The following is a 59,861-nucleotide window of genomic DNA, read 5'->3' on the forward strand; positions in this document are numbered from 1 at the left end:
GCTCAATGTTTTGCCACTCAGTCTAGATGAGGGGGGCGTGTCCCTGTGGAAAAGTTGAGGTTGAGGCGTTACATTTAGGGCACGTTCGGAAATAGCGCACTGACTAAGTGCACTGTGCAATGCAAACTAATAAGAGAGTGCGCTCCGGTGTGGTATTACTTCCGAATGCGCCCAAAGTTTAGTCGGTTCCACAGATAAATATTGTGAAAATAGCAGATCTACAAGCTCACAAGCTTGTAAATCGGCTATATTTTTTCTTAAATAATCGGATAATTTAATAATAATAATAGCAATTCTATGAGCTTTTCTATGCACTGAGTGCAAAGCACTTTACAATGGTCCATTGGGAGGTGAAGCAGCGAACAGTCAACAGTCAACGTGGGTACCCTCCTGGGGGTCCCGAACCACAGGTTGAGAACCACCGAATTAGGCCATCTAACAGTGAAAATAAACCCTTACATTCAGGTAGAATCCGTTGCTAACTGAACCACAATGAATCAACATGCACTGCACATACACACACACACACACACACACACACACACACGCACACGCACACATCCAGTCACCCCTTTATCTCTGTGTAAAAATAATCGATCTTAAAATGTGCAAAAGGTCAACATTGCTGACAAATAAAAAGTAAACAAAACAAAAAAAATAACACATGCGTCCGTGCTTAACAGAGTCGTACAAATGACATCCGAAGCGGAATTGTGAAGAAGCATCAGTGATTAAAAAAATAAAAAATAAACAAATTGCAAAAGTAATATACCTTTTTCAGATATAGTGCATAACGGTAGTTCGCATCAAGCCCCCCAACCCCCGTCCTCCCAGAATATTCAATAAGCGACACACCAGTCAAGAAATGTTTGAGACAGTGCTTAACAATGGATACCAGGGGATATGTCGCCATGTTGGAAGAGACACAATTTATGTCATATATATATATATATATATATAGTATGTGCTACTTGTGTGTGGCGCTGTAGTACGATTCTTCTGTGTGTGCTGTACAACACATGACACAAGGGGTTTCAGCAACGATGTAGAATTTCCATAAGTCAATCCCTTTGTTTTGTCAATGGATGAAGAGACCATTATCTTTTTCCTTGTCACTATTTAAACATGGCGGCATGTCCCTCCTAGCCATTGGTAGCAACATATGCAACACTTCATGACAGGATATTTCTATTGCCTAATTTCTTCCAGAACCTCCATCAAAAAGTACCATTTACGTATCACACCCCCCCCCCCCCCCCCCCCCATAAAATGACCAGGACCAATTTGCCTATTTGCTTCCGAGAACCTTTTTCTTTCAAGGCAACCCTTATGGACATGGTCCACTATGTCGAGGTGAAATAAGGGGCGGCTGGCGAGAGAGCCAATGATATAAACAGAGACAAGAATGGAGTCATAGAAAGCACTTTATGGTCCATATGTGTTTGTAAGTAAAACGAAAACAAGTGCTATTTCAGCAAGTATGTGTGTGTGTGAGAACTACAGTATGCTGCTATGATTTGATTTGCCCTTTAAGTACCGAAGGATTTACAGCAGAGGTGGTCAACTTATTCTCTAGTTGCCCACTGAGCAATAATCCGGCTTTTAGACAGCTAAATTGCCAACAATGTGGTAAAAATAGTCTAAAAATTTAAGTTTTTTAGCGGTCTAGGAGCGATTCATACTATTTTAAAAGTCGGTTCGGCTATGTAGAGCCTACAATGTGAGGGGGGGGGGGGGGGGGGGGGGGGGGGGGGGGGGGTATTGTCGGCTCTTCGGTGGTACTGAAAATCTCTGACGAGCCAAAATCATTTCGGCACTACAGCGGTAAAATAGGAGTATGAATCAGCCCTTAGATTAGACGTTGAAACAACGCCGTTTCAACATCTATTTATAGATGGTCTAAAAAATAGCCTGGCTAATCAAGACATTGATTCAACGTCTATAAATTGACTAATCTAAGCCTAGACCACTAAAAAACTAATTTAGACAAAAAGAATGCTCAGTGGGTAATGGAACCAAATGGACCTGTTTGGGTCCATTTGTACCTTGAAATTAAAAAGTTTGAGAACCACTGCACTAGACTAGAGAGTGCTCTCGATGGAGTGTGTCCATAGAGAACTGAAAATAGCTGATCTACAAGCTCACAACACGTTGTGCTGAGACGCCTTGTCAACAAGTAGATTAGTTATTTTCAGTGTGCGACACGTTACACGACAAAGTATAAATCAGGCATTAGGTAGGCTCGGCCAATGGGGATACTGACACTTCCATCTTGAAGGAGTAGTTCACCAAAAACATGACTTATTCTCTATCAATTACATGAAGCCTTGGATTCATGGAGATTTTAATTTAATTAAATATGTAAATATGTCGATAGGAGACTCAACCGATCATTACATTCCTGCCACATGACGTCATTTCTGTAAGCCAGAACGTTGGAGAGTAAAGTGCCCCTAAACAATATCCATGAATTCAAGGCTTCATGATATGATTGATAGAAAATAAGTAATTGTTTTGGCCGAACTACGCCTTTAAACGAAGCACCAACCAGCACCACACTCGAATGACAATTTTGTCGTGGGGCTGCAAGCCTCCTTGAGATTTATTTTCATACCGCTTGTGTATTATTTTGTGACGCTGGGTCTTGATTCGTGGTCTCTCTTTTATCCTATTATTATATCTGCCCACAGGGATCCAAAGTTCTCAACTCATTTGATACATTTATGTTGGCATGTACAGTAAATGTGACACTGCATACCCTGTTTACGGGTGTTTGGCTATAAGCTGCGTACCTTAAAAGCAGAGGAACGGTACACTTAAGTGCTCTGACCTTGTCTCCTGCATACTGAACACCTACCTCTTCAGTGTGTATCTACTTTGCAGACAAGTGGAGTGTGTAAAGCTTAAAGCACGAACCAAGCTGACGGTCGGCTGGAAACAGCAGGGGGTTTCCGAGTGTTTGGGGGTGGTCTCGTGCGCCGTAATCCTCACAGTAGGTCACTTTTTATCCAATTAGAGAACTAATAATCTGGTTGCCATGCAAATTAAGAGGCGACTCATTTGTGCAGTGACAGCAGTTAGTTTGATAATTTTTTCCCCCCCTCACAAGGGACCAGCCCCGCTGTTGTTGACCAACGGTCAGCATGGTCTATTTTGACTGCGAACATAACATTTGACACTAAATACACCAGTATAACACAGTGGAGGCTTGACTGAAGCACATTTTGTAAAATGGTACCATTCCAACACCGGGGTGTACAAGGACCCAAACACCTGTACGATGCTGGAATAGTCCTGCGTGTTGTGAAGCTTTTTTCTTTTTGACAGATCAGTGCAACGACTTAAGCTGTCCTGGTCACTATTTCCAGGCATGGTACCTGTGGCCCCGATGGCCGACATCGAGTCGCTAGCAAGCTATGAGCTTCTTTACAGGCGAACGGATCTTCACTATCGTACCTGGTTTGTCAGGCTAATAATAACCAGCCATTAACACGTGAGAAGAGGGATTCTGCACCCTGAAGAACATCCGCGTTTACGCCGCTGCCCTCGGATATATGCACGACTTTGAGTCTACACAGTACAACAAACATGGATAAACTTGAAGGCTAATCAGCGGGTGAAACCTAGTCAACGCTAAACCTGACAACACCGGGACAGTGTCATATAGCCGTACATATGGCCAATCGACTGTGAGAGTCTCTCCCCTGGCCATGTGTCGCTGAATCGCTCAAACAGCCCCGGGAATCTGACATGACGAGCCTAGATCAGTGGTTCTCAAACTTCTTTGGTCATATTAGGGCATATATGTCAATCTTTCCTCGTAAGATACGATGTCACGTGGAAAGCGAATACAAGTCGCCACCATGACAGATTGAAAAGAACTTCACACTTTACATTTAACCACTTGAACCCCACCATCCCTGAGGGGAATATCCACCAAAAATAGCAGATCTACAAGCTCACAACGCATCACAATGTGACATGTTGTGAGCTTGTAGATCGGCTATTCTTGGTGAGGATGTTTGATGGTCGGTCTTACTAAGTATAGAGGGTTAAATAGAAGTGGTTAAACTGAAGTGAGATGGATAAAGTCCAATATGATCAAAGTATTCGGTGGAACACTTGGACTTGCATCACGGCACCACTTTGAGAACCACTGGCCTAGATGCTTGACAAAACGGAACCCGTCTCCATTCCATTTCAATAGTGTCAGGGTAATATGACCACAGTCCATTTAAGCGTATCCACACAGCCGAGACAATATTCCACGGGGGTAAAAGGAGAGGCATAAAGTGAGAAAAATCCAGTTTTGGCTTTGGTTGACTGGCTGGCATCCAGTGCTTCATTCCAAGCAGGGCAGGGACAACTGCCTTTTCAGCACAGCACCAGGTAATTGAAATCAAATAAGAATTACTAGTCGTTTTCACTATTTTACAAGATAAGCTCAACAGTGACTGAAAACATTGACCACACAGCATCTGAAAAGTGACTGGACTTAAAATCCCAACATTGACGGTTATACTCAAAGACCACACGTACAGAGTGGAAATTACGTTGTGGTTACCGTATATTTCCAAATAGTAGCCTGAGCGTTAATTAATCGTTTTGGACCAGGTGGCTATTTGCAGCAGGCTTTTCTTAATTTTTGCACTGGGACACAAATTAGGAATTGGGCTGAAGAAACTGCAAATAATAGCCCTGGCTTTGGAGGGGGGAGTATTTGAGGCAGGGATATTATTCGGAAATATACGGTATTTACCTGACCAAGTGTTGGCAGACAAACTGACCAGCCACAGCCAAAGTTGACCAGCATTTGTTTCTGGCCGGTGGCAATGTCCCTACCTCGAACCGTGCAGGGACCAGTTAGTAGTGACCAGGAATCCCTGCTGAACAGACAAGGCAGAGGCGGACGACGTCAAGGGCTGAAATCGAGATCAGCTGGAGTGAAGCTGGAAGTGAAGGCAGTAGGTCGAGGAACCACGGACACTTACGAGACCTGGTGGTCCACAGGCGTCCGACGGTTTAGTGTGACTCCTGTGGATGCTAGAAAAGCTTCCTATGCTGTTTTCCGTTCCTATCGTATCGTTTTGTTTTTACAAAGAAAAAGGCACACGGCACAAAACAAACTACGTGGTGGGGCCGAGGTCTGATGAGTAAACTAAACTCACTAAGGCCCAAACCACACCAATGCAACTAGTCGCAACTCCTTGCAACAAAACAGTTTTAAGGACATGTCACACCAATGCATCTCCTTGCAACTAGCCATTGGGGATAATGGTTGCATGCAACTACTCGCAAGCATTTGGTTGCAAGGAGTTGCATGGCGAGTCATTGGTGTGGTTTGGGCCTAAAGATTGACATAATGTAAGCAGGTTGACAGGAAAACTGAAAAAGACAAAGACCGGAAACGGAGTGTGGTGGTGATGGATGGGGGGGGGGGGGGGGGGGGGATTCCCTGCCAACAGCTCAGGGCTTGCTAGCTTATGACCAGTCAAGTACTGTGTGTGTGGTGACTCAATGGGATAACATGTGGCGTTGAGCTGTCGCTGGTAGAGGGCGTGCAGATAGGCCTGTCACAATTACATAATCGTCTAATCGCAATTATTTGAGATAAGCGCAACTATTTCCGTCATAATCTATGTTCAAAAAGGTTTTCCAAAAATAGCACAAATGCCAGATGTACAAGATCACAATGTGTCACTTTGTGAAATTGTGACGCATTGTAAGCTTGTAGAACAGCATTTTCAGCTAATTTTACCTATCAGTAACTTGTTTATTTATTAAAGTTATCTGTTTTTTTTGATGAAGCCTAAATAGGTTCCAAAAACCCAATTCAAATTGTTAATCGTAATTATTTGTGCGACAATTCCATTTGTAATGGTGACAGCCCCACTTACAGAGGGGACGTTAAAGGCAGAATCGTGACAGCGGTGATGGGATTAAGGAGTGCTCTCTGCTTCCCGTGTTTCATGAGCGGGGTCTCTCTCGTTTAAAATCTATTAGCAGCGGGTTCCGGGAAAACAACCCAACGCGTTGGGTTTTCTTTTTGCAGCAGAGTACATTCTGGGGTCAGGTCGAAGAAGGGTCGAGGGATCAGGTAAAGAGGGAGGGAGGAGGGGGGAAGCCACTCCAGATCCAATCTCCATATACTAGGTCCACAACACCCATTTAGTCCCATTCACAAAAAAACAACCTAAAAAACAAAAACCGACGGAAAGAAATCGTACAAACATAAAAAAGGAGACATTTTCAAAGGTGTTCATCTCATCTCTTTTTTGGGGGCGAGAGGGGGGGAAGGGGGGAGTGCTTACCCCCCTTTCTAATTAAGGTGCAACTTTTGTCTAAAATAAAAACCTTTGCGTTCCATATGGGCCGACCTCCATTGAGGAGACCCAGGAGGAGTAGGTCGTCGCCGCCCCGAACTCTCCGGTTTTCCCATTCGCTAAGTTCCTCCGCGGCGAGATCTTTCTGGTCCAATGGGGAGCGGGGAATGGGATCAGAGGTGGGGGACACCCTATCAGGTAAGGCCGTGTCTGGCGGTTCGGCAGGGTAGGGTGAGGGAGGGAGAGCGACCATGGGAAGAGGCCAGGGCTTCGAGGTCCAAGGGGGGTCGCGGCCGGGGGGGCTAATGCACAAAGATGTGCCTCAGTAGTTCGTCGGCGGACGGCCTCTGCTTGGTCTCCACGAAGATGCGCTTGAGGAAGTCGCGCGAGTGGTCGGACACGTGGCCGGGCAGCGCCGGGTTGGTGGGCTGCGTGGCGATCTTGAAGATGGCGGCCATGGCCTCGAACTCTGCCCACGGGGGCCGCTGGGTCAGCATCTCCACCACGGTGCAGCCGACACTCCTGCGGACGACAGGCACGGAATGAACAGTGACGGCACACCGTTTCACAGACGGTGGGTTGGGGACTACCCACTTCTATGGGTCGCGAATAACTAATTATAAGAATAAGTATATATAAGAAGACAAGTGTTGGACCATAATATGCCGTTTGACGCAGCAGTGGAACTGGTACTGCTAGCGCTAATGCACTAAAAAGGTGTCGCACTCGAATGAAAAGGGACAACAAGACACTGGCTCGCTGTCCATAGGATCAACCATGACAGCCCTAATTGTCAGTGGAATATTGCTGACACACACATCAGGAGTGTGTGTGTGTGCGCGCGCGTCCTGAGGCTCATGTCTTACCAGATGTCAGCCTTCCTGCCGTAGCCCTCTCCGCTGATGACCTCCGGGCTCATCCAGTAGGGGGTGCCGGTCACCGACTTGATGCCTGTGCCCGACAGGCAGATGGTCTGCAGACGCCTGCTGGCCCCGAAGTCGCCCAGCTTCACGTTCCCCACAGAGTCACGCAGGATGTTGGCCCCTGCACGAGGGAAAGGCTCAAACGATCAAACCCACTCACTGGCTGACGCCATTGTCCCTTGTGCGTTCACACACACACGGCAGTTGGTATATACAGTAGGCTGACATCTGGTACGGTATATAGGCTCTATGCATATTGGAAAGAAATCAGGCCTTTTCCGACACACACACACACACACACACGCATATGCACAAACCTTTGATGTCCCTGTGGACGATCATGTTGCTGTGGAGGTAGGAGACTCCCTCTAGGATCTGGCGCGTGTAGCGCCGCGTCACGTTTTCCGTCAACGCCCCGTAGGACTTCAACTGGTCTTTGATGGAGCCCTGGAGAACGGCACGGAAAACAAACCGTTCTTTCCACAACGACGTGGCTTCATGTAGACGATGTATTTAGCTAAAATAAATAGATTTTCGGAGCTACAGCTGTGTGCGGATGCCTTCTTTGTCTCGCCGTTACTTATTTTGTCTTGCAAAGAGACTACTGGATGAGCACAAAAGAGCGATTTGATCACAAGCTCGATCTGTCGTATGATGAAGTACTGTATAAAATACAGCTTGCGTGATTTAAACACAGCTAGAGGCGCTTTACAGCATTGGTTCAGGGGTCCTTGGGGCATACCGCCCTGGGAGTCCCCAGCCAAATGAGTTAATATAGCATCACAATCATTTTAACCACTGAAAGCATATATTTTTTATACTTTGGCTATTCAAAAGCAGCAGATCTACAAGCTCATCTGCTATTTTTTTGAAGAATCTTAAACATGTATGCAAATCTTTGAACATTCGGGTGACTAGTCTAAACTAAGTATGCACCCCGAACATTCAGTTTCTAAAGCGATTTTTTTAAACTCAAATCTTTGCTTCTGGACGTCCCTGTGTAACAGAGTTAGAGATATCCTTCTTGTATTCATTTCTACAAAATCGATGCACTTGTCTTTCAATGTATTATACTAGTATACTGTAGTTCTACAGCCACCTGGTGGATGAACAGCGCAGCTGCGTGTAGTGTCTCTTTGCCTCAGCAGATGATACTAATGAACGCTCTGTTACATTTAGTGTACAGTGGCTCTCAAACTTTTACATTTTAAGGAACCCCATAACCATAACTCTTGAGTGTACAAATGTCCATTTGTACACTCTGTCCACACTCTCACTCCACTCCCCAGAGTTAGTGTTGAAGTGTCCTTGAGCAAGACTCTGAACCCCTAATTGCTCCCCATGTGCAGGTTGGTGCCTTGCATGGTTCCCTCCGCCATCGGTGTGTGAATGAGTGTGTGGATGGGTGAATGTAATAATGCATGTAAATAAATGCACCATTTACTCTCTCTACACTATTTAAAAGAGTATGACTAAAACGATATATATATATATATATCTATATCGAGGAGTTAACAGAGAGAAAGACAGAGAGAGAGGGTTTGATGGACAGGCTCTCACCCCTGGCATGTACTCCATGAATATGGACAGTGTTCTCTCCGTGGAGTCTCTCAGACAGCCGTAGTACTGGACGATGCGCTCATGGCAGAGGTTCTTCAGCAGCTGGATCTCACACTCCAGTGCATTCACCTCCTGGGGAACGGAGCATTTAGAGAGTATGCACAACACATGCATGACTTGTCCACCGCCCCCCTCATGACTTGTCCACCGCCCCCTCATGACTTGCCTGCTTTTTGCTGTTGTCTTTTAAGCTGACCTACAAGCCCACACTGTGTTGCAAAAGCGGCAGTGATGGGCTTACAAATCACCAGGGCGGAGCTCCATACAGCTGAACTCATGTCGAGAAGTAACGGCAGACGAGAGAGACGACACAAGCAGTAGCCAGGTCCTTCATGTTTCATAACGTTCGCTGTTGTCATACCGTGAATTCATAATTATATAAGTTTCTAACGTAACTTTCAAGTGAACTTTATGGAAACTTTAGGAAGTCTTTCTTGCCTGACTGCCGTGAACAAACATGTGTGACAACACAGACACTAGCATGCAGTGACGTCAGAAAGTGACTGTGTGTGTGCAATGTGCACTGCATGCACTCAAACTTTATTGACCATGCGTGACATGATGAAAGCAATTGTATTCGCATTGGTAGGTCAGGAAATAAAATATATAAATATTAAAAATAATTTTGTTAAATAAAACTTGCCATCTTTGTGTATATAACAAATATTTTGTTCTGGTTTCAAATAAATTGTAGCAGCTGTGCGTGTGTGTGTGTGGAAAATGTGTATATATATATATATATTATACCCCCCACCCCAAAAAATAAAGGATTGAAATTAAAATATAGCAAAAATAGCTGATCTACAAGCCCAAAACGTGTCGCAGTGCGACGCGTTTTGAGCTTGTATATCAGCTATTATTGCTACGACAGAAATATGCAACGTGGCCCCTCTGGAGTGAGTGTGGAAATATAGTAGCCCTCTCCTCTCCATCGTTGCCCAGCCCTGATCTAGAGTCTCTAGACTGAGTGGCAAAACATTGAGCAACATGGAGCATTGGACAGAATAAATGTTTTGTTGATCCCATGATCCGCAGTCATTTTTTTATCAATCTTATGATGAGCTTTTCTTTTATCTGCTGGTATTAACAGCAAAATTACTTTTTTTTTTTTTTTTTACATTTTTAGGCATGTAGCTCCTGGGGAGTATCTTGTTGTTGTTGTAGTATGCCACTTGTCTGGAATAAAGGTTGTTTCAAGTCTGTTAATCCCATCATCCATTTTTCATCAATCTTTTATTGTTGAGTCTAAGGAGCTTTTCTTTCATCTGCTGGTATTAAACACCCTGAACAAGATTGTCAAAATGCTGTTCCAAGATTACAGGAGTTAAACAAAGAGACCTTTTTGTAACCAACAAATCCCCTGCAGCTGCAAGCATTTAGGCCTGTCTTAGCAGGGCGTCGTTATGTTTGCAAAACTACATTCTAAATCATTCATCACCTCGACAGCACAACTTTTAAATAAAATAAAATAAATTACCTTTGTTTTTATCTTGTAAACTTTGTGCTTGTATGTTACTGTGTTGCTCATACAAACTAATTGCCCCATATTGGGATACAACTTGTTTCAAATTGAAGTTGCTTATACCAAGGGTTCTCAACTTTTTCAGCCAGTGACACCACAGAAGAATCATATTTGAACTGGGGACCCTCCACCATACAATTTAATTGTAGGAGTTGTGGCATTACAATTAGTTTGACTCCACAGATAAATATTGTGAAAATAAAAGATGTACAAGCTCACAACACCTTGCATTGCGAGGCGTTGTGAGCTTGTAGATCGGCTATTTTCAAAATGTTTGCCTCTTTCTTATATTATTTGTCAATTTGTTTTCATTGTATAGTTTTCTGACTACTTTTGATGCAGTAATGTTCTTTTTTAATTTCAATTATTTTTTGGTATTCTAAAAAGGTCTTAAAAGTATTAAATTGTCTGTATCATGTGCAGACCCCCCCTAGGGGTCCCGACCAACAGGTTGAGGCTTATACAACGCTGTCCACTGCCCCCTGTGTTGTATGCTGCCATCGAGACTCTCTCACCCAGGGGTCACAAACAAATAGTGAAAATAGTTGATCTTTCAATGTGTTTGCTTGGCGACGCGTTGAGAGCGGGGTGCATACTTAGTTTAGACTAGTCATTGGTTAGACATGGGTTAAGGTTAGGTTTAGGTGTGCTGCCCAGTGGGAGGTTAGGTTTAGTGTGAGGGTTTGAGATAGGTTGTAGTTGTAGGACTAATGACTGGTCTAACCAAAAACTGTCTAAACTAAAACACTGTCTAAACTAAGTAGTGCACCCGTTGAGAGCTTGCAGATGCACTATTTTTGCTATTTTAGAAATGGGTCTATTTTGCCGGCCCCCCATTTCTTTCTGAAATTACGCCTCCATTCTCTCACCTTGCTGGTCTCGGGGCTCTCGGGGTCAAACTGGACCTGCTTCACAGCCAGTTCCCGGCCGGTGTCGGCGTCGTAGCAGAGGAAGACCCGGCCAAAGGCTCCCTGGCCCAGCAGCTTGCCCAGACGCCAGTTGGTGGGCGCCCGAGGGGCTGGTCGAGGAGAGGAGAACATTGGAACCATGATGAGAACGCTGCCCGGCACAACATCCATCAACTATATATATGGGTTGCCTCGAAAATGAAGGCTTTGCTTCCAAAATGAATCATCACTCGAACGTAGTAACTCTTTACACGGTAAAGCCACTTATGTAATCCAGTTTGTTTGTGCTTGTGCATTTTTATATTCACAATTTCACAAATCCACACATTCTGAAAGAGTTTGATTTGTAGACGCATTTTCTTTCTCAGGTCAAACAGGAAAACGTAATAGTAGTTCATCACGAGAGATTGAAAATAACTTCATATACTCGCAATTATTTGTGTGACAGTTAATCGTCAACTACCCTGACCAGGAACGCATCTGTGTCACCTTAGCTTTACCACTTTAAACCATTCTGACCGGGCACCCATTTTGGTGTTATGCTTTAGATATTGAAAAATAGCAGATCTACAAGCTCATATCGCGCCACCGAGTGGCGCGATACGAGCTTGTAGGTCTGCTATTTTTGAAAAATCGAAGAGCGACTGACATTTTTAGAATCTGATCTCAGGTCAGAATGGGTTCATCAGACCAGTGTGTGTCCGGCGGAAACCTCGTATGAATCTGATCTCAGGTCAGAATGGGTTAACCATTATTTGAAACTTTAGCTATTGAGATAATAGCAGATAAGGGGGGACTCACAACGGCTGGGGGGGCTGATGTCCATGACGGAGAGGGTAGGGGTGGTCGCGCCAGGCGCCGGCTGGGGGCTGATGGCCTCGATGTTGTCGCTGCCTCGCCGCGGCCGGCGGGCGGGAGCGGGGCCCGGGGCCTCCTCCAGGTCGGGGGTGAACACGCTGCTGCCGCTGCTGGTGCTGGGCGACTGCTCCCCCGTGGGACTGAAGCTCACCGGGGAGCGCAGGCCGTGCACCTGGGTCCTCCGCGCGCGCGGGAACGTCTTCCGACCTGGGGAGGAGAAGAGAGGCCATTATAAGCCAGGATACTAGCATCCGTGTCATTTTAGATATTTGCTGCAGACATAATAATATAGCAAGTAACATATAGGGTTAAATCTAGAAGGAATTTCGTTGCTGTCGGCCCCGCAGAGTGAGGTTATTTTCACAAAATGTGTCTGTGGAAGAGAGTCAAACTAAAGTGAATGACTACACCCCGGGGGGTGGGGAGGGGGATTTGGGAACCCTTTGTTCTATAGACCTTATGCAGACCGAGGCCATCTTGCCATTAAGTTAATGGCATTAACCATTGACAGCCCATATAATACATCCAAACAGCAGACGGTGAGCAGACTCACCATCACTGTAGTCCTGCAGGCCAAAGGGAATGCCGTAGCGCCGCGGGTACGTTCCACCCTTACCCGACTTCTCAAACACTGGGATGTCGTACTCTGCAGGTCGGGAGGACAGAGAATAGGGTGAACAAACAAGAAACACTAGGGCGTTGTTGTGACGGATGTCTTCAATTTTTGCTTCTACGGGCCGTCGGCATGGAACAAGCTCCCTCTGTACCTTCGTCAGGCAGCCTCTGTAGACATTTTTAAAGCTCAGCTCAAGACCCACTTCTACAACATTGCTTTTAATTGATCTTTTAGTTGTTTTTATTTTAGTTTTTGTTATTCATGTCCTCACTGTATTGCATTACTGTCGTTGCCTTGCTTTTCTTTTATTCTCCATTGTTCTGTAAAGCACTTTGAGCTGCATTTCATGTCATGAAAGGTGCTATACAAATAAAGTTTTATTATTATTATTAATGGAGTATTCTAGCATATCGTTGCTGTCAGGACTTTTTTTCACGCTTTTTTCCCCATCAATCAATGCTCTTGAACACCCTTTACGTCTGTGTTGTTGCTGTTGACAAAAAATCGAACCAATGAAAAGTAACCTCACAATACCAACTTTGATGAGGCAGTATTGCTTTGCTTTAAAAATATAAGGTTTTCTTCTATTTTTCTTTTCCTGAAAAAATAACATTTTGGAGTTAGGCGGTTTCTTCACGACAGCAGAGATAAACATCTTTGAAAGTTTTTATTTTCTTGTCCAAACTCCCAAATCTAGTCTTTCGATCTACATCACGTCTTGGCAATATGCCTTCGGTCATCGTCATTTCTCGATCCCAGATGCAGATTATTTCTGACCGCATCAAACTGGAATGACAAATATATATATATATATATATATATATATACACCTGTCCCCGTGCATTGGGAGGTCACATTAAAAACCTGTCTAGCACACCCTCCCCGTCATCCAAGGACGATGATAGATGACATTTTGTGCATGTTTCTGGCAACGAGGGAAACCACCACCGCCGCCAAAGTGCACCGCCCTTAGTTAGGTCTCGTGAGAAGTCCATTCTAAAGCTGACCGTGATTACTTTCTTGCAGTCTCCAACACAGACTTACAAACTCATCGGGAGCACCATTGTACCCTCTCTCACGCAAGTTAGTGTGGAACGCGCATTCGTATGCCTGTAGTTTATTCTTTCCCCTCATTGAGATCATCCACTGCACACAACAAGATCCTAGAAGACGTTCCTAACTTCCTATATTTGAATAAACAATGGAGGATATGCGATTATGCGTAATTAATATTATGCAACATCATCATCATACACGGAAGTTATGCAGGAATGCCTACTGAGTGGCAAAAAACGACTTTCTGGCCTTGACAGTCCATACATCCAACAGAAAAGTCCTATCTGATTGCATTAAATAAATTTAAACAACATTAATAAACCCTCTATATATGGACTGTAGACAGCCTCTGAAGTCTTTCAATTTTTATTGTGTTTCTGACTGATAAAGCCATGAAGGAATGTGACACCTAGTACTACTCATTTTATTATAAAAAATATGCTTGAATAATCTTAATGCTTTAAAACAAATCACACCCGGGTGAACTGAGTGGTGCAACTCCCCCCTCTCTCATTCTCTCTCTCTCTCTCTCTCTCTCTCTCTCATTAGCAGGCAACAGTGCAGCACTATCTCTCTCTCTCTGTTTCTGGCACAACAGCGCCCCTACTGGTACTCATAGTCATACTGGTGCTCATAGGTTAACACGGACATACCATAGTCACATAGTCACATAGGTGAACACAGTCACATAGGTGAACACGGACATTGATGTTCCTTGGAGTGGTTGCACCACTCAAAAATATGTTGTATTATTATTATTTTTTATCATACATTTTATACTGGCAGTCAATGGGTATTGGGCTATTGGCTTAAGTTGCCATTTATTTGAAGTGTTGTTATTTTGGTCGATGGCATGCGGTCACAACGGGTCTCCTGAGGAGGAGGGTCTGAAGTCTGTCCTGGACAGGAATCGGATGATGATTATTTTTTATTGTTTGCATTAGCAGCAGCACCTACATAATGTGTTTTGAGTATATTTAAGACTTAAATTGTATTTAGTGTTGTTACTGCAAGTGACAACTGGAAAGAGTCAGCCAATTACACTGCAACAAAGCTCAGTTTCACCACATAGACAGACAGACAGACAGCTACACCTTACCTGGAAAGTCTTGGTGGTTGTCTGGGTAGCTCTGCGCCCTGGGCATTCTGGACTTGGGGTAGTCACTGTGCATGGGTCACAAACAACAGAAAAGCCTTAAGGTCATTACACACTGGCAAATCTACAATAAGGCGAGGCCAGGTGGTCGCCTGGCCAAATCGATTTGAAAACACGACTGAGAAAAGGCGATATTTTTAAAGCGAATTATTCACGTCAAAAATTCGCCCCCGTTGTGTAAAGACCTTTAGCACCCTAACACAACCTTAACAAATCACACAAGGGATATAACACAACATTATACAGGCTTCTCAGGTGATATGATGTAAAGCAAAAGCTACAAAAAGAAAACTCCACTGTGGGGGAACTATCATATTTTTGTTATTTCTCACTGCATGTCATATTAATGTGCAACATCTAGTGTCACCGATACAGCTTGCCATGTTTATACCACAACTCCCATAAATAAACATAGTGCTGGTGAGCCCAACAACTGATGACAGATTTGATGGTCTGATGCAGATTCAGATTTGGGAGAGTCCGAGTCCAGGTTTTCTAAGCAGATTTTCAAAAATAGTACAACTTGTATTAACAGTATTTTTTTTATTTTACATTTTTGAAAACTTTTGAAAGGGTTCGCCGATGCCTAAAATAGGGTCTACAGGTCAAAAGTGTTTTAGAACAAAAGTCAAATAATGGCCGATATATGGTTTGTCTGACCTGTCCAGAGGGCTGTCTAAGGACGGACAGCTGCCTGACGCAGAGTTCTCTGGACTGCTCATGGACAGCGGGTCCAGCATCTGGAGAAAGACAATAGAAGTTGTTAAGAAGAGATCAACACACATTCAAAATAAAATTACACACACACACACAGACACCCATACTGTAGCTGCTAGCACGGCACAATTAATGTTTATTTTTTGGATCGCTTACAAGACAGCTGTGATATGTCAGCATGAAGTCATCAAATACACAGTCTGCACACAAAAACCATGATGCAACTGACACACACACACACACACACACACACACACACACCTTGTGAGGACATGGACATTATAGAACGGTGATTATATCAATGCCATTTTGACAATGTTTTTACCATTTCAAGTCCCTTCAAGTATAGTAATAGAAGCATGCACGCACACACACACGCACACATGCACGCACGCACACACACACGGTACCTGGTCCATGCTCTCTGGGATGAACTCCCCCTCGCTGTAGATGCTGGTGAAGGAACCGTTGCGCGCCACCTGCTGGAGGGCGTCGGGAATGTAGCCAGGCGGAGGGGAGCTGCGGTCCGTAGAATGAGAGCCTGGGAAGGACACAGGTTCCAGGAAAAAAACTTCTTTACTTTTCTGATTTATTTTATTCTTTAATTCTTTCTCTGCTGCTAGCTGTTAGCATAAATGAAGGTAACCTATGCCGGCCACTTTAAGAGGAGTTTGCCCGCCCCCCACACACACACACACTTTAGTATCATTAGCACAAGCACATACTCCCAACCTGTCGCCAGAAGCATTTACATGTCGGGAGCGACGCAGCACAAAGTCACAAATTAAATCCGAAATTTGGATGGCAGAAAATCCACCAAGGACAGCTCTCCTGGATTCCGACTTATGGAGGTTTGAAAATCCTGCTTGTAACCGATTTAAAGGTGATCAGAATTTACGTCCCATAGCTGGTGGTGACGGGGCGTTGCCATAGCAACCGGACCAATGTTAAAATGTCTTTGTATGATAAGTCGCATATTGTATAAAGATTATTATTATTAATAATTTATTATCACATCTTTGCTACAACATACACTACAAAACAGACAACAGTACATCCATGATACACTGCAAAGTACCTAAGAATACATAAAATATCTCCAAAGTGATACACTTTAACACATTTTGGGTGGGAACCCCTTTTGGTGTTTTAAAGTATTACGTTATACTTTAGCTATTGAAAAATAGCAGATCTACAAGCTATGAAATTGTAGGTCTGCTATTTTTGAAAAATCGTGAAAATGTGCCTCAAATCTTTGAATATATATTCTTTCAGAGTGAACATTTTAACTAAAATCTTTGCTTCTGGGGAGATCCCTGGAACAACATATTTTCAGATGGGGGTCGGTGGCCATATCATATCATTTTTGGGGGTCCTTGACATGAAATATTGAGCACCACTGATACAGAAACATAAGGTTTTTCAGAAAACCTTTGAAGACATTTTTTAAATTTCGACATCAGGCCTAAATGGGTTAAATGATATGTAGGTTCCATGAACCAAAGAAAGAAAGACATTTTTGACCCCCCTCGGATGAAAATGAGGGTACAACACGACGCAGCCAGGCATAATGCATTACCTATCAAAGCCAGCATGCTCTTCTTGTCTGCGACGCTGAAGCCCGTGTTGTCCAGGTTTTCATTGGACGGCAACAGGTCCATGGGAGAGGAGGTGGTCTACACGGGTCCGACAACACAGAAGAAAGAAACCTTTCACAACCTGCTACAATCTACATGACATTTTCTGCTTATGCACGATATTTAATAGAGTGTCCGCCCTGAGACTGGGAGGTCGGGGTTCAATCCCCGGCCGGGAACCCAGTGCCTCCCTGCTTGACACTCAGCATCAAGGGTTGGATTGGGGGCAAATCCCTGCGGCATACTAGCGTCATGTCCAGGGGGTGTACTTGTACATCAAGCTGCCTCATGCTACAGAAAAAGGAGATAGGCTCCTGCCCTATGGGCCTCATGGCTCGGCAAGGCTACTTTACAGATTTAATCGGCCATGCATCGGTGGTATCGGACGATAATCGCTTGTTGACGTCACATCGCCGTGAAGAAGTCAAACTTCTCTCAACATAATGTGACACACTGTATTATAGTTCCGTGTTGGATTTCAAGCATATTTCAAGTATCTTCATGTTGATCTTCACACATAAACCGTACTGAAATTAAGTGGAAAATGGGGAAAACGCATTTCAATGTCTAAGAAGAAAACTACGGCTACGCTTGTTTGGAAAATGGCCGGCAGTCATGTCAAGTGTAATACATGACTTGTAGGCAACGGGCTACAAAAATACAAAAACGCCAATGTTGTCCTAATCCTCAGGCGTCTGGCATTTTGTGTCATATTATACTTAGTTGCCCAGGGTCCACCAGGGCTCAATACTAGGCCCCTTTCTGTTTTCGCTCTACACTAAATATCTTCATTGAAAATATCTGCTATATCTGCAAAAATGTGAACTCAAAAAATTAAAAAAAATAAAAAACTGAGCAGAATTGAAACAGAGCAGAACTGATTTCGATACATGATCCCATGATTAAAAAAAACTAAATTGCAAAAAAAGGGTCCTGACCTGCGAGGAGAGCTGCAGCACCAGCAGGATCTTCAGACTTTTCATGTGAACGCTGCGGTCCAGCAGCTCCACAGCCTTGTCCAGGTCATCCTGAGTGGTCAGAGGAATCACCAACTGGCAAGGGACAGACGGAGACACGGACACGCATGGAATAAAGCAAGATAAAATCTCAAGACTGAAAATGTAATGATGGCATTTAGGCCAACCAGCTGAAGTTGGTCTCATTTCTGAGACCATTCATGTTCCTGGAAGATGCTTCTAAACTTGCATCATACTCTTTCATCTTAAAATAACAAATGACCGAAAATAGCAGATCTACAAGCTCACAACACTTCTCCCTGTGAGATGTTGTGAGCTTGTGTATCTGCTATTTTTCGGTGCACAGCATGCTTTCACAGAAGACACTTCTATGGAATCCAAATGACTGAAATCAGTCGTGGCGACTGAGAACTACAATCCATGCAGATGGAGACACGGACACAGAGAGACCAGTGTTGTTGTTTGACAACAAATTATGAATCAGTTTTACTCATAGTCTTTCGTATAATTCCTTTTAGTTTTAGTCATAGAAAACGTCCTAGAAAACGGGAACTCGTCTAGATTACCTATTCACAAAGAGTTCTTTGTAATTGGTACCTGCTCGATATCTGGGACTGGACGCAAAACAGGACCTTGGGGGCAGCACTAGCAGCACTGCTATTGTGATTATTTATCACTTAACTGATGATTAACCGATGATGGAATAAAATGGAACTGCTGGTATGACTGCCTAATAAGCGTAATATGAGGTAATGAAAAGAACACTACTGTAACAATTTCCTCTTAAGTCAGTGGAAAACAACAAACATACCTAAAACTGGTTATAAACACCAGTTCCTATTTTGGGGCTAGGTATTTGTATTTTTTTCTTGTGCAATCAAAAAGGGATATTATGGGTAAATGCTAGAACCAGTATCTGGTTGGAAAACCTTCCAGTGATACCACAGCACTACATGCGCTACTACTAAGGGTTCCAAAACCTTTCAGGCCGCAACCCCCCAAAATAATATTTGAACTGGGGAGCCCTCACCCTGACAAGCACTTGCAATTGTAGGCATTACATTTACAGTGAAATTAGCCGAACTACAAGCTCACAACGCCTCGCCTCGCGTTGTGAGCGTTTGGACCAGGAGGCGTCAAAATGCCTGGGTTTGGGAACCACTGCTCTATAATACACAATCTACCTCGTTGTTGGTGTAGTGAAGGTCCATTGTTTGGCCAAAGGCCACTCTGGCTTTGGCCTTCAGATCATCAAGCTTGACAGGACGAGGGAACTGCAGAATCCTACAGCGAGAGAGAGAGAGAGAGAGAGAAGAGGAGAATCACTTCAGTGTTGTGCACAATATGCATGACTCGTGCCAATGGGAACATTAAAATGAAAGTGTAATCCAGGAAATTGCATTACAGTGATGCTGTAATGATGACTAAGTTGAGAGTCAATCAAGTTTAGAAAACATTTTCAATTTTCGCCCCCAACAAGGAAACCTCAACGGGCTGCACAGGAAATGCATCTGTGAAATATGGTGAATATTTCTGTACAGATGAATGCAATATATTAACATTAATCTAAGACAATTGGCGTCTGGATGGATACAAAGTTAGATTGGGGGTGGTATTTACGGTAATACATATCGCCTAGTTGTTCTTTATCAGCCGTTAAAACCGTAATTTAAGGGACTACATGGTTTGAAAAAAGAAAGATCTGTGCTGCTGACGGCTTACCTCTTTTCCCCTTTAAATTCGAACTTCACTCGCACGTCGTTCTATTTAAAAACAGAGATGGTTTGTTGTTAGATAAACAGTCATGGTACCAACCCATCATGTCTACACAGCTGCAAGGTCCAATTTCTAAATTCATCAAATTGCACTGGTACTTTTGAAAATTGAGTGTGTTCAAGTGCACATTCTCAACTGGATCAGACTAAATCAAAAAGTCCCAAGTCATTTATCCACATGCTGTAAACTCTCCATTGTCCCTTTAACAGTTTGACTGTTTTTTACGATTAACCCGCATTTTAATCAACCCCCCTTCACTGCCGAGATTGTTGTATTACCTTTAGAGCATACGCTGAATTATTTGGGCTTTTAATCCGCGAAAATCCATCAAAAAAAGCTCCCGTGGTTTGTTATGATCTGTGTGTAGCATCCACCATCTTGGTGCACCCGGAAGACGCACACAAGATTGGTTTCAATGAGGCGTTGCAACCAATGCATTTCCATTGGCCTCAATTTCCCAGAAGCCCTAGCAGCCCACAGCATGTGACGATTTCCGGTTTCGTCATCAAAGCGAAGCCATCCAGTCTCATACTCCGCGACGAAGACGGATTTTCTTTTGATTCATTACATTACGGCGGATTAAACACATAAAACAAAAGGCGGGTATGTCCGATACGGCAGCGACATTAACCTGGAGTAATCCATTCGCGGCACGGAAACTGTTAAAGAGTATTGTGCAGTTGTGTTTCATTAGTTTGTCTTTACTATTATGATGAACATGTATTGCTATTGTGCTACCTTTACTGCAAACTACATTTCCTATATTGCACAATAAAGCCTTGAACTTGCGGTGCAATGGTTATGACATAAGGGATTTTCTCAATGCACTATCCATTTACCACCATCATCAGTCTTTTGTGAACAAAACACAACACTTCAATACAGCCGATATGGTAATGGTTTATCATTATGAATTATGCAATGCAAACTATTCTAAAAATCACAAAATACTTCAACACGTGTCTAATTGTACAAACCTTATCCTATAAAAACAGGACAACCAAGTCAGTGTGTAACGAATAACAATAATGCTAACAGTCATTTCCATAGCGCTTAGTTGTCATGCAGTGGAAAATATCTCAACGGAGTGAGGCCAGGCCAACCTGGTTTTTGGGCGAGGAGCTCTTGGGTTTGCCCAAGTCCGACAGCGACATGGCAGGACGACTGGAGTGGCGATGCAGTTCAGCCAGATCCTGCATGATCGAATTCAACGCCTCCTGCTCATCTGTGCCAGCAAACAAAAGAACATCCGACACATTCCGTTAGGTCTCTCGTCCCTCTCGAAAGGGGTGATGATGATGATGATGATGATGATGCACCGGGTCAATAATTTTATTTTATTTAAAATCCAGTGCTCTCTTCAGGACGGGACACATGGTTAACAGTAGACGGAACATAAATCCCCAGACACTCTGATGCAAGATTCCTTTAATTAAAGCATGGCTGGACAGGAACAAACGAGTTTTGACTCACACAAAGTCTTCATGGCTGACGATGCTTTTTAATGGATCTTGCAACAGAGAGACACGGTATTTATGTTAGGTCTACTGTGCCTGTTATTATTTGCTCCAGAGAGAAGCATCAAGCAAATGTCTCAGATGTACAGGAAAATTACTTTTTTACGTTCTTTCCTGGCTCTGAAGATTTTGTGTATATTACCATGTCAGAGATGATTCGGTATCAGTATGAGACAACAAACTCACTCTCACACAATAGAGGATGTTGGATTATTTTTCCAAAAGTCAAATGATCATAAATAACACACCCACAAATCATGACACATAAATGGATTAAAATCTCACAACTGAAAATGTTTGTCCCACACACACACTCACACACACACACACACACACACACACACACACACACACACACACACACACACACACTTATGAGGTTTTACTAATATTGTCCCTGCTGTTCTCATACTAGTGAAGAAATTCCAGACTGAGGCTTTAACCTTTATATTTGTGTGAAATATCGGACGATAAAGATTTTATGGAAGATGCTTACGAACATATTGCTAGTTTGACCACTTGACCACAAATGCTCTAATCAATCAATATTTCAATCAATCAATCTTACAATATTATTGAGAGCGTATAAGCTCTATTTTCACTGCGCAACTTGCTTCTGTAAAGACATGCATGGTTTCTATGGAATCCAAATTACATCAAACACCAAATGAAATCAGTCGTGGCGATCGAAAACTTTAATCCATGCACGTATGAACGTGCACACAACACACACTCAAATGAACACATACCCATCATCATGGCACGTTGATTGACCCAGGAGTCCAGGAAAGAGGATTCACCCATCAAAGGGGCTCCTTTCTCCTGCAACACCAGTGGACACAAATCATAAATCCTGACATGATTCCATTAATCATTGTTAAAAGCAGCTACAAGTTATTAAAATAATAATGTAAATATTAGTGCAGTAACGGTGGTTGCACACTGGACACGTTTTTTGGAAAACCGATGGAGAAACGCAGCTAAAAATCCAAAGATCACGCTCTGTGTGTGGGGACCTTTAGAGTATAAAACAATAGTGCAAAATCAACTGAAGCATTCAAAATAATTGATGAAAATGACATGGCATCAGAATGGCATAGACCAGGGAGGTACCAGACATTCCCCTAAAAATATATAATAATACAACATTTTGGCATCTGTCACTTGAATTATGGTGACTTGATTGACTGACATCAAAAAGGGCCTGTCAGCTCAAACGCACAATGCAATACTTGCACAAAGTCAAACATCAGTAGCCTTAAGGTTATTTAAAAAAGAAAACCCCAACCAATTCCACCCCCCCCCCCCCCCCCTGAGCGTTTGTCTCATATGTAACGCCAGTGCCAATTTTAAAGCCCACTCAGGTACATTTTTTAACTATTTGGTGGGTAGATCTTGTTAGCTCTCAAGTCAAAAAAGCGTGGGCACCCCTGGCATAGCCGATACTGACACCCACATTTTCTTTATCTTCTTTATCTTTTCCAGATACTGACCTATGTCAGTATTTAGAGTTAAATTTAGAGTTGTTCCAAGAACCACTCTTAATGTTCCTGTCTGTCAGTTCAGCCACAGATCAACCCAGCATAACAGCATGTTGGGTGATTAACTATAGTCAATCAGCATGGCCCCTGGCATTATTTACCTAAATGGATATAGTTATTTATGAGGGATATCACAGCCTAGTATTCATCATAGTTGTATCATGTTTATTACCTGCATGATATGACGCATATGTCAACAATACCATGATCACAGACTATAGACGTGGGCTGCAACAATGTCGAGCTTTTTACAAACAATGCAGTGTTTGCATCAATGGTGACGCTGAGAGAAACACAACAAAGTTTCTAATAGCTACATTAGCCACTTTTAGCAGCACTTGTTTATGACTTAACTTGGCTAACGTTAGCAACTTAGCCTACACAACGCAGTGGCGTTTCCCCTGTGCAACGTCGATATTAAATCGGACGAGTGGGACGCCTCGCAATGTTTAGAAACTGTCCGAACGAGAGGCTGCAAAGCAACAAACACGACGACAAGGTAGACCGTCCGAAGTTAGTTCTTAGGAGAAGCTAAGTGGCTAAACGGCTAGCTTATCACAGTTCCGTGTGTCGACCTGGAATGTACATGATATCCAGGGAAGAGGCTGTGACGTCGCCGTCAAGCGGAAGTGCTTCAAAGTTGTCACTGAGTGTGAGAGTGAATAAAGCAGCCCAATGATAAGGTGGGGATACATTTGTGTTGACAAAATCAACTGTAGATTTAGTCGACTAAAATATTTCAGATTACTAAAATATGACTAAAACTATTTGATTTGTTATAGAACAAAGGAGAGATCCAGGCAAACTTTATTGAACCATTTGATTTTTTTATTCAAAAGACTATGGCTAAACTACTAAACTCTCATCCCCATATATCACAGTCCATTTATGATGATAGAAGGAAGGAGTGTGCGCCCCAATATTTCCAGACTCAGGTCTCCTTGAAGAGGGGCCACAACGCTCAGGAATGAACAGATCCCCTCAGAAGCCTGTCAGCAAATAAACTGTAACCATCAACCTTGAAACAAGGAGACACAGACGAACCAAAATCTAACTAACAGTCGTCGACAATTTACCAAACATTTAGCTCTGGCGCCTGGCGGGAGAAGTAAAGGGGAAAAAAAACCTTTCGACTGTAAAGAGTGTGACAAGAGTTTCAACACTTGACACAGTCAGGCGCTCTGCAGGTGCACCGGTGACAAAGATTAACGTGAAACCAGATCAACTTGAAATGGCGTCTCCGTCGTCCTAGTAACGGCTGATGTTCCATTGTGGTCCTACACGGACCCTACACTGCGTAGCTGTCCTCGTCAATGCCAACTTATCAAAACATACCGATCTGATTCTGGTTTGGATTAAGAAGCGTCGGGGAGACGGACGGACACTCACATTGCGTTGTGGTTGCACACCCTTTAGCCCTGTGTTTTGTTGTTGTGATTGTTGTTGAGAAACAGGAAGACACTCTTCTTCCTGTGACTGTCTATGTACAACAATTCGTTTTATAAATGCAACTATGAGTAAACATATGTGTCACATACATTAACTATGCAGCCCATGTAATGCGTCAATATAAACGCATCGATGAAAGAATAAATACATACCGTAAATAAATGAATGTTTTTTTCTGACGGGGTTCGAACTTGGTCCTCCGTTTGTCGGCATAAAGTTCCCCAGTCATGGAGCATATGCCTACTACAGTGAGCCATTCTAGCCATGACAATTTGTAATCGTAATCAAATCATAGGTTATAAAAGCAGCCATCACAACTCAAAACGAACTGGGAATTGGATCAACTTGAAATCTCAGCAGATTCACACCGATTTCCAAAACTGTTTAATAAGCCTACAGATTGTTTTTAACATCACCATCTCACCATCATCACCTATATAAGTTCACCTTATGGTAATTAATGTTATACAGGCCACATAGAAATAGTAAATATGATGCATGATAGGTTAAAGTAACAATTTCTTTATAACATGACCTAAATATGCCCAAAAGCCACATTACACTGACGTGACTTGGTCAGTCAATATGTGCTCCAAATTATCAAAGCGAATGGTGCTAATGTTTCAGTTTCACACACAATATTCTGCCCATTTAAAGCGTCAAAATAAACGCATCAACGGATGGATGAATATAAATAAAAGGCTCTCATCATGGGATTCGAAGTTTTGAACTGTCAGCACCTGTGCACCAGTCAGAAGCAACGTGCGCCATTCTATACACACTATCTGTTATCGGCACCTCAACAGGGCCAATATGGGTATACTGGCATACTCAGTGTTTCAGTATGTGATAATGTCACTGATGTCAATGACGGAGGCGCGCCGTGTCTGGTGGCCTTGAGCCACGTGAGGCACCGCCGAGCGAGGCGCTAGCCGAGCGAGTCGCCGTGCCGAGCGTTGCGACGGCCACCAGACCCGACTCAGCGCCGTCCGAGTTACGTCCCGATAGGCAGAGAATAGTATATATTAGTAGCCCTTAGTTTCCATGCGCCGACAATAGAGTTGGAAATGACACATTCAGCCAAACTAGGCTCCAGACTTCCCAAAACAGGTCAGGCTCCTACTTGGCCTCACCCCCAGAACCCACCTCACGACGACAGAGTTTCTGCAAACTGTTAAATAAATATTTCAATCAATCAATCAATCAATCAGAAAGTGAGAACAAATAAAATATTTAAAAAAACATGGTAGCCTACAGAATCTTGCTTTTTGAAAACAAAAACGATGCCAAAGACCAAATAGAAATTGGGATAGAAGGAATAAAGGTAGGCCTATAGACAGAGGAGCCAGGGGCCTCAGTCATTCAGTGGTGTTGATATCTCAAGTTAATCTATTCTGTTGTTTTGAGTTGTGATAACTGGATTTGTACTCTATGAGTTATTTACTGTTCAGAGATGAAGTGCACATAATGGCACACTGGGCTATGCTTCAGACTGGTGTGCTCCTGCTCACATTGGGAGGAGTTCGAATCCTGTGAGATGTTGACAATTATTTATTTATTTATTTATTCAGTCATCCGTTCATGATGCGTTTATTTTGACGCTTTAAATGGGCAGAATATTATGTGTGAAACTGAAACATTAACACCATTCGCTTTGATAATTTGGAGCACATTGACTGACCAAGTCACGTCAGTGTAGCTTTTGGGCATATTTAGGTCATGTTATAAAGAAATTGTTACTTTAACCTATCATGCATCATATTTACTACTTCTATGTGGCCTGTATAACATTAATTACCATAAGGTGAACTTATATAGGTGATGATGGTGAGATGGTGATGTTAAAAACAATTCTGTAGGCTTATTAAACAGCCGTTTTGGAAATCGGTGTGACGAAAGAGATTTCAAGTTGATCTATAGTTCCCAGTTCGTTTTGAGTTGTGATGGCTTCTTTTATAACCTATGATTTGATTATGATTACAAAATGTCATGGCTAGAATGGCTCAATGTAGTAGGCATACGCTCCATGACTGGGGAACTTTATGCCGACAAACGGAGGAGAAAGTTCGAACCCCGTCAGAAACAAACGTTTATTTATTTATTCATTCATTCATCGATGCGTTTATTGTTACGCTGCTTACGCATTACATGGGCTGCATACTATAGGGGCTACTCCAACAATGGTGATAGGTGCATTTCTAAAATGTAGCCAGGCTATAGTATTGTTGGAGATAGACAGTCACAGGAAGACGGGGTTGTCTTCCTGTTTTAATAACAACAAAACATACGGCTAGCCTGAGTAGCCTCGGTCCCAGGCTTATACTGATCTGCCGCTATCGCAATGTGAGTGTCCGTCTGCCCAAGAATCGGATCGGATAACGGATTGGGTATGTGTTGGCATTGTGAAAGAAAAAAAGTGGCATTTGCGAGGACAGCTACGCATTCTGTCGCCGTTAGAACATCTGCCGTTTCCACGGCGACGGATAACGTCATTTCATTTTGATCTGATTTCATCCAAATCGGATACACCGGCATCTCTCTCCACACTGGAGAAAGACATTCCCACTGCAAACACTGTGACAAGAGTTTCAGTCAGTCAGGTGATCTGAAGAAACACCCTGGAGAAAAACCCTACCACTGTAGTGTTGGCGGCAGTGGCTCAGGGGTAGAGCGGCTGGATGGTAACCGCAAGGTTACCCTGTTCGATCCCAGGCTGCTCCAGAGGTAGTGTCCTTGACAAGACTTTGTTTGAACTGCTAATTACAAACGTAACCACAATATTCCATTCTTTAGTTGACAGCTTAAGCTTGTTTTCACCAAAAACGCAATCTGAGAAAAATCAGGTGAGATAAAAAAAATAAAAAAAATTATAAAGGCCCTGCTCAGTTCACACGGGTGTGATTTTTTTTATTACAATGTAAAAAAAAAAAGGCAATGTAAACGTATGTTTTCTCGTGCTCAGATGAATTGAACATGAACGACCCCAATGGAAACAAGACAATAGGATTGAACTACATTCCTGTGCTGTTTTTCTGCAGTATTCAATCAATTTCAGTTTGTGGCGTCACCGTAGCATCCTTGTGGCGGACGGCGACGGCGGAGCTGTCAGTGTCAGCCTCATCGGTGGCTAATGTTAGCCGCTTAGCATGTCGCTGGCTGCTGAAGCTAAAAGAATAACAAGTTTCCCCCCGCAGCCACCATGCATGCATCGCATTGGACCCGTGTGCCGTTTAGTTTACCTGGGTATAGATGCGGGTCGTGTCACTTCCTCATCCACAGGGGGGGTCCCCGGGTGCTCCGGGGGTCCCCGGGTCGGTGGCAGACAGACGGGGAGCCCCGGCGGGCCCCGCGGAGCTCGTTTGAGGAAGAGAAGTTTTGGAGACCGCCTCGAACTTCACTCGAGTCCTCTGGGCCGCGACGAGTCCGTCAGGGCCCGAACGTTCCGAAACAGATCCACCGTCCACCGCACTGCTACTGATTCCTGGTCCGATGATCGGACAGCGTCCCCCGGGGTACACGGGATGGATCTCACACCACTGTTGCGTGTCCGATTATACAAAACACCACGTTTTGTACAAAAGTTTACACTGCTTGCAATCCGCTGCACATTATGATCACCACAGACAGACAGGCCGCCGTAGCTCTCTCTCGTCTCTGCTGCCTGGCCTGCCCCCCCCAAAATCACAACAACATTCACACACACACACACACACACACACACACACACACACACACACACACACAGGCTGTGATGTCACAGGAACGGATGATGCTGCACCTGACCCCAGCATGACATCACATTGACTATGTGAATTCCTGGAATATGCTTGAAATAAATAAATACTCTTGAAGTAATGTCCTCCTTCTCACCATTGGAACGTGGTTTAACGTTGGATCATCATTTATAAATGGGAAGATATGCTCTGTTACTTTGTATGCACAAAATAAAATCCTCAGTGTTAATCTTATGATAGGCCTACAGCCAACCCTAGAATATTATTCCTAGAATGGTTTATGATACTCATTCATTGCACCATCAACAGGCTGGTATGATCAATGTTACAGCTGCAGACTTCGCACAATAAATGGGTTTAGGTTGATCATAAACTCTGATTGATTGATTACTTTATTAACAGTTTGCAAAAAGTACAGTTGAACAAAAACAATGCTAAAATTATATGCAAAACCCTGAGGGCTTGTTTCCACTGTGGTCCTATGTATACAATTAATCCAGATTCAAGACACATCCCTGTTCATTTCGGAAGTGGCTCAGATTGATCGAGAAGACAGCATCACATTATTTCATCACACAGCATTTAAACAATGTGGTACTGCAAATATGTATGCCATTTTTTTTAACCCTTTCTATTTTTGTACAATGCATATTCAAAAGCTGTATGGGGAAGTACTAATGTGTTTTATACACTGTATCTGTATGCTTAATTCACCTCAGCACTGCGAGCAAATGTCTAGTGTGGTGGATATTTTCAAAATGCAATAAAAGGTATGAGTGATGCCCTCATGCTGTAAATTAGCAGAACAAGTCAGCAACTGTAGTTACTGTACCAGCAGCAGAACTTACAAGCAGACACTCTGTCTCTGGCGCTTGTTTATTAATGATATATACTTTTATTTATGTTTATTTAATTTGACAGGGACAATACAAAAAACAATGCATCAATAATACGTGTTTGTTCAGTAACAGGGGAATGGGGATCTCCCGAATTCTCAGGTTGCAATATCAATTTTATCCAATAAGGAGAGAGAACTACAAAACGAATTACAATTACTATAGTCTGGTTGCCCTGTTAGGCCCTGTTAGTGCAACCACACTAAGAAGCTTCAATATGACAGTGTTCCAGTTCCAATATTATCTTGACATCTCCATATTTGGGCAATTTGAGAGACAGACAGGGATCTCCGATCCATACACGGGCATAAAAAGGACAGAGACACTGAGCATATGTCTGTGAGCATATGACACAGATAGACAGACAGACTTGGCAAAGTCTGTAAAAATGTGCTCGTCACAAAATCTCAATTAAGGCACACCTGAACTTGTCTACACTACACAATACTATGTATTGTATGTACTGTTAATGTCATGTGTTTTGTATTGTATTTTCTTTTTACTTATTAACTGATAACTGTGCAAGAACTGTCTCAGGACTTTGTGTTGTCCTCAAACTGCTGTGGTTTTATTGCTTTTCGAATAAATGAAATGCATCAGATTTGGTGTCCAGTAAGATTTTGTTCCCATGTTTCGAGATGTACTCATAAATATTTCGAGTTTGACACTTGCTTTGGCACTGTAAACGTATGTTTTCTCATGCCAATATGAAATGAGTTGGTTAAAAGAAAATTAAGCAAAGCACACATACACTAAAACTATACAAAAGCAATAGACTAGAGTAATATACTGCAGATAAGGACGTGCACAAACTCTTTTTTAAATATTTTATTCCAAAAAGCAAAAGTATCATCCTCAATATTTTCAAACCACCTACATCAACATCCCTCCGTTTATCATAAAGAAATCCTTTCGCCGTAGTGAGATCATTGTTAACGGCAAGAGCTGTGGCCTGAACACAAGAGAAAACATCCCAGCTGTCATGTCCTGGTTGGGTTTGAGCTGGTGCAGTGACTGTGCATCAACATCTGCTAAAACAAGAGGTTCTCAACACTGGTGATCAGGGACCGCCCTTATTCCATATACTATGCAATTAACAACTTGAGTCCCATTACAAAGTGTCACGTCTGGGGAAATCTAAAATGCAATGCATGGGCTAGAACAGCAGCAACAAACCTATGTACCATCCCAATATCAAGGACAGCATTATGGTCTTTGCATTTACAAAAAAGAAAAAAGGGCCCAGTTTGGGCCCTTTGATAAATCTAGATATCACCAGACACATAATGGTGGTGATAGCTGATTGTACACTATATAACATGTTTGACAATCGTTGCCCATGAAAGAAGTGAAATAAGGATGACATGTAGAACATATGCTTCTTTTCCAATGGGGATCAGCGTTGAGAACCACAGAACAAACAGCATATGTACTGCGGCTTCCGTAGTCAAATAACACAACTACACTCATGTCCCATGCGCGGATACGTTTAGGTGCATCAACAAACAATGGTGGTAGTAGTACCTCTATCAGTACTTAAATACACTGGAACACAAGCACCACAAGGATGTTTTTTGCTGATTCCACGCTATAGCTTGTGTATTTTATCTTTCAGACTACTACAGATTAAAGAATCTGCTAATGAAGTGTTTTGACTGTCAAATACACAGTGGAAATTGTAGCACTGCTTGTCAGAATTACAAATAAGTCTAAAAGAACACTCAGTCACCCTGAGAAGAGCTGTCTGAGGTGATCTTTTACATTGGCAGGTCTTATAAATTATAAGTGCACATATACATCTATTGGGAGTGTTTGAAATCTCGGAAATATATGTGCACTTGCTGTTCATGACCAGACCACTGAAACTAGCTGCTTTGGGCACCCACTAATTTGTGAAACCACCAATGAATCACTTCGGACATGGCTACAAATGACAACATTGAGAGTGAACAGGTTTTTCATTCCAACCCCAACAGTACACAAGCTTATTTTATTTAATTAGTTGGCCTCCGTCTTGTTAAAGGTGTGTTAATTAGTGAAACCATGGTATGGCATGTGGTTGGAATTAAAACCAGCCACGGGACAGTTGGCCTACTATGACCACCCAACTTCAACTACTGCGAGTGACCCAAGTTGCAGAAATTGAGATCAGGCAAACAGCGGATGCCCAGGACAGGCAACGTTGGCGGCTGGAGGTTTTTGACTGCTCCTGAATGTCTAATGGATATTGAAAAGTGACCAGGTTCCACTAGAGTTCAAGCTGAGGTATTATAGAGAGAACGTTTGTTTCTTTAGCCTAGAGATGTGAATAATAAAAGTGTCAAGGTTGACTGACCATCGACATGAGGAATGCCTTCGGGGAGCTGAGCGATGCCATTGCATTTATTTAAAACCATCTCTGGTCATCTCGTTTGTTGGCCATCTTGTTCTTAATACGTCACACACACCACTGACCCGACCTTCAATGATAAAATTACATTTGATGTGAATCTTCTTTAGGGAGAACTTTGTAACAGCGTACAAGTTGAATGAAGAACAAACACTTAAGATATACACAGAATCACACTCACATATCACTATTGAATACAAAATATACAATTTGAGCACAATAATTATAAGAAATAAACAAAAATGCTCCAAATTACACATATTGTATCAGATCAAACAATTTGCAATGAACTATAATTATTATAATTTTTCACGGCAATGCCTTTGCCGTGCATTTTCAAATGACTGTCACATGTCACATACATTTTTCCCTGCCTTGGTCTGATGAACATTGACAATAAGTTGAACAATTAAGGTTGTTACACACGAGGAGCGTTACTTTTATGTGATTAATTTGAATTAATTAATGTGAAATAATCACCGCCAATTTGTTTAGTTGCCACGTTCCTGGTGTGTAAGGTCCTCCTGGTAAAACTTAATTTTTTCCTATTTTCTTTTTTTTTTAAACAATCATAGAATATAGTCATATCAGAAATACTCAAACAATGTAATTTCAAATACCTGAAAGCAACCATAGACATTAATGCAAAATGAAAAAAGTTAAAACAACAATATTTTGTATCCCCAAAACCATGTGAGATGAGCAGTCATGAAACGCCAAAATAGGGACAGACATTCTAACTGCATCTGTACAGCCCTCGGGAATATTAATAGTGTCCAATAATGTGGCATTGAGGGAAGAGTCTATTCCGCTTTTCATTACAACCACTACACTGGCTGATTTGGCCTTAAAATCATACACACCATTGTACATCAAATAGCCAAAATATACATAATGCTATCAGATATTTCTTGTTTGCTAAATGTATGTATTATTTTTGCCGAATGTTTTTCTATTTTGGCCTATTATGACATGTCCAGAAGTAGCTAGGGTATGTGGTTAAATACACATTCAACTAATTCAACATAACCAATCGATGCAGAGGATGCCGCCTGCTGGCTCAGCCAGTTAATGCACGGCCATGTGCCTTGTGAGTCGTACATCTAGGAATGGGACGATAAGAAAAGCTCACAATAATCATATCGCAGAGATGTAAATTTACTGTGAAATGTTCCTCGGTCAGACGCTAAGATGAATTTGTTTTTGTTGAGCTGCAAATTCAGTGTCACTTAAATCCTCGATACTTGATAAAAACTGACCTGTAAAGAGCACATTTGGTATGCTCTTATTTCACACAAACCGATTTGCCAAGAATATCTGATCTACAAGCTCGCAATGCGTTGTGAGCTTGTAGATCTGCTATCTTTGGCAAATGTTCCCGCTCCCAGAATAGCGATCAAAAGTGTCATTTTAAATTTTAAGCATAATTTGATAATCACGATAATGTTAAAGCTGCCAGCAATGAGTAAAATGCTCCCTAAAAAAGATTTAGTCTCTGTGACAAATCTAGGGGCCATAATCTGCATTCAAAGATGAGTTCCTAGAAGCTTTGTCATTAGTCGGAAAAAAAAGAACCCGGTTGAAATGACAGGCAAATCAACCAATGGAAAAGCTTCTAGGAAAATCTTTGAATGCAGATTGTGGCCACTAGAACTGTCACAGAGACTACCTTTTTGGTGAGTGTTTTACCCATTGCTGGCTGTCTGAATAATAATAATAAAATAGAAAGTCATAATTTTTACAGAATATTTTGTCACAATAATCGTGACATTTAATTTTCATATCGTACCATCCCAACTACTGACTCTGACCTTTGCTTCATGTGTCTCCATATTCTACGATCTAACAAAGCAGTAGAAAAAGAAAATAAAATAAACCTGCATAGCGTTTAGTTGATGAAAATGTAGTAAGTGAAAATGGCTGAGGTGAGTCCTCAGTTCTAATACTTGCCTATTAACAGGTAGCACTATGACCAACATAAACCTCTAGAACCTTTATTATAAAGGCCTTTTAATAAGATTAGAAGAGAATAAAATATGAATACATTTCCAGCCATCTATAATAAAGGCAAAGCAGAACTCCCATCATCTCACAAGTTGGAATATCTCCAGAATTATTACTTCTGAAAGTGGCAGGAGCATATTAGGGCAATTGCATATAATCTGGGAGAGCCATTGTCAATGGTGATCAGATCATCACCGCTCTGACATAAACGCTACGCCTTACATGGTTTTGATCGGTACACTCTGTTCTTTATAGAAGATGACTTGGGAAGGCGGCATCTTTAACGAACCACCTCAGATCTGCATGACTGCATGTAGCCACTCAACGATCAGACACCATACATGTCTGACAAGATAACTCTTTAAGAGGGGACACATCCACACATTTGGATGGTAGTGTAACAATCCTGCAGGCTAAAACATCTCTGCCATTTGGTGTGTAGTCCAAAAATCCCTATGGAAACTATCAATGGGAATATATATTTTAAAAAATGATGTGGTTCACTCGCTGTACTACATTTTGCTGTGTGAAATGAAAATATATCGATGGATTTAAGTAAATCTTTTGTCATTTGTTAACATTTTAAAATGGGCAAGAGCACCATATGGCATTAAGCGTATCATGAACGACAATCTCAAAGACAACAGAGCTGTCGTTCACATCGTACAACTTTGAACATATCCTCATGTCTTAATTTGACCTTATTCTGAACGTGTTCATTCATACTTTGCATAGGAACTTGTGAACCAAGCACACCAAACGGTGAAGACGCTAATGTTTGACATAAGACTCTATGCAAAACAACAATTCTACTGCGGCTCTCAAAACTACGGTTCATCAGAGCAACAACACACGGTACAAGCGAATGCATGGCAGCCCCACTGCATCATATGAACACATCTAGTTGACCAGCTAGTGCTACTGTAAGGGGTTACTGACTGAAGGAAAAACAACATAATGAAAACAATTTAAAAAAAAAAGAGACAAAAATTAGGGGTGGGGATTTGTCAGCTCAAACTCCAGCCGGAACATTCGCCGTGAATGCACCAGTGGGCCGAGGCTGTAGTGTCCCTGCGTCTGTGGGAGATGTGAGCAGTGACTTGTCACACCTCTGCGTTTCCACGAGTCAAAGAAACGGCTCTAGTCTTCTTCATCCTTACCTCAGTCTCGCTCTTTCAGCTTTCGACTCTCGCCACTCAAGCAAGGAAACCCTGATAAAAGAGTCGGATCGATCCAGATGGTTTGAAAAAAAAAAGCAAGAAAAATAATAATAATGTACATTACAAAAGAAAAATCCAAAATAAAATTCAAAAAGGGAAAATAATAAAAAATAAATGCAGGAGGTTTTAATCGTTCCAAAGTCCTCCGGTCTGTTCTTGATACACTTCGATGACATCCTCGTCCTCCATTCCCAGCTGAGACGAGAGAAGACATTGTTTCAGAGATATTAAGTTGAGGACACAAGAAGTTAAAGCTGCACTATGTAACTCTCCTCGTCTACCCCGAAATGTAGCTCTGTTCAGGGGATACATTTAATATTGACCATCAGGTCAAACTCTGTGTCAGATCCTGTGTTTCGGTCAGACATGACCTTTGACACGATCTAAATGTCTCAATAGAAGAGATGCAAAATACAACCACCCCAATTGTATACGTTTTAAGTTATGTAACGGATAATGTCTGGCTAGCTAGTCATTGTTGGGAGAGAATTCACTGACAGGGCTTCGCGTCGGTGGTTAATCACCCTGATTGTGAAATGTGAAGGTGAATTATATCCCAAAAATGACCAGCTAGCCAGACATGATTTCACTTATTACAAGGCTACTTACATAAAATAATAAATAGACAGTTGACACAAAAGGGCTATAAGTAACTTTTTATTTAAGTAAATTTTATTTACGATATTTAGCATTGAAAAAATGTCTGTGGGTATTCCGCTCAAGAAAGTAGTTCCTTTTAAAGGTTGTACCGGACCGGTACACGTCGCTGATGCGGAAGTGCGGATTGATATGAGCCGAGTGCTCTGAGGCAGGCTTTGATCAAAGCTGACGTTGATTAGCTATCGGTCTGTTATAGAGCGGAGCGGTCATTATCCAGAATGATTACATGGCTTGGTTGAATGCTTGATTCTGATTGGTCAATCGCTGAATTCAGCTGTGTGTTATTTCTTGATAACAGACCCGCTCTATAACAGACCACTGCCTAATCAAACGCTCTGAGCACCAGCTGTGTGGCTGCTCTCCGCTTGATTTACTGCCGTTTTCAACATGACAACACTGTAAACACACACGCACACACTGCGACACACAATGTCATTTACAGCTAAACATTTCTCTCAAAGAAAGAAATTGAAAACATTTGAGCGAGAAATAGACAAAGCAGTACCCGAAAACTGATTCTATTTGATCAACTCACTTCCTTGTTTTCCGACAGTGCTCCAGCCCTGCAGCTGGGCAGACGCAGCCAGCATGAGACTTGGAATACTTGTTTTGTTGTGTTTTGGGTCAATTTATTAATTTATGTTAGGTAGCCATGTAATATGGGCTTCGCCTCGGTGGTTAAACTTCCTGTCTGTGAATTATATCCCGACAATGACCACCTAGCCAGATATTATCCCTTACATAACACCCCACTGAATTCGGCGATTAACCAATCAGTATCAAGCCATGTAATAAATTGTATTAACGTACTCTACCATACAGATTTGACAAAACATTTTATTCCTTGGAGGGGAAAAAAGGTTACAGAGTGCCACTTTAAGGTCGCATTCACACCTAATACTTGAGTAGACTCGATGCGAACTCACAGCAATTGGAAACGCAACAGGGAATCAATGTGTTCCATTCATAAACTATACAGTGAAATCTATGGTGTTAAAATAATACTTTGAGTAATAGTTAGGACGTAAGATTAGGGTAACGTGTGTCGGGGAGACGGGGACTAGACGTCTCTCTCTCTCTCTCTTGTGCGCACACAATACGTCATGTCCACTCTGGTGTAAAGAACCTTAATACATATTTGTAAGCTTTAGAGCTTATTCCAGTGTGCAGACTTTTTTTCTATAATTAACCTCAGTCCTGCACCTGGCTCTTAGTGAGTGGATGTGCGTGCTCTTTAGTACTTTTCCTCAAACGTATTCAGTACCACAAAGAATATAACTAAACTGTTGTAATTGTTTTTACCTCTTCACAGTAAATGGAAGCATAAGAATATGAACTCTGGTGTGCGGTACTTTTCTACAATCCCACGGTAAGGGACAGGGAAGGGAGAATGGTGTAGCTACCTCTTTAGGGGTTTGGTTGTCTGCGATCCTCTGGCCTTCAAAGAGAAACCGTAGCGTGTTCATTGGTACCCCCTGTAAAAAAAACCCACACAGCATCATCATCAGAAACCACAGGGATGTTAAATGTTCCAAGATTATATTGATCTTTGTACACTGTCAAATGTACCACTGCGCCACCCGAGTGTCCAAAATACTACACACACTACCTCCAACCACACACACAGGCCTGAGTTACACAGTGTTAGTGACATAGAGTGACATCCCTTTCCACCTTTCACTAAACAAATGGGTGCAAGCAACATGAAACAGGGAGCAATGCACTGGTCACATCCCCAGCAGTGGGTTACAATAGTGTGATAAATCCAAGCTGCCATCTTCAGAAGTACTCACATCGCAAATTTCCATATCAAAGTTATTATGTCACACAACTCCATCATTCACCAATTCGTACAATATGTAAAGGCTGGACGTTTCTACAAAAATGTATTCTAAATCCTAACAGTTTTCTGAAAAACCTATGTTTCTATGTGAGTGGCGCTCCACCTTTTTCATGTCAAGGACCCCCAGAATTATCTGTATTTGGCTGCGGACCCCCGTCTGAAAATATGTTGTACCAGGGACCCACAAGAAGCAAATATTTGAATACGTTCGCTCTGAATGATTTTCACGATTTTTCAAAAATAGCAGATCTACAAGCTTGTAGCGCAGCACTCAGTGCCACGCTATGAGGTCTTGTAGGTCTGCTATTTTTCAATAGCTAAAGTATAACATAATCCTTAAAAACAGCAAAAGGGGTTCCCGTCCTGAATGGGTTAAGTGGTGGAAAGAAGCACAACAGTAACGAGGTGTACAGCAATCACATATCTGCAAACACAGTAGATTTAGCTGAATGTTCTCTTTTAGGCCGGACCAAAAAGAATGCCTAGTGGAGTCCTGGACTGGTGCATTTTGTGAATGAATGAATCACAATGCAGGCAGTTGGTGAAGCCCAACTGTACAAGCTGGCTGCTTGTTTGAGTGTGACAATACTTTAACCACCTTTAAACCCATATGTTTGTAAAGTAAGTAACTGTACGTGAATTTGTTTTTAAAATCAATAAAAATATATTAAAAAAAGAAACACGTTTAAGCCCTACAGCCAGGCAGGGATCGTTTTTCAGGCCAAGGACTTTCTAGCTGAGAGATGAAGCAGGGACCCCCCACTGCTACATGTATACAATTGTGTTGCAGATTCAACTTTTTCATAGATTTCATAGAATTGTTGGATTCATGCTAATGTGTATTGTCAGACTTTTAACCACTTAATACTTAATATATGTCAATACTTAACTTAACCTTTGCTCTGTACTTACACTTGGCCTGCTCTTTTTTTCCTTCTACACCAAACCTATTTGCCGAAAATAGCACGATTCTAAAAGCACACAATGGATTGTAGTCAATCTCCACTAAACAATTAGCATTGTGACTGTGAGCTTGTAGATTGTCTATGTTTTTGCCTATTGTTTGCCTCAGAATACTACGCCCCCAGAACGCTAGGGTACAAAAGCAGTAAGTACTTTAGACTGCTATGGGTGGAGATGGGGGGGGGTACTAATGACTGATGGTGCGCCCATCTTTACAGTAGCATAACGTAGCTGGGCTCAGGGCTACACTCACACAACACCAGAGGGAATGCCTTAAGCGAGAGGGAGAGCAGGAGAGAGAGAGAGATTGAGTTGGGAGGAGCTGGCTCAATGTTGCAAAGTCACAGGACTTTGATTTAAACACATAGCACCTACAAACCGCTGGGCTACATCACTTGGTTGGTGTACCAACATGTGCAACAAAGCGCAGAATAGAAGCTTTAATAACAAAACGTCTTCATCAATTGTGTTGGCAAGAACCCACATTATGAACAAACGGTAGACTTTTATACGATAACATGGGTGTTCTGAGTGTTCTTACGCTTAGTTAAAAAGCTAAAAGCTTTTCCCAAATCAAGTTATATTAGCAATTCTTGCCACATGCTATGTGATCTGTAGTGCCCAGTTGCGTTCCTAACGTGTCAAGTCTGCATGATGCAGTTCGGGTTTGCAGCTGCATGCACATTGCATGCACATGGATTAAAGCAAAATATCACAGCTGAAAATTGACCACTTCAGTTCAAATATTCTTTAGGCATAAAAATAACCAAAAACAGGTACCAAATGTACAGAAGTGTCGTAATCTTGCATTGTACTTAGTAGATACTAGATAACCTATATCATGCTGACTTCTATGGAATCCAAATGAGCCTGACTGAATGGTGCATTTATATAGTGCCTTTATCCAAGGCGCTTTACAGAGATTGTACATTACATTCACCCATTCACCGTGCAAGGCACCAACCTGCAAATTGGGAAGAAGTAGGCCCGGGGGTTCAGAGTCTTGCTCAAGGACACTTCCGACACCAACTCTAGGGGAGCCCAGGTTTGAACTGGGAACCTTGTGGTTCCTATCTGGTCACTCTACCCCCGAGCCACTGCTGAATGTTCAACTTCAACATCAAACTAGAAAAAGTGCCCTTCTGGGCACAGGTCTCCACCAGGATTTCTTCCTCAGCCTAGTGGGAATATGCGTGCACAGTTTCATCGCAATCGGACGCTGCGTTGAGGAGTTGTGGCGATTTGTACAGCACTCCTGTGAACTTTGGAAGCCAATCTTAACCAATCAGGATGGAGTGTGAGAAATCTGAAAGACCGGTTTCGTTGAATGGCTCTAGAGAGACTGTGTACCAATTTGCGTGATGTTTGGACAAAATCTGTAGGTGTACTGTGCAAAAACTTGTTTTGCACAAAGCGGCCTCCTGGTGGCGCTATAACAGGCCGTTCTGGAAAGTTTGGGGCAGAGGTTCATCGTTGGCATCCAGGAAGTGTGTGTGCAAGATTTGGCATCGACCGGGTTGTTTTACACAAAGCGGCCTCCTGGTGGCGCTATAACAGGCCGTTCTGGAAAGTTTGGGGCAGAGGTTCATCGTTGGCATCCAGGGAGTGTGTGTGAAAAATTTGGCATCGACCGGGTTAACGGTGGCCGAGATTAGCTGTTCACGGACACACGGACACACGGACACACGGACGGACGGAGTGCAAAACATACTCTCCCCACATGCCTTCGGCCTGGTGGAGACAATAACGATGTGAGCTGGTGTAACGATGGGGGTTCTTCTGGGTTAATAATAATACTCAGCTCCATAAAACAATAAACCAGTGGAGCATCATTAACCAGTGTTGCAGACTCAATTTTTTCTTCCTGTATAAGTAATACCGTCTGTCCAGCACCTGGGCTAGAGTGGATGTGCATGCAGTATCAACATTTTCTCTGTCAACCTTACCTGTCTCTGGCTGTAAGACTCCTTGAGCTTCTTTAAATGTGTCGTCATTTTCACCTTGAAGTGTATTTCACTGTTGTCCTGGAGGCAGACAGAACACGTCCATCACCAGACATACACAGACAGAAAATTCAATTCTATCTTTATTTCAACCCCAAAGGAGATCCATATATCACACCCACACATAGCCCCTCTCGGGACCCTACATAAAGCTTTTCTGAAATTTTGATGAGTTTTATGTTGGGTCCCTGGTCAGAACTATATTTTCGTATGGAAATTCCAGAACGCGGAAGTAATCATTCTCTCTAAAATAGAAGCTGCGCCATGTGACGGCATTTTTTTGCCTTTGTTATTCTGAATTCGGTAACTTTAAGTACCTATACATCCCGCTGCGAATATCTCCTGTGGCGCGGAAGCCGTTAAGTATTTTTAATCTTTGTTTGACCGATTTGGTCGCTTTATTTCTTCTTGTTTGTTTACCGTTTATTGTACCGCCTCCCGGTGTGCGGTTGGCTTGTGCGGCTATGTCCCTGCCTCTGATCTGCTGTGTCATAGCTATAGCGCCACTAGCTAGCCAGATAGGCGGTACAATGAGGTGTCAATAAACAAGGAAGGAAGAGAAGAATCCAAGCTTCCAAATCGGGCAAACATATATTAAAAATACTTAACGGCTTCCGCGCCACAGGAGATATTCGCAGCGGGATGTATGGGTACTTATACTTTACATATTCAGAAAGCCTCACACTGAAATATGTCGTCACCGAGCGCGGAGAGGCGCTAAACATGTTGTTTATGTTTAAGAATGGCTGTGTACCAGGTGGCATGGTAGTAGTGCAACAGGACCCAATGCTATCTGGGTCGTCAAAATGTCAGAAACTTCAGTAGCATTTGGGTTCTGCTTGGAGGGCTAACCCACACACTGAGCTCTCCTTACAGTAGGCTTAAAGGTAGTCTCACGTAGCCAGCCAAATATTCCACAATCGTGTATATGAAACACGAATCCTAGACATTCATAATATTAATGGCTAGGATTCATGTTTCATATACACTATTATTATAATATACTACTACTATTATATCACTCTTACCTGTCCGATCACTTTGAGTTTGATGTACTCTCCTTCCTTCTTATCCCCCCCATCTTGGCTGGAAGGTTTTGTCTCCTACAAAAAAATAAATGGTCAGCATCATTAGCTAGCCAGCCAACAGCCTCGTTTTAAACCCGCCTGGACGATTAAAACCGTTCATTTTAGTAGCGTGTCGTTAGACGCACGCAAAACGTGGGCCTTGATCTCGAATTCAGAGTTGCAGATTGTAAGATAACTTGGCAGGTTATTTTTTTAAATGCATATGATATAGCCAGCTAGCTGATGTTTGCTAACAACAACAAGGACTCATTCAGGGGCCTGCAGCTAGTTATCTTAGCATGTTAGCTAAGTGACTAGTATGCCACTTAAAAAGCACGCAAGTTGTGTTTTTTCCGTGTCACACGCGCCAAACCCGCATAGAAATGATATAATGTGCGCATGCAGCATACCGTATCTGACATGGTATTCCTGTGTGGTGGGAGTTTGTAGTGGATTTAATTTGTTGACAGTGAATTAAAGCTTCAGTCAGATGTTCACTCTCTCTTCTTCACTGATCGCTTGCTTGTTGTGAGGTGCTCACCCGGAAGCACTAGTACACACAATTTGCCCCTTTTTTCAGAACAAGAGTTACTAAAATGAATGACAAAATAAAATGTAAACGATGTAGACTTGAAAACCAAATTCCAAGATGCAATCATCATTATTATTTTTGATGAATTGAGTATGAAGGACCCCAATGGAAACAAGCCAATATAGGCATAGTTGAAATGAGAGAAATGCTTTTTAATTTTCAGGACAGAATTAACAGAATTAAAATGATAAATAAAAGGACCTTGACTTAACAGTAGGCCTACTTCCCTGTGCTTTTACTGCAAACTGTTGTATTCAATCGATCGATCGATCAATCAATCAATCAATCAATCAATCAAAACGCTGTCATTAACATACCGTAGTCATTACGTTTTACAGAGCAGCCAGGATATTATTGAAGTCGATTAATCAATGAAATTGATTATTGAGGGAGATATTACCACAAATCAGTTGGTTTGTTGGTTTCTTAATTACATTCATTTATTACATTAATGGGCTATTAATATTATTAACTTTCACCTCGAATTGTGGAGACACAAAAAGTATTATTTATTTATTTGAATTCTGCCTTTCTTAATGTTCTTTGGTGAACGCATTTTAATAAACTGGCAAACTGTGTTTTCAAAATGCAGATGACACATAAATCAATCAATGGTACGTTAATAAAATGTCTTAATACATTCTTCTCCCATGTCCTTTATATTTCCAGCTGGGCTAGAGCCTGTTATCATGGGAGCTTTTTGTTGTTGCTGGTCATAGTTTCAAAGTCACTTAATTTGAGCCAATCCTTAGGCCTGCTACATTTCAATGACAAGTTCTCACTTTTAATTTGGTAAAGACAGTACACTTACCAACTTAGTAGCCTAATGACGAAAACACAAGGACTGGGTGCCTTTGTGTTGCAGCAACCAAATCATACTTTAAAATAACAGATTTTGCTTCATGACATTTTCTCCAAATGATAATTTATCTCTGGTTACAGTGGTTAGCGGCATGCACAATTTAAGTTTAAATCTGGCTTTTTAATGCCATTCAGATCGATGGTTCAAATAGATGAGACCGAAACGCTCAACTGAATGTAGTAACGCTTCTTTGCCAGGAGATGGCACTCTTGTCCAATTGATGAAAAATGAAAGTTCAGTTCAGACGTTACAAACGTACAATTCCTGTGGAGTCATAAGTTTCTGTCTACTTTTACAACTCCAACATGTACAGCCCAAGATAAGCCCTAAAGCAACATGTTTATATATTTTCTGTATTGTCCATACATAAAAATAAAACATTTATGCAAGCCAAGGCAGAATCCATTGAATTGAACTGTGAGATTCTCTGTAAAAATGTGTTGGCTCTTGAGCACTGACCAAAATTCTAGGCTGGTTTAAACTGCAGGTAATAGGCTGCTTTTGGAAACACAGACATCATGACCTACATAGAACACACACAACACACTGGTGTTACTATACTTGTGAGGACATCAAATTCTTGGTTATAATAAATCATGCACAAAGCACACAACTCTAAAAACTCAACACCTAAAATGTAACCTCTGAATGTCTAATATTAACCCTAATCCCAACCTGAATCTTTTATAATATTGTAAGCCCAACAAACAAACAAACACGCGCGCGCACGCGCGCGCACGCGCACGCACGCACGCACACACACACACACACACACACACACACACACACACACACACACACACACGCGCGCGCGCGCATGTACAGATGACCAACTTATTCAAAGTGAGTTTGGAACTTCTGGCCTCCGTTATGTCTTCAACTAGGCAAAGGGAGAGGGGGGTATGGAGGGGTAAAGGTGAGCATATATACAGCAAAAGGAAGGGGGACTTGCTTGAAACATGCTACACCGGGAAAGGGAATATTTATTTGGACAGCGTCTGATTTCACAGAGGCCCAAGCGAGGGGAGTCGAGTCTGGGGGCGAGGAAAAGAGAAGAAGGAAGAGAGAGAGAGAGAGAGAGAGAGAGAGAGAGAGAGAGAGAGAGAGAGAGAGAGAGAATGAAGAGAGAGGGGGGGGTCAGTGACCATTGACCAGTGACAGGATAAAGGAAACAGAGCAGTGAAGGTAGAGGCGGAACGGCCGGGGGACGGGGGGAGAAAGTGAGATGGCAAGATGGGGAGGACAGGAAAGCAATAAGGGAGAGAGAGTGGGGAAGAGAATGAGAGACAGAGAGGGGAGAGAGAGAGAGAGAGAGAGAGAGAGAGAGAGAGAGAGAGAGATATAGAGAGAGAGAGAGAGAGAGAGAGAGAGAGAGAGAGAGAGAGAGAGAGAGAGAGAGAGAGAGAGAGAGAGAGATAGATAGAGAGAGAGAGAGAGAGAGAGAGAGAGAGAGAGAGAGAGAGAGAGGTCAGGGCAGTAAACAGACCCCCAGTCAGTCCCAAGGTGCCTGGGCCTGGGTTAAGCCTGGGCCTGGAGGAGCTCACATTTCCAAGGCTGGGATACCTCACAGTGGCAAAACATTACCAGATGTGGGCCAGGAGAGAGAGAGAGAGAGAGAGAGAGAGAGGGGGGGAAGGGACTGGAACTCTGTGTGTGTGTGAGTGTGTGTGTGTGTGTGTGTGTGTGTGTGTGTGTGTGTGTGTGTGTGTGTGTGTGTGTGTGTGTGTGTGTGTGTGCGTGCGCGCGAGAGGGAGACTTTCAGACAGAAAGAAATGTAGGCTAAAATCTCAGGGCAGATTTGTAGATAGATGTGGCGGGGAACACCACTCCATTTTACGCCGCGTTCCAACGCGTGTCCACACACAGCAAAACTGAGATAACACAACACGACCTACAACATTAGCCGGGCTAACACCCCCCCCCCCCCCATGCCCTGGTCTTACAAAACGATAGCATCTGACAGCGAATAACAGGCTTTCAATTGCCCTGACATTTTTACTGATTGAGTTATGCAGACTTGCAGCGGCCTACTTGTTTGTGGCAGTCAGTGTGAGCCTGGAGGGCTCAACAACACAGCAAACTTCAGTCGTGTTCATTTAACTATCAGGGTTAATTGTGTGGAGTCACTGCTGTACACAGGAAACTAACCCTTTTCTCCACCCAACTTGCCACGGTTGCTTTAAGATTAGTAGATCTTTGAGAATACATTTTGCCCAAACACAGGATCTGATGCAACAAGACCCCATCAATTGTGCTATTAAAAGAACCTCCACATTTTGGTGGGTATAGGAATTAAGACAGTCTCATGGGCCGCTGCCTTATATTTACCAGGCTACTGGCCGGGCCAGTCGCTTGTGTTTATTTCTCTAATGTGGGATACAAGATCGACTTTGTTGCTGTATAGTAGACTACTGTCCAAAGTTTTTCCAATGACTTTTGCCATGTTGCCAACCTGGTATATATAAGTTTCTAGCTTAACCTTACCCGTGTTTAGAATAGCAGACTGCAACCTCACTAGGATCTCAAGTTAGTGTAAGTAGCCTACACTAAACCCAGTCAAGCGCTGTAGTGTTTTTAAAGCTCGTGGTTTGTGTGAATTTCCCACCCCAGCTGCATACCAGAAACAGTGGCCTAAAATGAGATTAGTGTGCAAATCTCGTTGGAGAGTGCCAGTTGTACAGCGCTCACTGGCCACAACTCAAGGCCTCCAGGTCACACACAGTAAGCAGACAGCTGTGTGGACCCACCTGTGTCTCTCCTCCATGAGAGCAGCAGACAAAGGACAAAATGTGTGAGATGAATCCTGGAGAAAGCAGATGGCTTCCCCTTCCGTTCTGCTCTGAGAAAGTCTGGAAGAAACACAGGCCTATTATTCTATATCTCCCACATCGGTTCATCATAATCCACCCACCCCCACCCAACACTCAGCTTGCCCACATAATCATTCTAAGGACACGTGAATATTTGTTACATGTATTATTTCTGGGCGTAGCAGCCTTAACACATTCACAATACTGTACTCTGCTGTTGCACTAAATCTAAAGTTTGCATGGAACTTACTAACTAGAACTATAGAAGGTTGCATATTACAGTTTAGATCGTACAATAGTGTAAACTGTAAGCTGCTAGTTTACAACAGCAGGGCAGGCGACCAGGAGGAATGTCTCTGACTCTGACCCACTTGTTGTGGGAAAGCTGCATGGGGACTGAGTGAGTCTAGCAATAAAGGATCAGTTTTTCAGCATGGTAGGCATGACAGAGATTAGCACGGGTCCCTATAGGTAATAATGTCCCACCACACTTCCCCTCAATGACGCCTTCTGTCTCTGGTCTAGACAGGTTTAAATGAATTAATGGATGCCACTTGAACAAACATGGGCCTTGTGTGTCCTCTCAAGCCCAACATGGGCTGTCGTTTCCAACACCATCTACTGTGGCGTTAAAGTGCCATTTTAATATTGGCTTATTTATAACTTTTATTGAAAGATACCGATACGAATGCACTTTATATGAATATATAGCGGCGGAATTACTCCAATGTACTCCCATTTAATGAAAGCAACTTGCTTGATGCGTTCAATACGATGCACGCTGATAGCGGTGGGGGTAATATAAGTAGGCCATCTCTCTCAATAGTTGAAGCTTATTTTACTGTATCATGTATCACAATATGTGGAATAACAGTGTAGAGTTGCATTCAATGAGCACTAGGCAGGATATGTGGATTTAATATTTTCATCAAGTTAGTTTCTCATGACTTTTGAGCAGTTACTCAAAAATATATATTTTTAAAGTGACCAAATTATTTCCTATATTGCTCACAAGTATATATCCAATTTATTTTTCGTTTCCTACATTTAAAATATATAGGCTTTTATATATATATATATATATATATATAATTAAAAACAATTCCAAAAACTTTCAAAATGTCATATAGGCCAATACAATTACAGAAATCTTTAAAGTTTAAGAAGTAGTGAAAATAGCAGATGTACAACCTTGTAAACTTGTAGCTGTGCTATTTTCACTAGTTTGGGTACCGGAAAACAAACGTCTAATTTCTCTTTAGGGTCTTCTTGATCTAAAAAGTTTGTGATGTGAACCACTGTTTTGGAGCTATAAGTCACACTTCTCCAGCTGTGTACTCGCAGGACGCAGATAGGGTTTGGCTTGTTCCTCTCAACTTCTAGCAGGGCCAGAACAAAGGGAAAGTAGAGAGGCAGGGGCTGTGGGGTGGGGGGTTGCACCACAGAGAAAGAGGGATCAGATTTCACGAGGAAAAGAGGGGATAAGCTGCCTTGAGGCATTCTGGTAATTCCTCTTGCTCAGAGACGCTCAGGGCAGGAGCCAGTCGAACACTGCTTCTCCACCTTCCTGCAATAAACCAGCGGTCATTTGTCAGTGTAAATATGTGTTATCAGTACCGTTTTTAACGACTTAAACCTTGGTATACGTCATTGATCGGAGTCCCCCAGGGGTCTACTCCTCTAGGTAATGCTCCTTTTCCCCCTCACCACCAAATCGAAAATAGCTCATCTACAAGCTCAGACTGACAAGAGTCACAGTGAGCCTGTAGATGAGCCATTTGCACTCCAGATGCAAATGTTAACGACAGGGTTCACGTGGTTAACAATAATTATTATTTTGGCCTCCCATGCTTCTTCAGACCAACAATTCAGTTGGGCTCATCTCCATATTTAATCCCCCCCCCCCCCCCCCCGTAAATGAACGGCCGCCCTACTTGATCATACTACAGAGTTACACAAAAGCATAAAAAATAGCTCAAGCTTGTCATGCTGCTATTTTTTAATTAGAATCCTGAGGACAACCTAGAGAGATCCTGAAAAGTTAAGTTTTGGAAAATAAGGTTTCCACCGGACAGAGACGATATGACACAATGCAGAACTTTGACTAAGCACCACAGGTCACCAATAATACTCCAGAAAAGGCCAATTTTTCTTAAAAACTGTAACATTTTTATTTTGTAAAACTGTACAGGGTACAAGCTGTGTAGCATTGAGGGGCAAAAACAATCACTTAGAACAAGTTAAAAAAAAATCTTATAAATACATAAGTTCTTTTCAAAAGGGTGGATATTTACAAAATGCATGACCTACAAATGAGGCAGCTTTGCTGATTTTCTTTTCAAAAAAAGTTCCTACAAAGGCGAGCGAGTTTTTCCTCAGCCGGTTTCAGTTGCGTTGCACACGTGATTGTTTTGGGATGAGTGCCCAAGTCAGTCTATGCTACATGAAAACTCATCAGCAACAACATGGCAAACAGACGATAAAGGGAGAAAAAAATACACTTATTTACTAAACATTTCATATCAAATGCCCGAAGACATGGAAAATGAGGGGCGTGAAATGGCACTGATACAACTTTCATTCCACAGTTATCTCACATTCCCTGTAGCCTGATTTATACTGTGTTGGGCATCAATGTCTCGCACCAAAAATAGCTGATTTACAAGCTCACATCGTCTCGCATCGTGCCGCTTTGTGAGCTTGTAGAATGTAGATCAGCGATTTTTGGTGAGTGAGACACCACTAAAGTACAAATCTGGCATATCTCATATAAAAGTGTGGACAAGATTGCTGGGGGTTAGGGACAAAGAAAGGGCAGACATACATTGTTCATTGTGTGACTGAAAGTTATAAAATATAAAAATAAGTCTTTTGGGTACACGGCACATTGCGGTCCTCCAGGGTTCATTATTCATGTTTTCGACAGTACCACTGAGCTCTCGCTCTGTTTCAAAAAGACCTGAAAGAGTTCAGAGTAGCCACATGCCAGATCTACATCCGCCATCCTGTTAAAGCGAACAAAAGGCCCAGTCAAAAAGGTTCATCGGCGAGCCAGAAGGAGGCGCTCAGCGGACCAACGTCCAGCTACGTATTTAAGAGAATGTTCAGGCATTAGTCCACCTCGCGTACAGTTCTCCTTGGCCCAAAGCCTTATCTGCTGCTCAACCCCACCCAGCTGTGTGTAAGAACTAACACAGCCTACAGGTCCAGTGTTTCTCAAACAGTGGGCCCGGTGACCCCGGGGGGGGCCGTTGAGTTGTCCCAATAGGGGCCATGAAACGTAGAACCACCTTAATAGAGGATTATTGTGTAGCTAATAATGTGGGCTTCTTGAGTTCAAAAACAAAACAAAAAGAACAGGTCCCGTGTGTTGAGTGGCTGAGAACCCCAACGGGCCTCTAGTCTACACCGTCGTCTCTCCTTGATTGCCGCTGCTTAGCCGTTTGTAGAAGCGGCGCCACGACTGCAGCGTCTTCCCCGACCAGATCCAGAATCCCGAGGTGATGCCCACGATCATGGTCATCAGGTACTTGATCATGAACACTGTGAAGTCGGGCGAGGCGGGCGCGAAGTCGCCCGCCGGGCACGGCACAGCGAAGCGCTTGCACGTCTGCATGTGCCACGTGCGCTCCCACTGCGCCCGGAAAGCCTGCTCGTAGAAGTGGCAGGCGATGACGATGGTGGCGGGCACGGTGTAGAGGACGCTGAAGACGCCGATGCGCACCATCAGCTTCTCCAGCTTCTCCGTCTTGGTGCCGTCGTGCTTCATGATGGTGCGGATGCGGAACAGTGACACGAAGCCCGCCAGCAGGAAGGACGTGCCGATGAACAGGTAGACGAAGAGCGGCGCCAGCACGAAGCCGCGCAGCGCGTCCACGTCATAGATGCCCACGTAGCACACGCCCGTCAGCAGGTCGCCGTCCACCTGGCCCATGGCCAGGATGGTGATGGTCTTGACAGCGGGCACCGCCCACGCCGCCAGGTGGAAGTACTGCGAGTTGGCCTCGATGGCCTCATGGCCCCACTTCATGCCCGCCGACAGGAACCACGTGAGTGACAGGATCACCCACCAGATGGAGCTGGCCATGCCGAAGAAGTACAGGATCATGAAGAGGATGGTGCAGCCCTCCTTCTTGGTGCCCTGGGCCACCGTCTTGAACCCTTCGTCCTTGAACTTGTCGATGCACACCACCTTGTCCTCCAGCAGGAAGCCGGCCACGTACGCCACTGCCACCATGAAGTAGCAGCCAGAGAGGAAGATGATGGGCCTCTCTGGGTAGCGGAAGCGCCGCATGTCCACCAGGTAGGTGAGCACCGTGAACAGGGTGCTCACGCAGCACAGGATGGACCAGATGCCGACCCACAGCTTGCCGAACTTCAGCTCCTCCTCGCGGAAGTACATGAGTCCGTTGGGCTTGGAGGTCTCACAGGGAGCGCCACAGTCCTTCACCCCCAGGAACTGGTAGTTGAGGTACTGTGGCACCTGGAGCTGCAGCGGGCAGGAGAAGGGCTGGGCAGGGCGCCCGATGAACGGCGGCAGGGTCATGTCGGGCATGCTGGGCGGCGGGTCCGACGTGGGGTGGTCCGTGTCCGACGTGTTCTGGCCCACGCAGATCTCCAGGCCGCCGTGCACGGGGAAGTTCTCGCAGCGCAGCCGCTCGGGCCACTGGAAGCCGAACTTGTTCATGAGTGCCTCGCAGCCCTGCCGCGCCCGCTCGCACAGCGAGCGGCACGGTGGTATGGCGTTCTCCAGCACCGTGCACACCGGCGCGTACATGGCGCACAGGAAGAACTTGAGGTCCGTGGAGCACTGCACCTTCACCAGCGGGTAGAACTGGTGCACCTCCAGCCCGGCGTCCTCCTGGTTGGTGTGGCCCAGCAGGTTGGGCATGATCGTTTGGTTGTACGCGATGTCCGTGCACAGCGGGATGGAGATGGGCTGGCAGAAGCCGTGCTCCGGGATCGAGATGCCCTTCTCGCTGTTGTACTGGGCTGCGCACGGCCGGACCAGGAGCGTGACGGCTGCCAAGAAACAGCTCGTTGTCCACACGCACGGCCAGGTTCTTCTGCACCACACCGCCATGATAGATATCTTTCTCTGCTTGCTGGCTGCCCCCTGTTTGCTCAGGAGGGGGAGGAAAAGGGGGAGCAAAAAAGTAATTTACCTAAAAGACTCGAGAGTCTCGGTCCGAAGCGTAAACCGTTTCCCCGCCGAACAAGAAGCAAAGGTACAGAAAATGTAATGGAACAAATAAAAAAAACTTAGTCCAGTTGGTTCCTCGGTGCAGTACTTTGAAGAAAACACGGTTCAAACAGCCTTCTTTTTCGACACACACCACGGCGGCTGCTGCATTCCTTATTCCATGGCACTTTTCTTCAACTCTCCAAGGAGGAAAATGGTGGATTTGTCCGTTTTTAATTCATACTCCACTTTTTTCCATTAAAAAAGCGACAAATGTCGAATCGTTAATACAAAAAAACGATCCGGGTTTGACCTTCTTTCTCGTCTTCCCAGTGTCTGTGTGAATTAAAGAGTCCGTCTCTCAGACTAAATCACATGAAAAGAAATGCAAGTCCTCTCCAACTCCACATGACTTTTTCTCCCCCCGTGCTTCTCCTCCTTGCTTTCTTTTCCTTCCCGCAAAAGCCACAAAAACGTCGGAATTCACGCGTCTAAAACACGAAAAAGGACGGGGGTTTTTTCCTCCTACCTTCGCGTTCAGAACAGTGTCGTTTTTAATGCGTGCGGGTTTTAACGAGCGGTAACGTGAGTTATTGTTTCTTCGGTGATGATGAGAGCAGCAATGAGGCTCCTCATCAGAATGACTCCACACACTCCGCTCTGCGCCGCCCGCCGCCGCGGTTTCCAGGCGCCCCCCCCCAACCTTCCCAAACAGTGGGTCGCGACCCATTTGTGGGTCGTCGTCGTGGACATTTCTTTTTATGGGTCGCGAGTACATTTCCCATTTCTTTTTTGTTTCCTACATTTTCTTTACCTCTTACTGAGCTTTCTTTTTTAAGATTTCTCCCCTCTCATGCGGTCATTATTCATGAACATGTATAGGCCTACATGCAAATGCTATGCATAAATAGGCTAATTTCCTATTGGCTCAAATTATTTTTGCATTACCTATATTTAAGTATTCATGATTAATTATTAATTATAATTTACAATGCAATGATTTTTTAGGAAGAATTCCATGAATACATGGTAAAGGGAAATTATGAATTAAAACGGTCTAATTTCTCTTTTGGGTCTCTCGAAGACGGAGCTATAAACTTTAGGAACTACAAGACTATTCACAACGTTGACTTCAGTGCTAGGGGGGCCTTGAAACCGACCCCCACCCCTCCTCGTCCAATCGCACGCTTTGTTTTCTCACGGAGGTCGTCGCCGATTGGACGGAGGGGGGGGGATCAAGCGGGCGGGGCGGGTGCTTGTTGCAGAAATTAGAATTAGAATCCGTATGCCTCACGACGCTACCTTCAAAGTAACTTTCAATTAAATGTTACTGCGGCAAGGAACTGCAGCCACTGTAATGTCGCTGTAACCGCGCAAATACTTAGAACTAATACTGTAAAGTCAGTGTATACGTCACTGGAAGCCGCACAAAGACTTGTAACCATGTGTGTGTGGAACAGATCATGATTAACTTTGGTTTGAACACATCTCTCTCTCTCTCTCTCTCTCTCTCTCTCTCTCTCTCTCTCTCACGCACACACACGCGCACGCACGCACACACACACACACACACACACACACACACACACACACACACACACACACACACACACACACATTATATAGATAGATAGATAGATAGATAGATAGATAGATAGATAGATAGATAGATAGATAGATAGATAGATAGATAGATAGATAGATAGATAGATAGATAGATAGATAGATAGATAAAGACTAGAAGTGTCAGTCCCTGGCCTGACCCTCATAGTCAGTCTCCTATACGAGGTAATTTACTGTTAGTCAAGAGATTGTGCAAAGTTAAGACCGTATGCCAGCCACGATGACAAACAGCGACAATAATGGCCATATTTATGACACCGTGTGTGTGGAACTTATAATGTGGGCCTGCTCTACTGCAGTCTCTGGTAAATCGCGTTGGTATGTAGACTTGTAGAGAGGCCGTGGGCTGAGCCAAGAACTCCATCTTACAAATGGCTTGAAGCTCCTCAGCTGTTGGCATGTGTATACTTTAGAGAGACAGTCTTGTGTGTGCGTGCGTGTGGTGTGTGCTTGTGCGGGGCTGCAGGCGTGTGTGCGCACTGTGCGCGTGTGTTTAGAGAGAGAAATAGTCTGCATATGTATGTATATTTCTGTAAGAGAGATAAGTATGTGTATACTGTAGCCTACGAGTGACAGAGTATGTATATGTGTATATCTGAAGAGGGAGCGAGAGCAGAGAGGGAGAGTTTCTCTCTCCTCCCCCCACTCCCCAATGACCAGGTTTTAACCCCTCTCTCCCTTCCCTTCCCTTCCCCCCTCATCCCCTGCTCCCTACAATACCACAAGTCACTTTTATTCCATAGTGCTGAGGCAGGCAGACAGGCAGGCACAGAGGAAACTGTGCCGTAACACCGGCCTTATCATTAAAGATGTGTTTTTGAGAGAGGTATCCAGCAGTTACGTCTACTGAGGAAGGCCAGCGAAGATAGGCTATCTGTGCGTTGTTTTGATTTCTTATAACCTTTTCGGGCTATTCGTTTGGCATATCTTGATATAAGTATAGCAGCCGTCACATTTTAAAAAAAAAAAGTATTTTCTAGGTTTTAAAGACTGTAGCTAGAAAACATCATATTGATTTAATGATGTTGAACTTGAACTCACACAGCTCTCACAGCATTGGGTGTACTCTGGGAAGCTATACTTGTGTAAAAGTAAAGATATCTTACTTGAAAGTGACTCTGGAAAAAGTTAAATGAAGTATACTTAGTAAAAGTTAGTTAGAGACCAAACTTCTACCCCTCTTCCAAGAGGCAATCTTTGTGGTATTGCACTTAGAGATTTACCGATGCTACCGATAGCCTTCCCGAAGCCAATTCCATAAATTGCGTATTGGCATAGACCCACCGATACCGGGCGGTACCAGATCTTTGGCCAGTATAATTGCACCCATGAACACTTCAGGAGCACTACTTGTGACCTTATTCAACACCAGCATATACATTTCTTAATGGGAGAGTAGAGAGACGACCGCCTCCAAGCAAACACTGCAAATGTACTAGTTATATTGTATTAGCATACTCTACCATACAGATTGTTAAAATACAGTTTTATTCATTAAAATAATGTCCTTATATATAATTTAACTCAAGTGGAACCAAATTGTCCATCGTTCTACATTCCCAGTTTATAAAAATAGATACATTAACAGTATTTTACTGTGTGCCTTCCTATCTGAAATGTTCAGGCTGATTGAAATATGTACGCGCTGCAGTGAGCCTCCTTATAAGCCTGCTATATATTCATTTCCTTGACTTGACTTACTGTATATGGTAAGGAAGCCGAGCTTCGCTGCAATGTCAAACCAGGCCACAGTATAAGAGATCCAGGGAAAACATCCCTGATCCCTGCTGGATTAGCACAGGGGTGCCCTAACACAGTGGTTCTCAACCTTTTCAGCCCGACATAATAACCATTATGACCTAACTGGGACCCCACACCCTGACTTTTTGCTTTGGCAATGTAAATGTATATTTTCTCATGCCAATAAAGCCCTTTGAATTTAATTGATTGTAGGAGTTGAGGCATTACATTTAGATTCGGTTCCACAGATAAATATTGTGATAATAGAAGTTTGCGATGTGAGGCATTGTGAGCTTGCAGATCTGCTATTTTCAAAATGTTTTGACCAGTTGTTATGGTAGGCCTATAGTTTTGTTGAATACCTTTGATGCAGTAATGGTCTTTTTTTCTTTTCTTTCTTTTATTTATAAAAAAAAAAGAAAGGGTGCATTTAGACCGGCTGCCTAGTGCCTCGGCCACGTTACTTTCCCCTTAAGACCGGCTGTCGTGGCAGCGTTACTTTATCTCTGAAGCCGGGAAAGCGTGCACGACTCCTTGTAGTTTTGTAGTGTTTTCCGGAAGTTTCTCAGAAAGACCTCAGATTTTAGGATGTATTTCATAAAACTGTCGTAGGTTTGAAAAGACCTTTTGAAAATCAGCCTCAGGTCTAAATGGGTTACCGTTAAATTGTCACTTCACTGTCATCTGGGGAGCCCCCCCTTGCCCAAAATCCTGTGGGCCCACATCACCGATTTATCACACATTCACTATAACATTTTTTAAAAGACTATTGTGATAGCACACAACAATGGAGAGAAGACCACAAAAGCAAGTATATTTTGCCTTGGGCATGCTGTCATGTTTATGTTTGCACAGACAGAGACTGAAGATTAGGCCATGCAAATGGTATCAGCTGTGGTCTTTCTTGTGGGAGATATGCCACCCTCGACTTGTCTTGACGAGAGCGTCAGTTGTTCTCGCGTGAATACGCACAGGGCCACAGGCCTAATGAGGGTGACATTTATGTCATGATTTTATTTTGTAGTAAACTAACAAGGTGTCTAATGTAACGTTGGTGCAATCCGATTGCAATGATCCAATTCTGGATCATTCCTCCACATGGGGGGGGGGGGGGGGTGATCCACAGGGCTGTGTGTGTGTGTGTGTGTGTGTGTGTGTGTGTGTGTGTGTGTGTGTGTGTGTGTGTGTGTGTGCGTGGGGGGGCTGCAGTCAGTCAGACAGACAGAGTGAGAGTAACAGGCCTTGATGTTGTTTTCCCCCCTGGGTGTGTGCATCTTCGACCATCCTCCATTCTCCTCCGCCCTCTGCCTCCCAACCGAGACAACTAAAGAAAATGGTTACCCCCGAACCCCACTGCCAGCAAACCCACCCACCCACTACCGAGTCGCCAGAGAGAGCAGAGTAAAACACGGACCCCGAGGTCCGCAAATACAAGCTATGTATTTATAACAACCCCCCCAGGTCCTGCATACATATAGGCCCCCATATGGGAATGCTTTGGATTAGGGGGTGCTGGAAGCAGGCTGTAAATGAGCTGGCAGAATGTGTGCACGTGCCTGTGTGTGTATGTGTGTGTGTGTGTGTGGGGGGGGGGGGGCTGCGTGGGAGAGAGGGTGTTTAAATTAAAGTAGTTTCTGAATGATTCACTGAAATTATAAACTTACGCAAGCAACATACACACACACACACACACACACACACACACACACACACACACACACACACACAGAATGAACCAACTACATGACCCCTACTAGCTGAAATGAATTAGGCCCCATTTACACTGGCAGACAAATCTAGCCTGAATCAGATCTGTGTCACATCAAGTTTGAAATCTGATTGGTTTAAATGAGTCTAACAGGTCACATGACTAATTTAAACAAATCAGACAGGCGCTCATCTAGACCTATCGTCTTAATGCCCAACCGGCTTACTTCCTACATCAATTCACCAATTTCTTACTCGAGAGCTAGTCTAATAATTATATGACTTAATGGATCTAAATATCTGAAAAGTAGAGCAAGGAGACCAAACACAACCAACGCGATTGTTGTATGAGTTATATTATTCTATTAAGTAACGCACGTCTCTGTCTCAAAACACTTTGCACGATTCATATTCCAAAATGTGTCATGCACGCACGCACGCACGCACGCACGCACGCACGCACGCACGCACGCACGCACGCACGCACGCACGCACGCACACACACACACACACACACACACACACACACACACACACACACACACACACACACACACACACACACACTCACACTCATTAAAGACACCTCCCATCCACTTAACGGCAACAACAACTGTTATAGAAACTAAATGTGTCCCGGCGGCCATACTTAGCCTGTTGATGGGATGACGGGACTTAAGTCAGAACATTCTGACACTTTTTATTGACTTCCTTCCACAATCTTTCGGCAGCATTTGCTTGTTTTTTTTAATGTACTTGCGTGTGTGATTTGTGATGTTTGATTTGGTGCAGGTGTGTGTTAATGCAAGCACAGGGGCCACCTGAATGTGCCCTTGAGGTATAATAAAAGTTCACACACACGCACGCACACACACACGCACGCATGCTCAATACACATGCACGCACGCATGCATGCTCAATACACACGCACGCACGGACACACAATACACACGCGCTCGCACGCACGCACGCACGCACACACACACACACACACACACACACACACACACACACACACACACACGCACGCACGCCCACACAATATACACGCGCACGTCCCTTATCTAAATCATTATGATAGCTTTGATATCCTTGTTCATTCTCATTTGACCTGCGGTTTGTTATTTCAGTGTGTTCACACTCCCTCTGTTCTCTGGAAATGACTTGTGTGTGTGGCCGTTGCTAAAGATTACTTAAGAGATTAATTTGAAACTTGAATGAACACACTGCACAAATATGTTTCTTTTTGGTCTCAAGAAGGATTCCGTCTCTGTCTCAAAACAGTTACTTTCCAGGATTCATAAAGAAAATGCCTTGCACACACGCATGCACACACACACACGCTTGCACAAACATCGTCTCTCACACATACCTCTGTGTCTTCTACAGGGAGCTGTGTTTTTGTGCTCATGGCGACAGTGTGCTATACTTCACACCAGCACGGCAGCCAGCACTGAGCCACTGCTGCAGGAGAGGCCTAGAGGCTGTGGGTGTAGGCGACCTGCTCACAACCTGGCCTCCACCACTATGCTTTGTCACTAGAGAGACAGAGAGAGAGAGAGAGAGAGAGAGAGAGAGAGAGAGAGAGAGAGAGAGAGGATAAAGAGGCGGCCCACATACACACCTCTGCAAAAAATAAAAGTGTTGGCACGTTTCTGCCTACTGACTGTCGCAAGTTGTTGATCATTTGTTTGTATATGACAGATAAGACAGAGCTCAATGGGAAATTATCAGGCTTAATGTACCAATTATCGTTAATAATGTCCTTCCCAGATCCCAAGTTTCACATTGTAAAGGAGGTGCTTTGATGAGTGCCAATCCACGTCTGTATAGGCTACTTTACACAAAGTCGTTGACTGGAGAGAACCTGGGCTATTTACCTGCAACAGCCTCTAATCAACGATGTGACAACTTGGAAGCGAGTATCTATAGGTGACAATGACTGTATTGTCGTCTCTCCTCAATTAATATACAGACATGCACTTTGTGTTGACTCTCAGGGCAGGGCTTTTTTGAGCAGCTGTCTATTATAGAAGAAATCAAGGCTCTCAAATTGGATGCCAGTGATTTTAGAAGCGGTTTTCACAATTCTCCCAAGGGAATGTCTGTCTTTGATAACAAGGTTACCGTACCAACAGATACAGGAGAAAGAAATAACGGAATGTATGTAGGCACTATAGAACAATTTCATCAGGATTTTGTCCACATTAAATCTAGCCAATTGTGCAGTAAAGGCATTGTTGGCCCTTCTTGCACAGCATGTCAGTGTTTGCGTCAAATCTCAGTTTATTATCGATGATCGTGCCAAGATACTTATAGTTGGACACGATGTCCACTGGCTGGCCTTGGATGACACTGTTCAGGGTAGGACGGGGGGTGAGTCTAAAGTTAATACAGATCTCTTTCGTTTTTGAGATATTAAGTTCAAGCAAGGCATCACTGCACAATCCAGGCCATGAAAGTCATGGCCCATGGCCGACCTCGTTATTGTTAAGCAGGCTGACGATGACAGAGTCGTCAGCGCACTTGACGATGAACCTGTTAAGGCCACTAAAGGGGTAGCTAAAGCAGAAAGTATGGACTTATACTTTTCACATTCACAGATTGTACTCAACTTCTACAGCATTGTAGAGACACACTGCTTAGTTTCATAGCTGATAAATAGTATAATATGGGAGATAATGTTGAACATCATGATGAATTTCCCTTTAACGCTGCAGAAATAGCTAGACGGGGAATTTTGATGGTGACACTTAAGCTTGTTGGTGAGTTTTGACTGACTCACTCTGTATTATGGAAAAAGAAAGAAAAAAAACAATTGAAAAAGTTACTTTAGAAAATAATAATATAGTCAAGGAGAAAGAGGATCTTTGCTTCCCCCAAAGGGTTCCAGATCCTCAGTGAGGACAGCCCTGCCAAAAATATCAAATCCAGATTTTCCTTTTTTAAATGAGACTTACCCTGCATAATACAGCAGCTTATTATAACTTATCTGCTGTCAGTAGGTGACATGCTGTACGGTATGGGTTTGTCACTTTTTAAATCATGTATTAGGAAGTTATGTATGTGATAGATACATACCTAGCCTTGACGACCTTGCAGGCTTATGCAAAAGGTCAAAATGTCATTTAGATGTTATGTGGACCATGTCAGGTTCAATTGTTGACCTGGCATCCTATAGTTTGTATAATTCAGATTTCCGATGAAAATTTCCGATCCGGATTTTTGGGACCGATCCCGATCACTGATTGTTTTTCTCATGATCGGCCAATACCGATCTTGTGCGTTAGAGGGAAAATTTGAATATTTCCAAAATTATTATAGTCAAAACCCACGTCAAAACTGTTCCTGTGTGTGGGGAGGATGGGAAGAATATTTTGACCTGTCACAAAAGATGAAAAAGTGATATTATACTATATATCTGATTGGCATTTATACTTAAATGGTGTAAAAGATCGGTTTCTCCAGATAGGGTGAATAGCCGATCACCAATCGGAGTGAACGGCCGATCACCGATCAGTGGCCGATTATCGGAGCATCTCTATTCTTGACTTACCCATGACACCAGATTACTATGTCTATGCATTTCATACATTACCTCGTGTTTACCTTGCTTAACCCATTCAGGCCTAAGGCCGATTCTAAAAACGCCTCTAAATCCTGACCTAAGGTTTCTGAAAAACTTCAAATATTGATATAGCAGAATAAAATTTTTTACATTTTTGAATACTGTACATACTGTACAGAACCCAAATATGGGTTCCCGGCCTGAGGGGGTAAGGTACAAATAGGGAACCCCGACCAGAATGGGTTAACGTGAATCAATCTGGATTAGGAGCATCTCCCAAATGCCTAAATTGTACATTTATGTGCAACAATGCATTAAAATGTCAGGTCAAATGTCAAAAGAGGACACTACTCAAAAAAAAAAAAAAAAGCCTCTCAGGGAAAATGCTACACTCCACAGTTA

At 43.2% G+C, this 59,861-nt stretch overlaps 3 protein-coding genes across 3 annotated transcripts; all 3 read right to left on the bottom strand.

The window, feature by feature from the left end:
- Window positions 1–1,985: 1,985 nt before the first annotated feature.
- map3k2 (mitogen-activated protein kinase kinase kinase 2) lies at window positions 1,986–28,240 on the bottom strand. The gene is made up of 17 exons (XM_083758841.1): window positions 27,836–28,240; window positions 22,356–22,428; window positions 21,193–21,314; window positions 20,036–20,076; window positions 19,498–19,597; window positions 18,275–18,388; window positions 17,279–17,375; window positions 16,110–16,240; window positions 15,643–15,722; window positions 14,926–14,990; window positions 12,708–12,800; window positions 12,098–12,361; window positions 11,258–11,406; window positions 8,807–8,938; window positions 7,564–7,693; window positions 7,190–7,367; window positions 1,986–6,845 (listed from the first exon to the last, which is right to left on the bottom strand). The coding sequence occupies exons 2-17, from the start codon at window positions 22,408–22,410 to the stop codon at window positions 6,626–6,628; spliced, it is 1,971 nt and encodes a 656-aa protein (XP_083614967.1). The 5' UTR covers window positions 22,411–22,428; window positions 27,836–28,240; the 3' UTR covers window positions 1,986–6,625.
- A 1,781-nt stretch (window positions 28,241–30,021) lies between these two features.
- Window positions 30,022–41,908, bottom strand: sumo1 (small ubiquitin like modifier 1). Its single transcript, XM_083758864.1, has 5 exons — window positions 41,786–41,908; window positions 41,337–41,411; window positions 40,252–40,329; window positions 36,903–36,974; window positions 30,022–35,034 (listed from the first exon to the last, which is right to left on the bottom strand). Exons 1-5 carry the CDS (start codon window positions 41,795–41,797, stop codon window positions 34,966–34,968), a joined length of 306 nt encoding a protein of 101 aa, XP_083614990.1. The 5' UTR covers window positions 41,798–41,908; the 3' UTR covers window positions 30,022–34,965.
- A 5,877-nt stretch (window positions 41,909–47,785) lies between these two features.
- On the bottom strand, window positions 47,786–51,446 carry LOC310854351 (frizzled-7-A-like). The gene has a single exon (XM_083758949.1). It carries the CDS (start codon window positions 50,720–50,722, stop codon window positions 49,043–49,045), a length of 1,680 nt encoding a protein of 559 aa, XP_083615075.1. The 5' UTR covers window positions 50,723–51,446; the 3' UTR covers window positions 47,786–49,042.
- Between the last annotated feature and the right edge of the window lie 8,415 nt (window positions 51,447–59,861).

The sequence above is a fragment of the Protomyctophum parallelum genome, assembly GCF_964188405.1.
Source record: "Protomyctophum parallelum genome assembly, chromosome: 23".
Taxonomy (NCBI): Eukaryota; Metazoa; Chordata; class Actinopteri; order Myctophiformes; family Myctophidae; genus Protomyctophum; species Protomyctophum parallelum.

Excerpts from the sequence above, each read along its gene's own strand:
- LOC310854351 (XM_083758949.1), bottom strand. The coding sequence starts at position 50,722 with ATGGCGGTGTGGTGCAGAAGAACCTGGCCGTGCGTGTGGACAACGAGC.
- map3k2 (XM_083758841.1), bottom strand. The coding sequence starts at position 22,410 with ATGGGTGAATCCTCTTTCCTGGACTCCTGGGTCAATCAACGTGCCATG. Across the intron at positions 14,991-15,642 it reads TTAGACAGCCCTCTGGACAG|TGACTACCCCAAGTCCAGAA; the intron begins GTCAGACAAACC and ends ACCCATGCACAG. Across the intron at positions 11,407-12,097 it reads CATCAGCCCCCCCAGCCGTT|CCCCTCGGGCGCCCACCAAC; the intron begins GTGAGTCCCCCC and ends CTCCTCGACCAG.
- sumo1 (XM_083758864.1), bottom strand. Across the intron at positions 40,330-41,336 it reads AACTCAAAGTGATCGGACAG|GACAACAGTGAAATACACTT; the intron begins GTAAGAGTGATA and ends GTCTGCCTCCAG. Across the intron at positions 36,975-40,251 it reads AGTCTTACAGCCAGAGACAG|GGGGTACCAATGAACACGCT; the intron begins GTAAGGTTGACA and ends TTTTTTTTACAG.